The sequence below is a fragment of the Neoarius graeffei genome, chromosome 9 (assembly GCF_027579695.1).
Source record: "Neoarius graeffei isolate fNeoGra1 chromosome 9, fNeoGra1.pri, whole genome shotgun sequence".
Taxonomy (NCBI): domain Eukaryota; kingdom Metazoa; phylum Chordata; class Actinopteri; order Siluriformes; family Ariidae; genus Neoarius; species Neoarius graeffei.
Genome location: NC_083577.1, coordinates 25,475,197 through 25,536,624, shown reverse-complemented (window position 1 = coordinate 25,536,624; position 61,428 = coordinate 25,475,197). Strand labels below are relative to the sequence as shown.

The 61,428-nt window shown below is 40.4% G+C and overlaps 3 protein-coding genes across 3 annotated transcripts; 1 reads left to right on the top strand and 2 right to left on the bottom strand.

The window, feature by feature from the left end:
- Window positions 1–9,901: 9,901 nt before the first annotated feature.
- Window positions 9,902–17,866, bottom strand: LOC132891551 (interferon-induced protein 44-like). The gene is made up of 10 exons (XM_060929236.1): window positions 17,777–17,866; window positions 16,316–16,433; window positions 15,896–15,928; window positions 13,551–13,817; window positions 13,248–13,278; window positions 12,877–13,069; window positions 12,627–12,767; window positions 12,254–12,425; window positions 11,088–11,188; window positions 9,902–10,978 (listed from the first exon to the last, which is right to left on the bottom strand). Exons 3-10 carry the CDS (start codon window positions 15,918–15,920, stop codon window positions 10,778–10,780), a joined length of 1,131 nt encoding a protein of 376 aa, XP_060785219.1. The 5' UTR covers window positions 15,921–15,928; window positions 16,316–16,433; window positions 17,777–17,866; the 3' UTR covers window positions 9,902–10,777.
- Window positions 17,867–30,665: 12,799 nt separating this feature from the next.
- On the top strand, window positions 30,666–39,955 carry LOC132891400 (interferon-induced protein 44-like). The gene is made up of 4 exons (XM_060928909.1): window positions 30,666–30,746; window positions 30,951–31,122; window positions 32,190–32,275; window positions 39,755–39,955. The coding sequence occupies exons 1-4, from the start codon at window positions 30,666–30,668 to the stop codon at window positions 39,953–39,955; spliced, it is 540 nt and encodes a 179-aa protein (XP_060784892.1).
- Window positions 39,956–45,276: 5,321 nt separating this feature from the next.
- On the bottom strand, window positions 45,277–55,594 carry LOC132891550 (interferon-induced protein 44-like). Its single transcript, XM_060929235.1, has 10 exons — window positions 55,505–55,594; window positions 54,227–54,344; window positions 53,809–53,841; window positions 51,456–51,722; window positions 51,152–51,182; window positions 50,781–50,973; window positions 50,531–50,671; window positions 50,158–50,329; window positions 48,994–49,094; window positions 45,277–48,884 (listed from the first exon to the last, which is right to left on the bottom strand). The coding sequence occupies exons 3-10, from the start codon at window positions 53,831–53,833 to the stop codon at window positions 48,684–48,686; spliced, it is 1,131 nt and encodes a 376-aa protein (XP_060785218.1). The 5' UTR covers window positions 53,834–53,841; window positions 54,227–54,344; window positions 55,505–55,594; the 3' UTR covers window positions 45,277–48,683.
- Between the last annotated feature and the right edge of the window lie 5,834 nt (window positions 55,595–61,428).

Sequence of the window (61,428 nt, the reverse complement as noted above, 5' to 3'; positions counted from 1 at the left end):
AAAATCCACGACCAGCTCCTTGGCCTTGGCTATGTTTAGGAGCAGGTTATTGGCTCCACACCACCCCACCAAACGCTCCACTTCATCTCTGTAGGCGGACTCATCCCCCCTTGAGATAAGTCCAACTACTGTGATGTCATCAGCAAATTTCACTATGATGTTACTGAGATAGGCAGGGGAGCAGTCATGGGTGTAGAGTGTGTACAGCAGAGGACTTAACACACAGCCCTGCGGCGAGCGAGTGCTGAGGCTGAGGGCCCTGGAGGTGTGATGACCTACACGCACTCGCTGTGTGCGCTCTGTTAAAAAGTTCTTAATCCAAAGACAGGTGGAGTATGGTATGCCAATGCCTGTTAGTTTGTCCACCAGTCTGTTGGGGAGGATGGTATTAAAAGCAGAGCTAAAGTCTATGAAGAGCAGCCGAGCATCACTCCCCTGCTGCTCCAGATGTGACAACGCAGCATGGAGAGCTGTGGCTACCGCATCCTCAGTGGCCCTGTTCCCCCTATAAGCAAACTGGTGTGGGTCAAAAGTGTGGGGGGTGAATGACAAGATGTGCTTCCGGACCAGTTTTTCAAAGTATTTCATAATCACAGGAGTGAGTGCTACTGGCTGATAGTCATTGAAGGAGGTGATGTTTGACTTTTTAGGCAGAGGGACTATGGTGGAGGACTTTAGACATGGCGGTACGGTGAACTGGGAGAGTGACTGGTTGAAAATCTTGGTAAAGACCCCCGCCAGCTGGTCTGCACAGTCCTTTAGCACTCGCCCGCAGATGCCATCGGGTCCGGGTGCCTTTCGTGGGTTGATAGCCCATAGCATGTTCCTCACCTCATACTCCTCCACCACAAAGACGTTGTTGTTATCAGCTGTTGGGTGTTGCATTACTTCCTCTGATGGTTTTGCCTCAAAATGAGTGAAGAAGTGGTTCAGGTCTTCTGCCAGCGAAACATCCCCTTCAGCACCCCCAGCTTTGGTCTTGTAGTTGGTAATCTGCTGGATTCCCTGCCACACCTGCCTGCTGTTGTTGCTATCCAGGTGGCATTCAATCCTCCTCCTATAATCAGACTTGGCCTTACGGATGCCACTCTTAAGTCTGGAGCGTGCTGCACTGTACAGAGCCGCATCACCTGATCTGAAGGCAGTATCCCTTTCATTCAGCAGCTGCTTCACCTCTTTAGTCATCCAGGGCTTCTGGTTAGGATAGACCCATATGTGTTAATCTACTGTAACAGTCTCTACACAATGCTTGATGTAACATAACACGCTGTCAGTAAACACTTCCAGGTCTGGATGTTCAAAAATGTCCCAACAGGTTGTGTCAAAACAGTCCTGCAACAGCTGAGTGGCTCCCTCAGGCCATGTTTTGACAGTTCTTGTAATAATGTTATATTTCCTCCTTAGTGGGATATATGCTGGAACCGCAAGCAGTGACAGATGATCGGACTGGGCTAGGTGTGGTAATGGCCTGACTCTATAGCCCTTCTTGATGTTAGAATAGATCTTGTCAAGCGTATTTAGCCCTCTGGTCGCACATTTAACATGCTGGTAGAACTTTGGGAGCACTACTTTCAAATTTGCATGGTTAAAGTAACCTGCAATGACAAACACTGCATCAGGATATCTGCTCTGTTGACTACTAATGTTGTTATTTAAAAATCCCAGGGCTACATTAGCATTTGCATCAGGTGGTATATAAACAGCTGTGATCAGGACAACGTTAAACTCCCTAGGAAGGTAGATGGGCCAACATTTAATTGTCAAGTACTCCAAATCCGGAGAACAGTGACGATCTATTGATACTGTGTTTGTGCACCAGCTATTATTGATATACACGCACAGTCCTCCTCCTTTGCTCTTACCGGAGTCACTCATCCTGTCATGACGTTGCGCTGTATATCCTTCTAGCTGTATAGCCGCATCCGTGATGAGTGAGTGGAGCCAAGTTTCTGTGATCAGCAGGACGCAGCTGTCCTTAATGCTTTTTTCTACTGCAACCTGAAGCCTCAGTTCATCTATTTTGTTAACAAGAGACCTGGCGTTGGTGAGGAAAATGCTGGGGAGCGTTGGTTTATGGGGTTGTCTCCGCAGTCTTACTAACACACCAGCTCTGCAGCCCCGCTTCTGCTTCCTCTCCCAATGCTGCCTTCTCCGTCTACTCGCCGGGATGGTGATCCATGGGGAGCCGAGGCGCCTCGCGATTTCTGGAGGAATGTTATGACAACGGAGAAAGTCCGAAGAGACGCTCTGTTCGTGGCAATTAATGCCGAGCTTGAGGAGATCTTTCCAACTGTATTTATATTCCGCACAGTGTGTAGACATCATACCAAACAAAACGATATGTACACGCAAACATACAAAAGTAAACCGACAAAGGAAAGCATAAGCCGCAGCAACTATGTGCGCTGCCATCTTGATTGACTACAGCTGGTAGCTTTTCTGTGTCTTCATAAAAAGGGTTTGTTTACAGCACTCGTTGGATTGACCAACACACATTAAAATGGGAAACTCCAAGGAGCTCAGTGCAGATCTGAGAAAGAGGATAGCAGATATACACAACTCTGGAAAGTCTCTTGGAGCCATTTCTAAACAACTGCAAATTCCAAGATCAGTTCAAACAATTGTATCCAAGTTACTGTGAGGTGTAGTCACTTTGCCAAGCCACTTTGCTTCAAGAAAACCCAAACTGTCACCCTCACCTGAAAGGAAATTGGTTTGGATGGTCAAGAACAACCTGGGAACCACCATGGCACAGCCATGAACTGGAAGCTGATGGATCACTGTCTAGAGTTCAGATCACCATGGACTAAGAGGATGCTATCCAAGAAATAACCCCCTGCTCCATAATTGACACCTTCAAGCTTAACTAAAGTTTGAATCTGACCACATGGACAAAGAAAAAGCCTTCTGAAGGATAGCTGTATGGTCACATAAGACAAAAATTGAGTTGTTTGGCCACAATAACCACAATATACAGAGGAACACTGTTCCAGCTGGTGGTGGTGGTGGTAGGATCATCATGCTCTGGGGCTGTTTTGCCACCAGTGGAACTGGTTCATTTCACAAAGTGGATGGAATAATGAAGAAGGATGACTATGTCGGAATTTTTCGGCATAAACCATCAGAAACTTGAACACAACTTGGGACTTGGGAGTTACAACAGGACAGTGAACCTAAACACGCATCAGGGCTGGTTGTGGAGGATACAGCAGGCTAGCATTAAGCTTAAAACAAGTCCTTATTTCAACCCTATTGAAAATATATGGCCCATGCTTATAAGTCGAGGCCATGCCAAGAAAATAAAATAGTAATAATAATAATTGAACTCTACCAATTCTACCATGAAGAGTCATGAAATATCCAACCAGAATTCTGCCAGAAGCTTGTTCATGGTAAACAAAAATGTTTGGTCAAGGTGAATCTTGTGAAGAGACATTTTACCCAAATATTAGGTGTGCTATATGTATATTTTTGACCCTGTGTTGATTTCAGAAAACCCAAAGAAAATTAAAACTTGTGCACCAAATTCTAGTGGGTTTTTTTTATTTTTTATTTTTCTTAAAGATGTATGCTGTACAATTATTCTGACACAGAAAAAGAACAGTTCAGAGAAATTACTGAAAGCCCAAATATTGCGATGACATTTATGTCACTGTATGTAAACTTATGACCACAACTGTAGATTATCAAGTCAACACACCATGTATGATGATGCTTCATTTATTAATATCATACTGTTTGAGCAATGTATGGCACACATAAACCACACGTAATAACAATGTAACAAGTTCATATGAATTGTAAAAGTTTTCTGTTAGCAATTAATTAATTTTAAAAAATCTGACAAACTGGACTAGAGCTGGTGGCTAACACAAATGTTTTTACCACAGAAATAATAAAATCTACAAATGACTAGACACAACTACTTCATTAATCTACAGTATCCACCAGGAACATATGCACAAATAAATTCAAATAACATAAATTCTATCCCCTACAGTTTAAAGACATGCAGGTTAGGTTAACTGGTGACTCTAAATTGACCGTAGGTGTGAATGAGAGTGTGAATGGTTGTCTGTGTCTATGTGTCAGCCCTGTGATGACCTGGCGACTTGTCCAGGGTGTACCCCGCCTTTCGGCCATAGTCAGCTGGGATAGGCTCCAGCTTGCCTGTGACCCTGTAGAACAGGATAAAGTGGCTAGAGATAATGAGATGAGATGATAAATTCTAATAACTCCTTGAAATATTTAAGTCAGTCCATCTTTACCAAATGGCACGTGGGCAGACACACAAAGCCAATGTGCATGCGCAAAACTTCAAGTAATCTGAAATTGTTAAACACGTTTATTTCAACTTTAACTGAAACCTTTGGATTGACCTAGATTCTTTGTCTCAGGTCACACTATACAAAGCATCATGATAATACAAGTAATTTGGTCAGGTAAGCATCACTGCTTACCACAGGTGGTCAGATCCTGAACCATTGTTCTGTTGGTTGAGTGTGGCTATAGGCCATGTAGCCAGTTAGTAGTAAAGTAAACAAACACCATGTGACTGATGACAAATGGTGCATATATATGTAACCCCTTTTTAATGGGTGCTAATCACCCAGCACAGTAGGCTACAGGCTACTAAAGAGTTACACTAAATCACAATAAATAATGGCGCAACAGGATCCTAAGTTTTCAGCGGTGGAGTGGTGAGCTGGCTGAGATTCCTGATACCATAAAGGTACAATTATGAGTATAGAGAGAGAATAATAATCATAAATCTAATGAATGATAAATTTAATAGCACAGTGCCTCCACTGCGAAAATACTACACTTACCTTTGAAGCTAGTGTATGGTGTATTTACTCAGAATTTAAAATAAACAGTTGTTTGAGTGAAAGAGCTAATAGCTAGTGTGCATGTCAGAATGTTCAAATATAAAGAACCAAATGAGCAGCCAATAGACCCAAGATATAATTAAATAATAATAATGATTATATTTATTAATAAGCAATGATAATAATAATAGCAATAGGATATATTATTTGATAATAAATGCTTCCCAAAGAAGCATGCAATGCAATAACCAATATGAATAAAGGAGTAACACCTGCACAAGAAGAGCAGAAACAATTAGCCTACATCATAGAGATGTTAAAGATAGCACATCAACAGTGTGTATACAAGCAGTACATAGTAAGAAAATAAAACTGGGTAAAGTATCAAAAGAAAAGAGTGAAAAAGAAAAACATGTGTGCAGTTGGGGCCTGTTGGTGCACAGGTGGCAGCTCTCTGAACTGCAGGCAGAACAGCAACCACTGCAATGCCCTTCTAAAACGCTGGCTATCCAGGCGAGACCAGAGGAACGTGTGTGTGTGTGTGTGTCAGTTTAAGTGTGGGTTCATGTTACTCACAATCCACCGGTCAGACCAGACAAATCAGGTTGCAGATGTCGATGCAGTCACGCAGCAGATGCTCCTGAGCAGACGGCTAGCTACTGCTGTGGGTTAGCTCGCTCGAACAAGATGCTGCTCACCCCAAATCCCTCGGTAGCTGGCTGGGTCCTGGTCCCGACACAGTGAGTCCCCGGGAAATGAAGGCACTCCGGTGGGCCCAACACCGGAGAGCAGATGTGTCCGCGAAAAACAGCAAGATCACTCACTGGAGTGACACCGGAGTCCCAGGTACACGTTATGGCCATAAGCAGGCCGAACTATAAAAATACTTTCTGCAAAATCCAGTTAGGTCCATAAATATTTGGACAGAGACAACATTTTTCTAATTTTGGTTCTGTACATTGCCACAATGAATTTTGAACAAAACAATTCAGATGCAGTTGAAGTTCAGACTTTCAGCTTTAATTCAGTGGGTTGAACAAAATGATTGCATAAAAATGTGAGGAACTAAAGCGTTTTTTAAACACAATCCCTTCATTTCAGGGGCTCAAAAGTAATTGGACAAATTAAATAATTGTAAATAAAATGTTCATTTCTAATACTTGGTTGAAAACCCTTTGTTGGCAATGACTGCCTGGAGTCTTGAACTCATGGACATCACCAGACGCTGTGTTTCTTCCTTTTTAATGCTCTGCCAGGCCTTTACTGCAGCGGTTTTCAGTTGCTGTCTGTTTGTGGGCCTTTCTGTCTGAAGTTTAGTCTTTAACAAGTGAAATGCATACTCAATTGGGTTGAGATCAGGTGACTGACTTGGCCATTCAAGAATATTCCACTTCTTTGCTTTTATAAACTCCTGGGTTGCTTTGGCTTTATGTTTTGGGTCATTGTCCATCTGTATTATGAAACGCCGACCAATCAGTTTGGCTGCATTTGGCTGGATTTGAGCACACAGTATGTCTCTGAATACCTCAGAATTAATCCGGCTGCTTCTGTCCTGTGTCACATCATCAATAAACACTAGTGACCCAGTGCCACTGGAAGCCATGCATGCCCAAGCCATCACACTGCCTCTGCCATGTTTTACAGATGATGTGGTATGCTTTGGATCATGAGCTGTACCACACCTTCACCATACTTTTTTCTTTCCATCATTCTGGTAGAGGTTGGTCTTGGTTTCATCTGTCCAAAGAATGTTCTTCCTGAACTATGCTGGCTTTTTTAGATGTTTTTTAGCAAAGTCCAATCTAGCCTTTTTATTCTTGAGGCTTATGAGTGGCTTGCACCGTGCAGTGAACCCTCTGTATTTACTTTCATACAGTCTTCTCTTTATGGTAGATTTGGATATTGATAGGTCTACCTCCTGGAGAGTGTTGTTCACTTGGTTGGCTGTTGTGAAGGGGTTTCTCTTCACCATGGAAATTATTCTGAGATCATCCACTACTGTTGTCTTCTGTGGGCATCCAGGTCTTTTTGCATTGATGAGTTCACCAGTGCTTTCTTTCTATCTCAGGATGTACCAAACTGTAGATTTTGCCACTCCTAATATTGTAGCAATTTCTCAGATGGGTTTTTTTCTGTTTTCGCAGCTTAAGGATGGCTTGTTTCACCTGCATGGAGAGCTGCTTTGACTACATGTTTTCTTCACAGCAAAATCTTCCAAATGCAAGCACCACACCTCAAATCAACTCCAGGCCTTTTATCTGCTTAATTGAGAATGACATAACGAAGGAATTTCCCACACCTGCCCATGAAATAGCCTTTGAGTCAATTGTCCAATTACTTTTGGTCCCTTTAAAAACAGGGTGGCACATGTTAAGGAGCTGAAACTCCTAAACCCTTCATCCAATTTTAATGTGGATACCCTCAAATGAAAGCTGAAAGTCTGGACTTTATGTCCATATCCATTATATAACTATAACCTGAATATGTTTCAGTAAACAGGTAAAAAAAAACCAAAATTTGTGTCAGTGTCCAAATCACAGGCGATTACTTTAAGACAACGAGGGAGGCTCAGCCTCCTCTAAAAATGACAAACATCGTGTAGGATGAATTGCGCTAGGCTCATGTTATAGCCGACCTTATAACATTGCTATTTCAGATCCAGAATCATAGAAATATATGTGCTCAACCCAACTACAGTGCGAAATCATTCCGTTATAACTTTCCCCAGTTCGCCTAATGTATGCGTGAGTTTTTCCCCCTCGTGACAGCGCGATGCAGCCCAGCCTCAGTGGACTTCAATGGCATTTGGGAGCTATGCGCTTTTCAATCTCAAAATGCAAGACGATTATTGGACAAATACTGCGAAAATGCCTGCCCACGGAGTCCCACGGATTCCCAGCCTCAGTGGACTTCAATGGCATTTGGGAGCTATGCGCTTTTCAATCTCAAAATGCAAGACGATTATTGGACAAATACTGCGAAAATGCCCACCCACGGAGTCCCACAGACTCCCAGCCTCAGTGGACTTCAATGGCATTTGGGAGCTATGCGCTTTTCAATCTCAAAATGCAATACGGTTATTGGACAAATACTGCGAAAATGCCCGCCCATGGACTCCCAGCCTCACAGTGGGAGGGACATGGCAAAGCTTTTCGCAAGGAGACTGGTGATTGGTGAAAGCGGCCGGATATTTTCTTTGATTGACAGGTCGTTTCAAATATAGACAGGCAGCGGTGAATTTCAGTTCACTCCCATGCGGATTCGCAAGTGCTGTGGTGTATTGTAAGAGATCAGCTTACATTTCAATTTCATTCATTACATACGGTTTCTACCAGCTTTTTTAGTTTGTATATATTTTCATTGTAAATAAAGTGTAAATATAGTGTTGTCAAGTTTGCTATCTTAGTTCCAGAAATTTCGTTTATTTGAGTGACTGAACTTGAACTTGAGGGGGCTAGTCAGCTAGCAAGAAAGCTGCGCACGGATGCCAAGCATTGCTGATTTAATTTTGGCGAAGCCATTTGCCAGTCTTCCTTTCGAGGAAAAAATTAAAATTAAAGAGCAGGGTAGACCAACGCCTCAAATTGACTTGGTGAAAAAGGTAGGGAATAATACTCATTCCTTTCAGCTCTCCTGGTACGAGAAAGTGAATTGGCTAACAGCAAGTGACCCACATCAACAACAGTAAATAGGCTACTTTAGTAATATGTCATGGATGGACCAAAAATATAGAATCTATTTAAAATGTTTATGCTGAGTATATTATATTGGAATATATATTTCTCTGGATATTAATTAAACACAGCTACAATTTGGAAAACATTTTTAAACAAAAACACAGCCGAGAACATTTCACACTACAGGCCTGGATTAAAAGTGAAGGGTTATCAAAATTGTCAGTAAAACATTTCTCAGTCAAAATAAGTAAAATATAGGGAAAGTGTCAGTGAATGAAATGTGTGGCACCCAGCTCTATGTTTGGCTCCCCAAGGTCAGTGCTTGTGCCTATTCCAGAACACTCTGCTGTTACTGCTGAGGTTCCTGACAAAGAGCTGCTTTCAATAATGATCAATTTTTAAACAACATGCCACAATTTTAAAATATAAAATGTTAAAATATACCCCCCCCCCCAACACCACCATCATGTATATTGGACAGTAGGCTAATGGGCCAAAAGAACCTGTTATTTCACAGTTTGTGACCCTGCCAACAATCAGCCAGATCAGAGGCAAGAGTATGGGCAAAATTGATGTGTTTTTTCTTTTTTCTTTTAAAATCTGGAAATATCGTAACCGACCAGCCTCCCCTGTTTGAAAGACTACCAGCCACCACTGGTCCAAATATATATAGACCTAACTGTAAGTGCTGAAATAGAGCTCACAAACAACGTGACCTCTCTCTCCTCTGCTGCAGGTGGGAACTGATGTGAGCTTCTCTCTAACGAGATGATGGAAAATTCAAAAAGCTCGCGAACTCGCGGGCATTAAACATATACAAATTACCATTGGCTGACATCAAAATTCAAATAAAAATACAAAGAGCAAATAAATCTGATTGGCCCGAATGCACAGTATGTCACAACACATCAGAACAGTGAAAATATTCCAAACCACAAGGCATCATGGTAAATGGAGTTAATTAACACAGAAAATAGGGCAATCCAATATAGAGTATAAAATACAGTGTTATTTTAGAGGACCTTACATATATTTCTGACCAATGAACGTGCATTGGTTGCATCAGTCTGGATCTGTCCATGAGGGTGTGAGTTTAATTCCCAGCATCGCCAAACTGCCATTGTTGGGCCCTTAGGCAAATTGTATCAGTTGTACATTTATCCAAAGCAATCAGTAAGTTGTGAGTAAAATCTAAAAATGTAAGGAGACATAAACTTAAGAGTAAAGCTTTTTTTCACTCAAGAGGGGTAAAGACATTAAGACAAGAATGCAGAGATTCTCATGCCAAGCCAATGGGGGTGCCCCGCCTCTTTCTTCCCACACAAGCTCACCCCTCGCTTTTCAGCATAGTTATCACATATGCCTTTAATATATTTCAATTAATTGCAAGTGTCCTTGAATTTTGATAGAAACAGCTTTATTTCAGTAACACACTCATTCACATTTTATTTCAGTAACACACTGTCACAGCCATTTAATTTCATTCAATTTACATGTACATCTGCTGTAGGACCTGGAGCAGGGAATGAGTTTACTTCATCCATTGTATTGTTTAAGCTAAGACATTTTGTAATGTCTTATCCAGGTTCATTTTATCATTTTATTTAGATATTAAAGAATAATACATCAGATCTGTGATCAGAAAAAGCATGATCAATACAACTAGCTGAAATGAGCTTATCATAAATTATCTTGTGTATAATAATTATAGCAATGTGTACAGTTCCTTTGTAGCTCCATATCAAATATCCCTTCTAACCAGAATTTTAAATTATTAAGTCTGTACTAATTATGCACACTGAATCAGTTCCGTAATACTCAGAAATTCAAACCCTTTCATACACTAAAGAAGGAAAATGAAATCTAATATTAACAATCAATGTTCAGATTTTGAAACAAAATATAAAGGATGCATGCTATCTGTATATTTGTATCATTAAACTCATTTCAAAGACCTGCAGTTAGGTTAACATGGGGCAGCCTTGGGCTGAACTGCTCAGGAGTGGTGGCGTACATGTACGCAGCGGCTTTGCTCTCTTAAGATGAACTAAATTTCATTGTACATTTGTGTAGTGACAATAAAGGCATTCTATTCTATTCTATGCCATTTTAAAATCTGGATAAGAACACGAATATACTGTAAGTTTCATGCTTTAAAATGTGTTGCATGATTAAACTAGATTAAGAATTCAGTGAATTTGAATAGCAATTAGCCATCAGATATGCAGAACTATTTGTCATTCTGCTTTTCATGTTTTGTGTGAAATCTCTTTATTCACATTTTGGTTGTTGATGTGAAATTTGGTTTTTGGAACTTTTGACCACATAATCATTTGCCCAGTTGATAATCTGTATTAAAGCATCCAGCATCAGGCAGTTTATGTCCTCATTCATATGGGTCTCCTCGTGATAGTTCAAGACAGGGAAGATACAGTTCACAGGCACATGTAGTAAATTACTGCATTCATCCATCTGGATACACACAAATATACACAATTTCATTAATTTGTTACTTTCAAAATTGTAGTTGGGAATCTCTGCAATGATGACAATACAATTTCATGCTAGCAAAATAACTCACTTTTTGGTTGATCTTTTTGCTTTTGTAGATATTTCTCAAGTTCTCCTTCGTCAATTGACATGCGCGGTCGACTCTTGTCATGAAAACCACTTGAGGCATGCCTGTAACATAAGCAGGCAGCACACAGATTAAAAACTCACTCATTTTATTGTAAATCCTCGCAGTGTGGTGGATTTTTGCAGAATATGTCAACTGCCTACTCCAAATTGCCCATGAGTGTGAATGGTTGTTCATCTCTGTGTTAGTTCTGTCATGGATTGGTGATCTACCCAGTGTATACCCCACCTCTCATGATCTGATCCCAACAATACTTGCAAAAAGGTGTCTCATTGAAGTAAGAAACCTTTCCTAATGTACAGGGTCTAGCACAATAACACAAACTCATGGCTTCAAACACCCCAAAAAGCAATTCAATTCCTTTTTAGTTGCTTACTTAATTTTTGGACACTCTTTCAAGACAAAATTTAAATCTGTAAGATGCTAGATTACAGATAAAAAAAAAAAAAGCAGAACCATAAAGCAGAAGTCACTGTGTGTTGGATGCTCTTCATTTGGCATAATTGTATAATTTCTTGCTATTTTCATGACCATCAATGAAGGCAATAATCGAAAGAAAAGTTTTTGTAATTGTAAAAGGAGGGTCACTTAAAATGATATCATTAAGTGGTGCAAAGCATGTTGCAGCAATATCCAAGCAATTAAATCATCTCATCTCTTTAACAAATACTTTGCACATTTCCCCATAAGCAGGGTCTATGGGGGAAAGATAAAACACATAATAAAGCAACAAATGTATTTATTCTGTTAATAATGAAATTCAAAATCATTTTGTATTTCCATGCATTTTGTTGGTGGTTGATTGAATTAGCCTGCTCATGTTGAAGTCGGATGACAAATTGTTGATCCACAAATCTGAATTATATGAAAGTAATGTACTGTTAAGGCTTAATTTTAAAATATAACTTTGGCCTCATGTTTCCAACAGAAGGTCTATTGCACCAGAGGATTTTGATTGCCTCACACTTTCCTGTTGCGCTACCATACCCATCCATGTTCATTTTTGGACACAAAAAGAACAATTTACCCTGAGAGCACTGAATAAAAATAAAATGTAACTGTGCCTGACAAGGATAAACTAATATTATTGAGCTGATGAACTGACTCACCCATTCTGCTTGCTGTTTCTCTGACACGCTTAAATTTTTGAAGTAAATCTTTGTCCATCATCGAAAGCCTGTCACCTGGTGTGATAAACACCAGGCAGTGCATCTGATCACTCAGGCTGGGATTTTGGTTGTAGTAAAGATTGCTTTCAGACAGTGGTGCTGCAGAGTTAAACTAAAGAAATACAAAACAAAAAAGTGTTTGGGTGGTCATGCAAAACTGGCTTGGATGACGATCTGCTTACACTGGTTACATTGGTAGGCTTTATAATGACATTATACTTGCATACTGATTTACATATGGTGTGATTAGGCTCGATAATAGCCAACCACAGAAATGTGAATTGTTGCACACTAAGGTTAAGTGTTATCTTACCAGGTAACCCTCTTTCATATGACCTTTTAAAGCAAGGATGACATCTTCAGTGTGGACTCCACCTCCTGCTTCTGCACCCATTATATCACTGAAGGTAAAAGGGAATGATCCTTCCTCATTTTCAAATGTAAATTGCTCATACTGAAAGTACCACAGAAAAAGAGGTTCATCAGTGTTTACCTAGCTAGCTGTGTCATGCATACTAGACAAAAAGAAGTCACAAACTTTGGACTGCATAATATGAACTCACTTTTAGAGTGTGACTCGTATTAGCGTCTGCAGCAGCCAGACAGTTGACAAACTGACGTCCTTCAAAAATGGATCTGATGGTGTTTATGGTGCTGGACTTTCCTGCTCCAACTGGTCCATAAAGGAGGAAGTGGAGCTTTTGGACTTCATTACAAACTTTAAATGTCTTGAGGGAATTCAACCTTTTGTCTTGACTAAGAAAAGAAAAAGTGTGATTGCAGCAGCTTATATTTCTAGTTTTATACTGTATTTGTTATAAATTTTGCAGCAATAACTAGCAACTCAGTGCATATGTGCCATTTTATAAGAAATAAATCAAGATTAAAGGATAATTATACATCACATTATACATAAGGATGTTTGTGAACTTACCTCCATTGTACTGTCCTCCATTCTTTAATTTCTAAGGAATAAATCACATTAGCATGCTATTAGTATGGTTTATATTATTGTTATATGTATACTATTATAGTAATAGTATAGTCCCATTTTTCCAGGTGATGCACATTTGAAGTGTTGCAGAAATGTGATTAGATTTATGCCCTATTTTTGTAATATATTTTCAAAATAATAAAAACATCTGTTTGTGCTTATTTCTATGATGAGGAATAGTTATTATTAGCATTTCTCTACTTAACTGATATTATTTCAAGTAATGGTTGTAATAGTACTTACTGACTCTGACAAGGGCAGAGCATGATGCAGAACCTCCAGTGTTGCTTAGGTTTATGGTGTATTTCCCTTCATCAGTGGCCTGAGCATTTACAATTTCCAAGACACATTTTGCACCAATTTTTCTCACAACATGCTTGCCCTCCACACAAGCCAATTTGTAGCCGTCCTTTTCCCATGATGCTGTTACATCTTCTGTGTTTGCCTCACATCGAAGAGTAACACAATCTCCAATTTCAACATCTTTTTCAGCCAGAACTGTGACAAATTCTGTTAGACAGATCAGAAAAAGAATTACAAGGAGACATTGAATGGTTAAGTTCATAGGTTCATGTTTATCTGCCTGGTCATGCCATGTTGTTCATATCATAGCTCATGGACTTGTCAAACCAATATCCCAATCCTCAACAAATAGGGTGCTTAATGTCATCTTTTCATATTTGTCATATTTCATAATTGTATCATTCATATTTTTAAACTGCTTAAAATGATAGGAAAACAAACATACACTTATGCATGTACATTATCTTTCAACCAGTCAAAAGTGCATAGGATTGTCCAGAAATGCAATGTGCAAAACCCAGGAGTCCAATACCGGTGTTTAAAAACTCTTAATAAATGTTATCATTCAAATTATTTTTACACCATTTTGATTGGCTGAGCGAACTGCAAATAACTGCCTACAAATAATGGTCTGCTCATTGTCAGCATGTGCAGGAACTGATGGACGCAATAGCAGACGTGTCGCAAATTAGTAATCAACTCCAAGATGTGAGGCAAGAATCAGAGTCAGGTTTGTGCCAAAGGTCGGTCGATGTGAAAACAAAGTGTCTGAGGTAAACAACAGTCTCAGAGTCCGAAAATAATTGTAAAATGGGTCAATATCACTCAAGTCAAGCAGAATAACAAATGACTTGATATGATCAGGTACAGGGGACAGAGAATGATACTTCACGTCAAGTATTCTTCTTCTTCTTCGGGTTTTTACAGCAGCTTGCATCCTGGGTGTTGCACTACTCCACCTTCTGTTTTGGAATAGTTCCTATTTGTCATGGTTGTCAAGTTTCTATTGCAGTCCTGTTTTCCTTCTTATTTGCATTATAATGCAGCCTCCCTCAGTTTTATTAATTTAAATCCGTTTGTCTCGTCCTGTAACCCTGAGGGACCTAAATAGCTCTCGTTTAGCTTGCACACTGTCTCCACATTGCAATATAATTTTAATGCTATTTCCTACTCTTCCTACCTCCCTTAATTCATTCATCATTTCTTGGCTGGGTTGTGAATACTTCCTACATGATGTGCAAACATGTTCTGCTGTTTTCCTTTCCTGGCAATGATCACAAAGGCCTGTTGGATGCTTTCCTAGAATGTGAAGTGTGGTGTTTAGGTTGCTGTGCCCAATACTCAGAGTGTTCATTATTACCTGCTCTCTCCTTCCTGTTTCCTTACTGCTTGATACTTCACCTACTTTCTCTTTAATAGCATACAAATGTCTCCCTTTTGTTTCATTATCTCACTGACGTTGCCACTGTTGGTTCATCTTTCTACGTATATACTATGCTTTTCCCTTCTGATTTCGATAATTTATCGTGTTGTATGTTTGTGACTGCAGTCCTTAAATAAGGTGTGATGATTACTGGGGATTTGGATCAAGTGTGTCCTCAGTCAGAACTCGGGAGAGGGAGGGCGCTGTGGCGCTTGGGAGGTGTAGTGTGTGGAGGCCATGTTCAAAGGCTGCCACAAACTTGCGTCATCAGTGACACTCATGCAGTTACTTCGCACTTTTTTCAACATGGCTTGCTTTCTGTTTTATCATTTGACTTGTCACATGAACTTTAAAAATCAGTATTTCAAAAAATGTATAATTTGAATGATAATAGTTGAACTCGGCTTTCACAAAATATTGTGATTTGGTAGTGTCTCGCAGGCAATGCCTTCAGCATCAGCAAATAATTAATTGCTTGCTTGCCACTAACAAATCACAACAATATTTTGTTCAACCTCGTCCAGTAATTGCTTATTGTTTATTAAATAAATGTGCCTGTTCTAACATAGAAAACTAGAAATTAGGAATAATTCTGCAAGACTGCACCAGACACATACTGTGTACATGGGTCACTGTCAATTTTTTTTTTTTTTAATTTGTTGTTGATGATGCTGCTGGTGGTGGTTTTGTTTTGTTGAATGATGAATTGGCTTTAATATGGAAGTGTTCCTTTTCTGATTGACTGAAAATAAATTATTGAAAACATGTTTACATGCATGTAGACACAGAAACACTGCCCAGTGCACTATTGTCCCATTGAATATTACTGTAAGGCTTCATTAAGTCAGATTGTGTTACATACCAGGTTTGGTTGGACTGGATCCCATATTTGAATCTATATTGAAGGAAAAAATATATTAGAATATCTTGTCATTTGCATTATTAGTACAAGAGACTGTAGCTATATAGAGAATCAAGAAGGTAACACAGCAAAAATAAACAGAAAGTAAAAGTGATGGATAGCATAGCACCATGTTGTATCTGTCAAAAATGGCAGTTATGACTGAGAATTCAGTGATCTCAAAATGAGTAGCAACAATATAATCAGTGGGCCCATGTTTTGCAGGTTTTAGAATATTCAGTAGAACTATTTGGGCGTGTCTGTTTTGTCTGTTTGTAGGCATATGAGAGAGAGAGAGAGAGAGAGAGAGAGAGAAAATATAGTTATAGTGTTAGTGTTTTTATATATAACACATGACGTTTCTGAATAAAGAGCACTTACCTTGTGTGATGGTCCGTGTGCCTTTCTCTGTCTGCCGTTCTGAGTGTACAGCTCAGCTCCTGTTGAGTGCTCGTTCTTCTTTCACTTTTGCTGCTGTCTGTTTGTGTGCAGTGGAGGGCTATTTTTGAGAAAAGGAAAATAAAACATACTTGCCTTTTTTTCCCTTTTTTATCGCATTAAATTATAAATTACGAAAGGCCACAATTTGTCCTGGGGAACCAAGTTTTGGGTGAATGCATGACAACAATAAGCAATAACTGGACTGTAATCAGCTCTGTTCCTACGTTCCACAAGTACGTTTTTGTATTATCTACTGTACATTGACAGAAAAAAAAGAGGTTGGTGAGGGGAGAATTGTTCTTTCTTCATGAATGGTCCACAACATTAAAAAAAAAAAAACACACATTTTGGTTTGTCTTCTTTTTTTTAGTATTAATGAGCATTTTTGAGCAATTAATGAGCATATGATGTCAGTTTTTATTATAATTGTTGGCAAACTGCTTTGGCTTATCGTGAAATAAAACAATGTGGGATGTTTTATTATTGGAAAATAATCAACTTTGGGTTTGGTATACATACATACTGTCAGTAGGAGCGCTGAAACCAACAGCGCTAACCAGACTACAAACATGGCCGCCCAAGACTACAACAACCAAGATTCACAGTGCCCCCTGTCTCCAGAGGATTGAACTCCGTCGTTGCTCATTTCGTTAATCACTACCATGCTACATAGACTGATTGATTGATTTTATTTAGTAAAATAATGCACAAAATACATAAATATAGCGTACATTAAGGTACACGGATAACACAAGAATTTGTATAACATTTATTTCCATTGTGGTCTGGTGAAAATGTAAACCCCTCTCAGACTCTGCTTTATTGTGAAGTATTGTTCTGCTTTCCCAGTCCATAACGAGCCTTTGGTCTCTCTGCCTGGTTTCCCGTTTATTTAATCTTGCTATCTTTCCTACATTTACTCTTCCTGGTTTTGTTTCCGTCAGTTCGTTTGCCTATTGACCAACCTTTGCCCGCCAACTGACTACGATTTCTGCTTCACGATTTGGCTTTATACTGTTTATACACTGCTTTTTCCTGTAAATACATCTAAGTGCCTGCATTCTGACACATACTATATGTACAGTGTATTTGTTTACACTGTACTGCCTGTTTAATAGATATGATGATACACTAACTTGTAAACTGGCATCTCAGTGTATTGTAAGAATGCAACAAAACACTTTTTTTCATGAGCTATAAGCCATAACCATCAAAATTAAAACAAAAAAGGCTTGAAATATTTAATTTTATGTATAATGAACATAGACTATATGAAAGTTTTCCTTTTTTAATTAAATTAAGAAAAAAAGAAATTTTCATGATATTCTAATTATTTGAGATGCACTAGTATAGTTCTTGTTTATATATAATGCATGAAATGTCTAAATCAAGAGCACTTACCTTGTGTGAAGCTTAGAGTGAAAGTTGAGGTCTGTGTGCTTTCTCTGTCTGCTGCTGTGTGTGTGCAACTCAGCTCCTGCTCCTGTTGAGTGCTCGTTTGACTTTCATTTTTGCTGCTGTATGCTTGTGTGCTATTTCTGAGAAATGGGAGGGCTATTTCTGAGAAATAGAAAGAAAAACAAATATTGTCTTTTCATGCTCTATATCTTTTGTTAGAGCTTGTTTGATTTATCATGTATTCTGGAACATTCTTCATGCATATTTAAATGAACAATGAAATGTTTACTTTGTGATCGGCTTGTGCAGTATTTTCTCTCTCTCTCTCTCTCTCTGCTTGTGATTTGCTATCTTAATCATGATTAAACTATTTCACTGAACTGATGGGCTAAAAAGGACAGGAAAAAGAGCATGTGCATTCTGAAACTGCTTTTTGATGTCATGATTTCCCACTTCCTTTGAGAATCTGATTTCCTTTCACATGAATATGCAGTGCACAGTAACCCATTCCTAACATTTCATGTTCTCATTTTTGCTATTCTGCTGTTTTATAATTGTCCTGGGTGACACTGAGGATAGGTTATTTATATTATACATTGATCTGATAAATGTTCATTTCATTTTATTGCATTTCTAGATGTTGCACAATTAGGGCGGCACGGTGGTGTAGTGGTTAGCGCTGTCGCCTCACAGCAAGAAGGTCCGGGTTCGAGCCCCGTGGCCAGCGAGGGCCTTTCTGTGTGGAGTTTGCATGTTCTCCCCGTGTCCGTGTGGGTTCCTCCGGGTGCTCCGGTTTCCCCCACAGTCCAAAGACATGCAGGTTAGGTTAACAGGTGACTCTAAATTGACCGTAGGTGTGAATGTGAGTGTGAATGGTTGTCTGTGTCTATGTGTCAGCCCTGTGATGACCTGGCGACTTGTCCAGGGTGTACCCCGCCTTTTGCCCGTAGTCAGCTGGGATAGGCTCCAGCTTGCCTGCGACCGTGTAGAACAGGATAAAGTGGCTAGAGATAATGAGATGAGATGTTGCACAATTACCTTCCATTTAGGTATTACTGCACCCAAGTTAACAATATAGCAGAAATTTCTCTGCTCCATACTTGGGGGAGGACATAAAGAGGGCTGCCAAACTCTGTGGCTGTGGCAAGATCTTGTTTTAAAGCAAATCATCTGAATTATGTCTAACAACTATGTGCAAACAAATTGTAAGTGCAGACTGTACCTCTAAATGTATGTCCTTTACCAATGGCCAAGTGGTCATTTGGGCTATTTTTCAGATCACTTGAGTGGATTATGAAATGTAATTTAGATTTGGAGTTGATTTGGTAGATGTAAGATTTTCGTTTCCTGAAACCTGGGAACCCAGAGTAATGATATTGGCTCTTCTGTTCACTTTTTGCTACGCGAAACACACCCACTGTATTAAACACAGTTGAAGAAAGGTATATCTAAAACCACTCATGAATGAGCAGATAGACTGAATACTGGATGACCTGTTTGACTCTCAGCTGCTTTTATGGGGTTATTCTAAAACATCATTAAAACCCTTTGGTGACTGACCCCTTGAAAATGGTTCCTCCAGGAACAATGACGTTTCAGTTGTCAAGACAATGGAAAAACTAAAATACAAAAACAGAAAGATACGTCACAATGCTCTTGTGCACAAAACAAAATGCTCTTGTATTTTAGTTTTTCCGTTGTCTTGACAACTGAAACGTCATCGTTCCTGGAGGAACCATTTTCAAGGGGTCAGTCACCAAAGGGTTAAATGGTAGCCTATAGAATAAGTCAAGTGTAAAGTCCTTTCGAATTAATGTTTAGTATTTTAAATTGTATTTCAGTGGACTGACAATGATGCCATACACTTATCATGCTTAATTGGTAATTGTCATGACAAGATTCAAAGTTGTTGATAGGTTATAGTAGAGTTCCTTTGCATGTGTGAAGTAGAGCCCCATATTTAGCAAATGCCTCAAAGTGATTTTTGATGGCTTTGACCATTCATCTCTCAAAAATACAACCACCAGACAATGAAATTTGTATCTTTATTTCCATAAGATAGATGGGTTTTTATCCAGTGGTTATTTTTAATTTGCTTTTTTAAAAATAATGTGGGATTGTTTACTAGCACATTTTATGGAAATATTCAAGATAGTTTCCATGAGCTTGTTGGACAATGGATAGTTTCACTGTGACTGAGCTCTAATCAGGAACAGGCAGGGGCATGTTTAGCCTATTTTTGGGGGTGCTCAAGCACCCCCAAAAACGAGCTCAGCACCCCCTAGCTCAGCACCCTCAAAAACACTGCTTTTGGACGTAATTTTCAGAAATAAGTGCCCTTGCGCACTGCGCAATCATTGCGCAGTGCGCAAGGGCACTTATTTAATTCATTGCGCCGCAGTGAGCGTGGGCGTGTGTGTGTTCTTGAATTCACCTGTTACGTGATAGTTCTATGACCAGTAAAATACCTCTCCTCCTTGCATCCCCTCTGATTGGGTTGCCTGTCTGCGCGAGTGCTTGCTATGACATGCTGTTTTTTTTAACTGGATTCCACGCCGATGAGGAACTCGAAGTAGCACCTGAGTCTTACTGGCACAGCGAGATATGAAGGTACGGACTGGAGTTACAATTGTTAAACACAACACAATAATATGCATAATGCAATATTGATGTTCCCTGGTCTATGAACAGAATGATAAAAACGACATTTATCATCCATATCGAGATACTTTTGTGCAGAGCTGTACAAGTGCTACGGTGCTAGACCACCGTGTGTTAGTCAATTTTATTTAATGTTAATTAATTAATTAATTAATTCATTCATTCATTCATTCATTGTTGTAAACAACTGTAAACACATTAACAATTACCACTGTTAAAAATGAATAGCTCCAACATTACAAATGCTACTGCATTGTTTAGTTAAAAATATCTCATCTCATCTCATTATCTCTAGCCGCTTTATCCTTCTACAGGGTCGCAGGCAAGCTGGAGCCTATCCCAGCTGACTATGGGCGAAAGGCAGGGTACACCCTGGACAAGTCGCCAGGTCATCACAGGGCTGACACATAGACACAGACAACCATTCACACCTACAGTCAATTTAGAGTCACCAGTTAACCTAACCTGCATGTCTTTGGACTGTGGGGGAAACCGGAGCACCCGGAGGAAACCCACGCGGACACGGGGAGAACATGCAAACTCCACACAGAAAGGCCCTCGCCGGCCCCAGGGCTCGAACCCAGGACCTTCTTGCTGTGAGGCGACAGCGCTAACCACTACACCACCGTGCCGCCCTAGTTAAAAATATAACGTAAATATTTGTGTCAGTGGTTGTAAATGTGTAGATATCATAGTTTATTGGGTCAGCTTCTGTTAAAACATTGCATAAGTCTAGTCTTGTCTAGTCTAGTCTTCTTGTCTAGTTAAGTCTAGTCTAAATGCGGAATAAACGTGGAAACACTGTCGTTCAAGCCAGGTGCCTCTGTCAGCTCTGGGGGCTAAGCACCCCCAAAGATCAGATGCTAGAATCGCCCCTGCTGAGGTCAATTCTCACCCTGCATCTGCTTCAAAATTTTACTTTGATACCTGTCCCATCATCCCCAAAAGCATCTCAGATTGTAGGTAAGAACAATCTGAGGCTATCATGGATACAAACTCATTAAAGCTGGACAGTTGATGACTGAAAAGACCAGGGGATTCCCCCTCCCAATTTTCAACTTTTCAGTTTCATTGAGTCAGTGTTCATGATAACAGAGTGGAACCCAGTGTGGTTTTCTGCTGTTGTAGCCCAACCACCTCAAGATCAATGCTTTAAGCATGCTGATATGCTTTTCTGCTCACCATGGTTGTAATAAGTGATTATTTGAGATAATTTTTCCTTCCTAGAAACTTGAACCAATCTGGGCATTTTCCTTTGACCTTTTTTCAACAAGGCTTTTCCACCCACAAAACTGTTGCCCACTGATTTTTTTTTTAGTTTTCCACACCACTGTCTGTGAACTCTGTATGACTATTGTGTGCAAAAATCCCAGGAAATCAGCAGCCTCTGAAATACTCAAACCAGTCCATCTGGCACCAACAACTATTCCATGGTTTCAGTCACAGAGATCCAATTTTTCCCCCATTCTGATGTTTGACATTAACATTAACTGAATCTCTTGACCTGTATATGATTTATTTTTATTTATTTATTTAGCATTGTACTGATGCTTCCACATGATTGACTGATTAGATAGCTGCATGGATGTGCAGGTGTACCTATTAAAGTGGATGGTGAGTGTACAGTTATCGTTGTCCTAATTGCATCCCTTTTCCATCAGTTTTATTGTAGTTGCTGAATAGTTCTTAGTAGTTACATGAATAACATTGTTTAAGCTGAATAACAGAGTTATAATCTTAAAAACAGAAATTGAATGACAGTCACTGATGATAAAGTCCTCCCAACATTCTTTAAAATTGTTGAACCTCACATGACTTAAACCTGCTTGATTTGATTTCAAGCTAGTCACTAAGGAAGGTGTTTTTAAACTCCTGTCTCAATGATTTGAGTTTTAAAACATATTTAACATGTCTGTTGCTGTGTGTGTGTGTGCGTTTTTTTTTTTTTTTTGTCTATCTTGTCTTTCCATCAAAGCCCCTGCCAATGGTCAAATATGCAAAGTATTTTTTAAAGAGATGAGATGGTTTAATTGATTGGGTACCCAATCAATGGTTGCAAGCATGGTTTTTGCAACCATAGTTTGCAGAAAGCTATCTCACTAAAGTAAGGAAACTTTACAACTGTACAGGGCCTAGCACGATAACACAGCTGACTCATGTGTCAGGGTGCAGGCACTTACAGATGCAGTCACAGGGGAGAGCGAGTGCATCACAAACTGGGAGCCAATTCCAAATTGTGAAACTAATAACAAGGTTAGTGTTGAGAAGGGGGTCGTACAGACAGTGTGTCAGAGATAAGGTGAAAGTTCAGAGTCAGGGATTAACAGAAAACAGGGTCAAAGTCATGGAGAGTCAATAACTCGGGATAAATGGCTCGGTATGATCCGGTATGGATACAATGAGTGATACTTCACACTAGGTGTTTGTGACTGAGTCTCTTGAATAGCTGTAGTGATGATTAGAATTCAGGAGAGGGAAAGTGCTGCAGTGCTTGGGAGTTATAGTCCATGGCGGCCATGTTTGGAGGCTGCCCCAAATTCGGATTGCTGGTGTTATTTCTGACATCATGGTTGAAACCACCACCCCAACAAAGCAATTAAATTCCTCTTCAGGTGCTTACTTAAGATTTGGACACTCTTTCAAGACAAAATTTAAATCTTTAAACTTAAAATGGTAACATTAAGTGATGTTAAGCATGTCACTGCATACCCAGTCAATTAAACCATCTCCTCTCTTTAAAAAAATACTTTGCATATTTCATCATTGGCAGGGTCTATGGTGGAAAGACAAGATAGACAAAAAAAACCACAACACAACAGACATGTTTATTCTGTTAATAATAAAATTCACATTTAGTCATTTTGTATTTCCTTGCATTTTGTTGGGGGTTGGTTGAAGAAGCCTAGTCATGTTGAAGTCGGATGGCAAATTGTTTATCCACAACTCTGGATTATACGAAAGAGGGAAAGCACTGTTAAGGCTTAATTTTAAAATATAATGTAGGCCTCATGTTTCCAATAGAAGGTCTATTGCAGTAGTGGATTTCGATTGCCTCACACTTTGTTGTTGTGCTATCATACCCATCCTTGTTTGTTCTTGGCCACAAAAATAGCAAGTTACCCTGAGAGCACAGAATAAAAATAAAATGTAACTGTGTCTGACAAGGATAAACTAATATTATTGAGCTGATGAACTGACTCACCCATTCTGCTTGCTGCATCTCTGACATGCTTCAGTTTTCCAATAAAATCTTTGTTCATCATCAAAATCTTGTCAGCTGGTGCGACAAACACCAGGCAGTGCATCTGATCACTCAGGCTGGGATTTTGGTTGTAATAAAGGTTGCGTTTAGACAGTGGAGTTTCTTTGTTAAACTGAAGAAAAGATGTGTTGTGTGGTCATACAAAATTGGCTTGGATGATAGTACAGTTACGCTGGTTACACTGGTAGGCTTTATACTGACATAGTAACATACTGATTTGCATATGGTGTGAATATCCAACCACAGGAAAGTGAATTGTTGCACACTAAAGGTTAAGTGTTATCTTAACCCTCTTTCATATGCCCTTTTAAAGCAAGGATGAATTTAAATTAAATTTTCACTTGATAAAGGGATTGGCAAATATGATTTTATATTGTAGATTTATATGATAACACAAGCTATTTATTTGGTCTTGCTTCATCCATCAAAAATTGGATAAATTCACACAGTATGGCTACTTATTGTAATGCGGTTATGATGCCAATAAAGTTGGAACTGCATCTCTCTTCAGTGTTAAATGCTGAATGAAGCTTGCTTGATGTTCTTCAAGGTTTGAGAAACTGTCCAGAGTGAAATGACCTAACTTATGTTTATTATCTTTATTATAAATGAAGAGCTCTTTTCCAAAATGCTATAAATCCATTTTGATTGTTTTAAGAAAAATGACTTTTTTTTACACAGACCCCCCAAAAAAAACCTCATTCCTCTGATTAAAATGGTTTATTAGAAAAGTCTGAACATGTCCAACTACAACCTCCAAATCTAGCAAAATTTTGGTTGATTACATAACCAAAACTAATTTTTTTTTCCAAAATGATATATATCCATGAGTTTTAACTTTTTTCCAAATCGCTATAAATCCAGGAACTCAGTTTTGCCTTATTAACTGCTGTGTTTTCACCTGCTGTTTCAAAAGTCTATGTTCCAACCTTGCAGGACATAATCAGTATGGGTGCAGGTAATATCTGAGTTCCTCACTGGATGTCCAACCTCACAAAAAGGACCACCCCTCAAAACAGAGTCAAATCCATATTTTGCTTTGTATATGGGACATGGTTCCTTTGACAGAACATAAAAACATGTAAAGTCTGCCACTTTGAGCCCAACCTCAGAAACAGGACCACCCATCCCTCTGAATGGATCACTCATTTCTGGATTTTACATTGACTACAGGACCAAAGATTAGGAATGTTGTCACAAGTCAAGAACAAGAACAATCAGTAAGCCAGGTAGGAAACTCATCAATCATGTGGACCAAATCATCAAAGGTAAACCAAACAAATTTCTAACAACTAGTAACTTCTGGAAAAAGAAAAAAAAAACATGAAAAGCTAACACAAACTAGTGTTTTCTTTGATTGACTATGACAATATAACCAAACACTGGAAAGTTCTACACTGACCCTGACAATAGAAATTTTTACTCTGACTCTTCATCACTCTGCTGTGCATTTTCATTGACATCACACAATGCATCACAATAAAAGGCCTGAACTTCACATTTCTGTCAAAAGGGCTAAAACATCATGCTTCTTTGCATCCTTAACAGTGGTCTGCTTTGGGAGTGGGGCATGCTTTAAGTCAGTCCACCGCTTGCCTCTTTTCAGTACACTGTGGAAACAGTACTCCCAATTGAATACTGTTTTGAATCCAACTTTGTCAGTACTCAGATCTAGCATGCGGGCTTCACTTATCTTGAAGGTTCTCTGAGCTCTCACACACTGCTTTGTCGCAGACCGATAATCAAATGCCTCCCAATCTACAACCCCGATTCCAAAAAAGTTGGGACAAAGTACAAATTGTAAATAAAAACGGAATGCAATGATGTGGAAGTTTCAAAATTCCATATTTTATTCAGAATAGAACATAGATGACATATCAAATGTTTAAACTGAGAAAATGTATCATTTAAAGAGAAAAATTAGGTGATTTTAAATTTCATGACAACAACACATCTCAAAAAAGTTGGGAAAGGCCATGTTTACCACTGTGAGACATCCCCTTTTCTCTTTACAACAGTCTGTAAATGTCTGGGGACTGAGGAGACAAGTTGCTCAAGTTTAGGGATAGGAATGTTAACCCATTCTTGTCTAATGTAGGATTCTAGTTGCTCAACTGTCTTAGGTCTTTTTTGTCGTATCTTCCGTTTTATGATGCGCCAAATGTTTTCTATGGGTGAAAGATCTGGACTGCAGGCTGGCCAGTTCAGTACCCGGACCCTTCTTCTACGCAGCCATGATGCTGTAATTGATGCACTATGTGGTTTGGCATTGTCATGTTGGAAAATGCAAGGTCTTCCCTGAAAGAGACGTCGTCTGGATGGGAGCATATGTTGCTCTAGAACCTGGATATACCTTTCAGCATTGATGGTGTCTTTCCAGATGTGTAAGCTGCCCATGCCACATGCACTAATGCAACCCCATACCATCAGAGATGCAGGCTTCTGAACTGAGCGCTGATAACAACTTGGGTCGTCCTTCTCCTCTTTAGTCTGAATGACACGGCGTCCCTGATTTCCATAAAGAACTTCAAATTTTGATTCGTCTGACCACAGAACAGTTTTCCACTTTGCCACAGTCCATTTTAAATGAGCCTTGGCCCAGAGAAGACATCTGCGCGTCTGGATCGTGTTTAGATACGGCTTCTTCTTTGAACTATAGTGTTTTAGCTGGCAATGGTGGATGGCACGGTAAATTGTGTTCACAGATTATGTTCTCTGGAAATATTCCTGAGCCCATTTTGTGATTTCCAATACAGAAGCATGCCTGTATGTGATGCAGTGCCGTCTAAGGGCCCGAAGATCACGGGCACCCAGTATGGTTTTCCGGCCTTGACCCTTACGCACAGAGATTCTTCCAGATTCTCTGAATCTTTTGATGATATTATGCACTGTCGATGATGAGATGTTCAAACTCTTTGCAATTTTACACTGTCAAACTCCTTTCTGATATTGCTCCACTATTTGTCGGCGCAGAATTAGGGGGATTGGTGATCCTCTTCCCATCTTTACTTCTGAGAGCCGCTGCCACGCCAAGATGCTCTTTTTATACCCAGTCATGTTAATGACCTATTACCAATTGACCTAATGAGTTGCAATTTGGTCCTCCAGCTGTTCCTTTTTTGTACCTTTAACTTTTCCAGCCTCTTATTGCCCCTGTCCCAACTTTTTTGAGATGTGTTGCTGTCATGAAATTTCAAATGAGCCAATATTTGGCATGAAATTTCAAAATGTCTCACTTTCGACATTTGATATGTTGTCTATGTTCTATTGTGAATACAATATCAGTTTTTGAGATTTGTAAATTATTACATTCCGTTTTTATTTACAATTTGTACTTTGTCCCAACTTTTTTGGAATCGGGGTTGTACACCATAGATGTATCCATCTCATCTCATCTCATTATCTCTAGCCGCTTTATCCTTCTACAGGGTCGCAGGCAAGCTGGAGCCTATCCCAGCTGACTACGGGCGAAAGGCGGGGTACACCCTGGACAAGTTGCCAGGTCATCACAGGGCTGACACATAGACACAGACAACCATTCACACTCACATTCACACCTACGGTCAATTTAGAGTCACCAGTTAACCTAACCTGCATGTCTTTGGACTGTGGGGGAAACCGGAGCACCCGGAGGAAACCCACGCGGACACGGGGAGAACATGCAAACTCCGCACAGAAAGGCCCTCGCCGGCCCCGGGGCTCGAACCCAGGACCTTCTTGCTGTGAGGCGACAGCGCTAACCACTACACCACCGTGCCGCCCCTAGATGTATCCATTCCCCAAATTTTTCAGGACAGAATGATATTCTTCAGGTAGCAAGACTGTGTCTATTTTCTGAAGCTTTTGCTCAATTCTCCCCAAAACTCAGTCAGCTGGAAGAAAACTATGGCTCCTCATGGGGAATGTATACTCTATGCCAAAATTGGGGAAAAAAACTGCCGAAGAGCCATGAACATGTACACTATGTTCATGTCTCTTATTCTGTCTCGATTCATGTCATGAATCGCTGAAAAGGCGAAGTAGCCTTGACTGACAATTTTTTTCCCTGAAAACGGACCCTGAAGTAGTCATTGAGAGCCGATGCAATCATATTGCTGTCCTTGAAATTTTCATTTTCTAACCAGACATAAAGGTGAACATCATCTTTATTCTGGTGACTGTTCTGTCCATGGTGCACAAGAACTCCAAACAAGTACATGTACAATTATTTACTTTTTCTCTGATCTTTCTGCTTTTGTAGATGTTTCTCAAATTCTCCTTTGTCATTGGACATGCACAGTCGACTCTTGTCATGAAAACCACTTGAGGGATTCCTGTAATATAGGCAGGCAGTACACAGATAACTCAGTTAGTGACTAATTTCATTGTAAATCCTTGCAGTATGGTGGATTTTTGCAGCCTGATTAAAGATTTAGATATAAGGTTTATTGGATCTTACACTTTACTTATTGCAATTGATAGTTTCACTGTGACTGAGCTGTAATCAGGAACAGGTGCATGCTAATTAGTCCTAATGGCATGCACGTGCTGCCCACAACGCATGTGGATGTGACAGATGTAACCAGACAACTCTTTGACATATTAAGTTTGATATTCAATGGTAACGATACAATAATGATGTCAAGTGAAAGCGCTGGTTCACTGCTGTCCACCAGGCACCCAGCAGAGTCACACCATAATAAACATTGGGGGGGGTGCTGTGGGAGTGAGGTAGATGTAGGACGTGTTTTGCACAGGCTCCGCTGGAATGTGACTTTTTTACACTTTTATATTACACTTTTTATTTGTTTTGCCGGCGTTAAGCTCTATTATTGCAGCCTTTCACTTTATGTAAACTTTTTTCGCTTGTGGGCACTCTATGATGGCAAGCCGTGGGAGAGCCGATGATACTAAAGCAGGCCGCAGCAAGTCCTGGCTATCACCTCAACCACAATCCCCAGATCAGCCAGATGCTAATGCTACCTTGTTGTTGAACATGAGGGAGATGATGGATGAAATGCGCTCAGACATCCTCAGTAAGTTTGAAACCACCATCTCGGTAGCAGTTAAAAGAGAGATTGTGGCGCCTTTGGAGCCCTTTGAGAACAGACTCGCTTCATATGGCGAAGCGATCGCGGACCTCGAGTGCTCGGTGAATGCTAATGACAGGGAGCTAGCCAACCTCCAAGCTAATGTTAGCAAGCTAACCACCACTGTTGACTCCCTGTCAAAGAAGTGCGAGGACCTGGAGAGTCGTTCAAGGTGGAATAATGTTCACCTAGTGGGCCTGCCTGAGGGTACAGAGGGTCCTCATCCCACCGAGTTCACAGCCCAGCTCCTACAAGACTTACTCGATCTTCCCCGACTTTACTGCAGTAAAAAAGGAGCTCCATTCCTGCCTGAATGTCAGGTTTGGTCTTCTTTACCCGGCAATGCTACGCATCACTCTGCCCAGCGGACAGACCCACAGGTTTGAGGATCCGACATTGGCACTGAACTTCATTGAAAAGAATATTAAAAAGGGAGTCACCCCGGACACTACTTAGCTAACATGTTAACTTGATGTTTTGCTGTTATTGCTGCTGGCCTTGAGGACTACAGTTGCTCCTCACCAGGGTTGCCTTGGTTTCTTAATGTGTTCAGTGAGCTACACTTCTGAGGCGACACTGATTTTGTTTTCTTGTTTACTCCTTGCTTTCTCGATTTTCCCTAATTTGGCTTATGATGGCTATTTGATTGGAATACAGGAATACCTCAGGTAAAAACTGTCGCACCGTAGGTGCCCTTTTGATTTATCACAATTGATTGTGAGATGCTGCAAGTTTTTTGTTTGTTTGCTTGTTTGTCTCTTTTCTTCACATTATTGTTCGATAAGATTGTTTTATGTATCAATTTAATAGTTAGCTTTCGCTACCCGGCTTAATTCTTAGTACATTTATTACAGTGTAATTTCATTGACGTAACTTCATGTCACATTTCCAACACCTAAGTAGTTGTAGTTCATTAGCTGTTTGGTATAGGTTTTTTTTTCAGAACTATAAGAGGTGTGACAGATTTGCGTGCATCTCGTTTGGGGGATGCTTCTGCTAAAGTTTGTGTGGGTGAGAAGGGAAAGGTATGTGTGTGTTATGTTTGTTTTTGTCTTTCTTTCTTTCTTTCTTTCTTTCTTTCTTTCTTTCTTTCTTTCTTTTTGTTTTACGTCAGTCAAGTTTTTGCTTTCAGTTTTGCTTCAGATCACTATTACATAATACTATTGTTACCTAGCCATGATCCCATCTAATGTAACAACATCATCCAGTGGGTGTGACATTAGATTCATGAGTTTTAACTGCAAAGGGCTCAATAATCCTATAAAACGAAGTAAGATACTGCACCATCTTTACTGAACCATCTTGGGGCCCATGTAATTTTTTTTGCAAGAAACTCACCTCAAGATCTCAGACCACTCTAAATTGAGGAGGGGATGGGTAGGTCAGGCTTACCATTCCTCATTTCAAGGCAAATCTAGGGGTGCAGCTATCTTGTTATATAAATCTGTTCCCTTTGTGCATTCAAGTACTATCTCTGACCCTAATGATAGATTTATTATAGTTACTGGTCAGATTCATAACACCCGGGTGGTCTTGGCTAATATTTATGCTCCCAATTTTGACGATGATGCTTTCTTTAAATGCCTTTTTCTAACTCTCCCTGATTTGTCATCACACCACTTAATACTAGGTGGAGACTTTAATTGCTGGCTTGACCCTCAGCTGGACCATTCCTCCCTCAGAGCTAGCGCTCCATCGAAATTAGCTAAAGTAATCCAGTCCTTTATGGAGGAATTTGCTGTCACCGATGTCTGGCGCTTTTGTAACCCTTCTAAGAGGGAATATTCATTTTTCTCTCATGTCCATCACACTTTCACCCGCATTGACGAGGTACTTTCAGTATGAGCAATTTACATTTAAAAATGAGGAAGGATCATTCCCTTTTACCTTCAGTGATGTAATGGGGGCAGAAGCAGAAGGTGGAGTCCACACTGAAGATATCATCCTTGCTTTAAAAGGTCATATGAAAGAGGGTTACCTGGTAAGATAACGCTTAACCGTAGTGTGCAACAATTCACATTTCTGTGGTTGGCTATTATCGAGCCTACAGTAATCACACCATATGTAAATCAGTACGTCACTATAATGTCATTATAAAGCCTACCAATGTAACCAGTGTAAGCAGACTGTCATCCAAGCCAGTTTTGCATGACCACCCAAACACTTTTGTTTTGTATTTCTTCAGTTTAACTCTGCAACTCCACTGTCTGAAAGCAATCGTTATTACAACCAAAATCCCAGCCTGAGTGTTCAGATGCACTGCCTGGTGTTTATCACACCAGCTGACAAGATTTCGATGATGAACAAAGGTTTTCTTGAAAAATTGAAGCGTCTCAGAGAAACAGCAAGCAGAATGGGTGAGTCAGTTCATCAGCTAAATAATATTAGTTTATCCTTGTCAGGCACAGTTACATTTTATTTTTATTTGGTGCTTTCAGTGTATATTGTTCTTTTTGTGGCCAGAAATGAACAAGGATGAGTATGGTAGCGCAACAAGAAAGTGTGAGGCAATCAAAATCCTCTACTCCAATAGACCTTCTTTTGGAAACACGAGGCCTAAGTTATATTTTAAAATTAACCTTAATAGTACTTTCCTTTTGTAGAATCCAGATTTTTGGATAAACAATTTGTCATCAAATTTCAACATGAATAGGCTACTTCAGCCAACCACCAACAAAATGCAAGGAAATACAAAATGACTAAATTTAAATTTCATTATTAACAGAATAAATACATTTGTTACTTTTTTGCGCATTTCATCTTTCCTCCATAGACCCTGCTAATGGGGAAATGTGCAAAGTATTTGTGAAAGAGATGAGATGATTTAATTGATTGGATATTGCTGCAACATGCTTTGCATCACTTAATGATATCATTTTAAGTGATCCTCCTTATACAATTACAAAAACATTTCATTCGAATATTGTCTGAATTGATGGTCATGAAAATAGCAAGAAATTATACAATATGCCAAATGAAGAGCGTCCAACACACAGTGACTTCTGCTTTATGGTTCTGTTTATTTTTTTTTTATCTGTAATCGAGCATCTTACTAATTTAAATTTTGTCTTGAAAGAGTGTCCAAATCTTAAGTAAGCAACTAAAAAGGAATTGAATTGCTTTTTGGGGTGTTTGAAGCCATGAGTTTGTGTTATTATGCTAGACCCTGTACATTAGGAAAGGTTTCTTACTTTAATGAGACACCTTTTTGCAAGTGTTGTTGGGGTCACATCATGAAAGGCGGGGTATACCCTGGGTAGGTCATCAATCCTCCACAGAACTAACACAGAGATGAACAACCATTCACACTCATGGGCAATTTGGAGTAGCCAGTTGACATATTCTGCAAAAATCCACCACACTGTGAGGATTTACAATAAAATGAGTGAGTTTTTAATCTGTGTGCTGGCTGCTTATGTTACAGGAATCCCTCAAGTGGTTTTCATGACAAGAGTCGACTGCGCATGTCAATTGACGAAGGAGAACTTGCGAAATATCTACAAAAGCAGTGTGGGTGCAATCAGTTAATTATTGAAATTAAGTGATCAATCTCGTTAAATCAGTCTCATTAAATTTTGAAGGTTAATAATTAAAATGAATCAATCCCATTGAATCATTTACTTTGACTCACTTGAAGTGAATCATACCATAGAATCAGTCTCATTCAGTGAATCATTTAGTGAATCGTTCAATGAATCGTTTAGTGAATCATTTGGTGAATCGTTCAATGAATCATTTAGTGAATCATACCATTAATCCTGGTGCTTAATAATAAATTACCAAACAGCTAAATTATGGTACATTTCCAAATTATTAAGATCACTTACCATATTATATAACATTTGCACCCTTTTTGAATTCTTCGAGATGATTGGGGACTTCAGATATTGTTGTTCACAAATAAACACAGTTTGTTTAATAAATGAATTTATTATACAAAGATAAAAAGATAAAAATAATAAATCAATATATACAAGCAGTGAGGTGTGTGTGTGTGTGTGTGTGTGTGTGTGTGTGTGTAGGACTTAACCATGTGTTTAGCCTCGTGTAGCTAACTACACGTGGTGGAGGCCTAGCTTGTTGGTAGCTAAACAAAAGAATGTTATCTAAACAGAACAAAGGATTAGCTCTGTGTTTAGCCTCGTGTAGCTAACTACACGTGGTGGAGGCCTAGATTAGCCTTGTGTTGCTAGTGTGTTTGTGAAAGGCCCTATGGCCTAGCTAAAGTGTGTTTGTTAGGCCTGGTGAGGCCTACTGAGCACGTGTGGCTAAAGACAAAGGGAAGCTATCTAAAGTGTATCAGGCCTGGTCAGGCCTGGTGAGCATGTCTTCTCAGTAACAAAAAGATTCCACACTCATAACATTACCAAACTCACTGAAACCTTGATAAGGTCAAAATGTATGATAAAGAAATTAGTGTTAGTCAGAATAAGAGAGAGAGAGAGAGAGAGAGAAGCATGCGCAGCCTATCTATTAAACAATTGAGAGAACATAGAACAAAATAAATCAACACGCTGCGTGTCTAACAGTGTAACAGATAAACCTGGGTTTAAATTCACACTATTTCAAATAAAACAAATTCCTAAGACTATCCTAATTATGCCCAAATGCCAAAATCTTACTTAATCCTGCCTTTAGCAAGATATGAAGAACTATTCGCCGGTGTAGTCTCGGGCCTCGCCGTGGGAGCACGTGAGCCGCTCGTGATGGAGGCGGAGAAAACTTTCTGGTCCAGCGGAGCACTTGGGTGGTTCCCGTGGAAAGCAGAGGATTCTTGGTCCGAACCTCAGCGTTCGTGAGGAAAAGTCTCTGATCAGAATAAGATGCACAGCGCTTTTGAGTTAAAAAGGATTCAATCGCTTCTTAACTTTTGACTGCCTGGGCTGCAGTCGTGACGTCACTTCTAATGCAAGTAAACTGGTTGTAACTCAGGTTGAGTTTAAAGATCGCGCGACTCTAGAGTTTACCTTTGCCAAGGGTAAGAAGCAAAATCGCGCTGAGTGATGGATCTTGCAAGAAAGAAGACGTCTTTTTTGGGTGGAGAGCGCGCCTCTTTATACATCCAGATCCATCGGAAGCCAGACGTGAGAGACAAAGATGGAAGCGTTGTCCCATTGTTTTATGTTTCCTTGTATGATGACGTAGATGATCCCGCCCACGCGTGACGTAGGTCACACGGAAGTGGACTGGGAATTGTAGTTCTGACACAAGATGGCGGCATGATACCTACAGTCCCCCTTTTGGTCTCAGGGGTATGACGGAGTCGTAGCACTGAGAGCACCGTATCGTATCATCGCCGTGTCCATAGTCCTTGAGGTAGACTTGTCCTGTGCAGTTCATGGTGTCCTGCAAAGACTGTGTAAACTTGTGAGTTCCAGTAAGACAGTTGGAGACAGAGGCATTTTGGGCATATCACTATGGGCATTTTGGGCATATAATCATTATCTAACTAACTAGATCAAAACCACATCAAAAAAATTAAACATTGAACATGAAACATGTAGTATTCAATTTCCTATGCATAAAAAAAAAACAAGAAAAGAGAAGAAATGAAGAAAAGAAGTATTAGTGTTTGGGTTGGCAAACCTAATCTTCTAGAATGGTGTAATAGCAGTGGGTGGTCTGGCTAGAAAGCGTGCGCTACTGCGGCTAGCTGTCGGGGACACAGACCATCTTATCTGGCTAGGCGTGTAGTGTTATGTATGGGTTGCCTGGGCAGACCCAGTGGATGTCTTTCGTGAAGGTGCACATCTCTAAGTTTGTGGATTCACAGAAATGAGGATAGCACTGCCGAGACTATATGCCAGGTGTATTTGCGATGAATACACACTAGTAATAATAACGGATTTTAGTATTTTATCTACCATGTTATACTGAAGGGTTATTACTTCATTGGGTTGGTGAAGTCTGACCGGGAATGTTAGTGTACGCCTATGGTTGAGTGATGCGTACAAGCTAGGTGGACATGATGGGCCTAGCTGTCATCCACCCCCTTTTGGAGTGAGGACTGTTCAAAAGGTTTGATTCGATTAAATCGATATGAAAGCGTTTGATTAGGCCTAGATGTCCTAATGTGATACGCGACGGGGAACGGTTTTCCCACGATCGAAAGGTCTCGACCAGGGTGGTAGGAACTTCTCTGAGATTCGGGCGTAGTAGGCTTTGTGTCCTTCTACTCTCGAATTGAGATTCTTTTGGGCACCTGTAAAGATTGACTGTAGGTGGCGTTGTAGGTCGGCGACATGTTGATGTGCGGTGTATGCAATCGCGACGCTCATGGCCTCTGGTTTGTATAGGAGATGCGGGGGAAGAACCGACTCTCGCCCAGTCATCATCCCAAAGGGTGTGACTTCAGTGGCGCAATGAGGGGTGGACCGAATGGCCCTTAGCACCAAGGGAAGTTTCACGTCCCAAATTTTACCATGGTTTATGATATACTCTCGCAGCATGCTCACAATGGTTTGAATGGCTCGTTCAGCCTGACCAGAGAATTGAGGGTGGTACGCGATATGGAATTTCGCCTCGACACCTAACGTTCCACAGCGCAGCCATTACACCAGCGGTGAAATGGGTGTCTGTGTCTGAGTCGATGGATAGAGGGAGATTTTTGCCACTAGGGGGAATCGCGATGTCGGGTGTTTCGACATCGAACTCGGTGTGCAAAGACATGAACTGAGGTTCATACGAAATTTGATCTCGCGTGGCGCTCGGTTGATCGGTGTTCGCACTAATCTCGTCACAACAGGTTTGTGCATATTTTGTGGGATCCAACGACTGTGGGGTTTTGTTTTGTGTGAAGCTGACTAAGTTTATGTTGCAGGGCTTGGTTGGGATTGGGTCGCCTTGTGAGAGCCGTGTGTCTGAGAAATGGTGGTGAAGACTTTAGCACACGTGAGAAGCGCGTTTTGTGTGTTTGCCTTCGCCACCAGGGGGGGCCCTACATCCTGACCCTCGCCTGCTGTTTCAGAGGGATCTCCTCCCCCTTTCACGAGATATACCCGTGGTTCCTGGCCTAGTCATGCCAGCGAATAGCTTTTTGCCATTTTTCTTGGGCTCTGTTTTCTCTGTTGAGGGGTCTGACGTCTCCTGTAACAGTTCTTTAATCTCAGCCAACTGGGCTTTTAAAGAGTCCAGCTCTGAGTGGAACTCACCAGGTTGGTCTGAGTCACTGTGTTGGTCGTCTCTACCCTTGCGTTTAGAGCTACGGTCGGAACGCTTCTGCCGTTTCTGGTCAGAGCGGGGATGACGGTTTTGCTGCCAACCGTTTTGTTCCCTACGACCCTTTTCATGTGATGGGCGATTGCCATAGTCACTGTGGACTCGCCCTCAGTCCCTCCTGGCCTTACCTTGTCGATTTTTCCACTCACCCTTGTGATGGCTCGGCAAGGATCGGGCTGGACCGGAATTTTTCCAGGTGGGTCCCCCTTTTGGAGCTTCACCTCCTTCTAAGGTTAGCGGGGGCCCATTTGCATCCTGGAGCCTAAGGACTCTGGGTTCATCATCGTTTCCGTTTTTGACGATGGTCTCCCAGGTCATTTGGGCTAGTCGCCTAATTTCCCTCATCGAATAGCGACCTTGTCGACACGTCAGTGTGACATGGGTCCGCACGCTTGGGTGGAGGTTATGTAAGAAGAGAGATATGAAACCTCTATCTTCTTCCAACCCTGGTGCGCTACTACCTTGGAAATAGGCAGTACGTAGCCGTCTGTAATATTCACGAGGCGCCTCAGACCGTTTTTGTTTGATTTGTAATGCACACAATATCGCGGAGGTTTCGTCCGTGTATGGCGCATATTCTTCCCTCATGTAATTGCGAAGTTTCGAATAACTATCGCGAATGTTTGGGGGTAGTGTCTCTAAAAAGGCACGAACGCTACTACTGGAGGTCTTCCAGATTAGTCTCAGTTTTTCACGTGTCGTGGCGTTCGGCAGGTCCATCAGGCATCGGTCAATTTCTCGTAAATAGTTATTTACATTAGTTCTTTGATTGTCGGGATCGAATTGTTCGACATCTTTGGCAAGTAGGTCAATTTGCCGTAAGCGAAGGGTTTGGTGCACGTCCTTGTGCGACCTTCTTGGCTCTTCTGAGCACTCACTATCTAAGCTACTCTGGTGTTGTTCCCGTTTCGCACTAGATTCATAGTCTGATTCATCTGGAGATTGATCAGAGAAACTGAAGCGCACTGACCTAGGTGTGCTACGGGCCTGGGCTCGGGATGAGCGCAGGGCGGCTCCATCCTGGCTAGACGACGACGGAGTCGTGTAGCGAGTTGATGGAGTTTGGCGGGATGTCTGGTCCTCGACCAGATCATTTACGGTGTCCGGTTCGGACGCCTCTTCCCGCTCTGAGCTTTGGCGCATTGTTGGGGGTCTTTCACGCCTCTTGCGCTGCTCTGGGGGGGTCTGCTCCTGGGCAGCCCTCTTAGCAACCATTTCACCTTTCTCTAGCCGTTTGGTGCAATCATCAAGGGAGGTCTTCAAGAGCTCACACTCCCTATGTAAATCATTATTATCGGCTGTCAGCTTGGCGTTGCTGGTGGTCAGCCTTTCAACCTCTCCGCGGAGGCATCTGATTTCTGAATCAGCATTTTGGAAGTATGATAGGAATAGCTTACCTAGTGCCGCTTGGACACTAATAGTTGTTCTTTTTGGATCTCTCATATGTTTGTTTGAGTTATCTAAGTTGTTTTGGCATTCACTCTCACTCGTGTACTTAATTTTTGCCTTTTCGGAAGCAGAGCAGTGAATGAGGTCTGCAATGACCTCAAGGAGAGACACGTCTTGAGCGTGGTCTTCCATTTTTGAGACATGAGGGGATGCCATTTTACTGAGGCTGGATACTAGATAATTAATCAAGTTAATTATTAATTTAATCATAATTAATTAAGATTAACTATGTAATTAAGGTTTATTTGGAAATGCTCTTATCCTAAGTTGAATAGGTTATGAGTATTTGTGATAGGATTATCACGCTACTGTTAACCGTTTTAACACACCTGGGGATATACCTTAGCAGTTGCTGAATCAAACTGATAGTTTATTTGTTGCTGCAACAATATTTCAAGAAGTCAACAAACCAATCGGCCTCACACGGGGCACCAATTTAACTGTGGGTGCAATCAGTTAATTATTGAAATTAAGTGATCAATCTCGTTAAATCAGTCTCATTAAATTTTGAAGGTTAATAATTAAAATGAATCAATCCCATTGAATCATTTACTTTGACTCACTTGAAGTGAATCATACCATAGAATCAGTCTCATTCAGTGAATCATTTAGTGAATCGTTCAATGAATCGTTTAGTGAATCATACCATTAATCCTGGTACTTAATAATAAATTACCAAACAGCTAAATTATGGTACATTTCCAAATTATTAAGATCACTTACCATATTATATAACATTTGCACCCTTTTTGAATTCTTCGAGAAGATTGGGGACTTCAGATATTGTTGTTCACAAATAAACACAGTTTGTTTAATAAATGAATTTATTATACAAAGATAAAAAGATAAAAATAATAAATCAATATATACAAGCAGTGAGGTGTGTGTGTGTGTGTGTAGGACTTAACCATGTGTTTAGCCTCGTGTAGCTAACTACACGTGGTGGAGGCCTAGCTTGTTGGTAGCTAAACAAAAGAATGTTATCTAAACAGAACAAAGGATTAGCTCTGTGTTTAGCCTCGTGTAGCTAACTACACGTGGTGGAGGCCTAGATTAGCCTTGTGTTGCTAGTGTGTTTGTGAAAGGCCCTATGGCCTAGCTAAAGTGTGTTTGTTAGGCCTGGTGAGGCCTACTGAGCACGTGTGGCTAAAGACAAAGGGAAGCTATCTAAAGTGTATCAGGCCTGGTCAGGCCTGGTGAGCACGTGTTCTCAGTAACAAAAAGATTCCACACTCATAACATTACCAAACTCACTGAAACCTTGATAAGGTCAAAATGTATGATAAAGAAATTAGTGTTAGTCAGAATAAGAGAGAGAGAGAGAGAAGCATGCGCAGCCTATCTATTAAACAATTGAGAGAACATAGAACAAAATAAATCAACACGCTGCGTGTCTAACAGTGTAACAGATAAACCTGGGTTTAAATTCACACTATTTCAAATAAAACAAATTCCTAAGACTATCCTAATTATGCCCAAATGCCAAAATCTTACTTAATCCTGCCTTTAGCAAGATATGAAGAACTATTCGCCGGTGTAGTCTCGGGCCTCGCCGTGGGAGCACGTGAGCCGCTCGTGATGGAGGCAGAGAAAACTTTCTGGTCCAGCGGAGCACTTGGGTGGTTCCCGTGGAAAGCAGAGGATTCTTGGTCCGAACCTCAGCGTTCGTGAGGAAAAGTCTCTGATCAGAATAAGATGCACAGCGCTTTTGAGTTAAAAAGGATTCAATCGCTTCTTAACTTTTGACTGCCTGGGCTGCAGTCGTGACGTCACTTCTAATGCAAGTAAACCGGTTGTAACTCAGGTTGAGTTTAAAGATCGCGCGACTCTAGAGTTTACCTTTGCCAAGGGTAAGAAGCAAAATCGCGCTGAGTGATGGATCTTGCAAGAAAGAAGACGTCTTTTTTGGGTGGAGAGCGCGCCTCTTTATACATCCAGATCCATCGGAAGCCAGACGTGAGAGACAAAGATGGAAGCGTTGTCCCATTGTTTTATGTTTCCTTGTATGATGACGTAGATGATCCCGCCCACGCGTGACGTAGGTCACACGGAAGTGGACTGGGAATTGTAGTTCTGACACAAGATGGCGGCATGATACCTACAGCAGAAAAATCAAACAAAAAGTGAGTTATTTTGCTCGCATGAAATTGTATTATTATAAACTTTATTACAGGCTCTAGGCCCAATAACAAGACATACACATACATTAAAAAAAATTGATATATACAGTATATTTGCAATATTGTGATCATTGCAGAGATTCCCAACTACAATTTTGAAAGTAACAAATTAATGAAATTGTGTATATTTGTGTGTATCCAGACGGATGAATGCAGTAATGTACTGGGTGTGCCTGTGAACTGTATCTTCCCTATCATGAACTATCACGAGGAGACCCATATGAATGAGGACATAAACTGCCTGATGCTGAATCCTTTAATACAGATTATCAACTGGGCAAATGATTATGTGGTCAAAAGTTCCAAAAACCAAATTTCACATCAATCATGCAACGCGTTTTAAAGCATGAACCTTACAGTATATTCGTGTTCGTATCCAGATTTTAAAATGGCATAGAATAGAATGCATTTATTGTCACTGCACAAATCTCATCTCATCTCTTTATCTCTAGCCGCTTTATCCTGTTCTACAGGGTCGCAGGCAAGCTGGAGCCTATCCCAGCTGACTACAGGCGAAAGGCGGGGTACACCCTGGACAAGTTGCCAGGTCATCACAGGGCTGACACATAGGGCAGCCCCGGTGCTACACCGGAGTAAAAGTTGCCGTGTGAACACCCCTATAGACACAGACAACCATTCACACTCACACCTACGGTCAATTTTGAGTCACCAGTTAACCTAACCTGCATGTCTTTGGACTGTGGGGGAAACCGGAGCACCCGGAGGAAACCCACGCGGACACGGGGAGAACATACAAACTCTGCACAGAAAGGCCCTCGCCGGCCACAGGGCTCGAACCCAGACCTTCTTGCTGTGAGGCGACAGCGCTAACCACTACACCACCGTGCCGCCCCCACTGCGCAAACGTGCAGTGAAATTTAGTTCATCATAGGAGGGCAAAGCTACTGTGTATATGTACACCACCACTCTTGGGCAGTTCAGCCCAAGACTGTCCCACGTTAACCTAACTGCAGGTCTTTGAAATGAGTTTAATGATACAAATATATGACGTAATCTCATTCCCTGCTCCAGGTGCTACAGCAGATGTACATGTAAATTGAATTAAATTAAATGTCTGTGACAACCACCAGAGCATATTACTGAAATAAAATTGTTTCTATCAAAATTCAAGCACACTTGCAATTAATTGAAATATATTAAATAATTATTTCATTGGTGGACTCTTTGATTGTGACAAATGCGTGGATCGATCCCGACATAAGAAATAAATCATCATGATCAAATTCAAGGGGAAAATAAAACAACAACCATGATCCACAACCTGCAAAATGTCGAGTTACATGTGAATTTAGAGTTTTACCTCAGTGTTTCACAAGTTATTCCTAAGGCATTATCAAAGGATTCAGCATTGTCTAGATCAAGTCACAATACCTGAGTTTCTTCTGCTACCTCATCTATTTAATTAAAAGCTGAAGCAGAAATGACAGCTTTGATAGCACATACCGTAGTCCTCAGTAAGACACAGCTGTTGAACATGAAAGAAATAAAAACAAAACTATTGAGCATACGATGTGGAAAACACGATTGTAAATGCAGATTGTAAATGTAAATACTTAAGTACATAAAATCAGTGTATTTTACTCCTCAACCAAAATGCTTATGGACATAAAAATCTTAAAAAACACACCAAAGAAGAAATCATCATCATTAACAACAACACACCCTACATGTTCACATAGAGTGGATCAAAATCACACAGGAATAGGCTGTTTCTATTTCCCACTAAGTCCACTAAAAGGAACAGTTTCAATTTCACGACTTCTGCATGATCTATAACCCACACTCTATGTGTGAGTCTCTATTAATTCAGTGATTTCTTTGTACCCTGTATGTCTGACACAACTAAGCAGACAAATACCTTTTCTGTTGCTAAATCTTTGAACTTTTAACATAAAATATTTACATTTACAAATGAAGAAGGATCTTTTCCTTTTATCTTCAATGTTGTCATGGGTATAAAAGCAGCAGAAGGAACACACAACAGTGTGTGTCTTCCCACACAAGCTCACCCCTCGCTTTTCAGCATAGTTATCACATATGCCTTTAATATATTTCAATTAATTGCAAGTGTCCTTGAATTTTGATAGAAACAGCTTTATTTCAGTAACACACTCATTCACATTTTATTTCAGTAACACACTCTCACAGCCATTTAATTTCATTCAATTTACATGTGCATCTGCTGTAGGACCTGGAGCAGGGAATGAGTTTACTTCATCCATTGTATTGTTTAAGCTAAGACATTTTGTAATGTCTTATCCAGATTCATTTTATCATTTTATTTAGATATTAAAGAATAATACATCAGATCTGTGATCAGAAAAAGCATGATCAATACAACTAGCTGAAATGAGCTTATCATAAATTATCTTGTGTATAATAATTATAGCAATGTGTACAGTTGCTTTGTAGCTCCATATCAAATATCCCTTCTAACCAGAATTTTAAATTATTAAGTCTGTACTAATTATGCACACTGAATCAGTTCCGTAATACTCAGAAATTCAAACCCTTTCATACACTAAAGAAGGAAAATGAAATCTAATATTAACAATCAATGTTCAGATTTTGAAACAAAATATAAAGGATGCATGCTATCTGTATATTTGTATCATTAAACTCATTTCAAAGACCTGCAGTTAGGTTAACATGGGGCAGCCTTGGGCTGAACTGCTCAGGAGTGGTGGCGTACATGTACGCAGCGGCTTTGCTCTCTTAAGATGAACTAAATTTCATTGTACATTTCTGTAGTGACAATAAAGGCATTCTATTCTATTCTATGCCATTTTAAAATCTGGATAAGGAGGGGTCACGTGGGACCGACGAGCGCGATGGTCAGATAACTCTGAGCTCTTCACAAATCCCCAAACTCCGTTAATTTTTCGGGCTCTTTGTTTTCCAATTTAACATTTATCGACGGCATAGGTATAACAGTCTACAATATGTCGAAGAGTCAGACTCAGTTTTCGTCTCCGAGTGCTTCTCCCAGAGGGAAACGTTTGAAGCCTGCCACGGATGGTAGCAGTAATGACGCCATCTTGCTAGCACTTGAGCAACAACAAGGTAAACTTGAGGCTATGGTGGAGAGGGTGCTTCATGCCGCACTTGGTAGTGTGAAAGACTCAGTCAATGCATTACAAAAGGACTTGGTAGAACATATGACAGCGATGAAAGGCCTGGGTGAGAAAGTGGACCGCATTCAGTCAGAAACTCGGGGGCTGAAACGAGATTTTATTGCCGTCAAAACAGATGTGGAAAAGCTTCAAGACAAGCTGGCAGAGTTGGATGATCATGGTAGACGGAACAACGTGAGGCTAGTGAATTTAGGAACGAACAGAGAGGGAGGAGATGCCATCAGATTCCTGCAGGAAATGCTGCCTAAATGGATCCCCTCTCTTGGAACAAAAGTTGTACAGATTGAAAGAGCACATCGAATCTACTCCAACACGCCCAAGAAACCCAATCGTCCTCAGACTCTCATATTCAAAGTTCTAAACTACCAGGACCGTCAGGCCATTCTACAGGGCGCTAGGCAGGCTAAGAACAGTGGCGCTCCCATCAGGGATGAGGGTAGGGAGCTACTGTTCTTCGCCGACTACAGTAAGTCCACTAGCGACAAGAGGGCAGCGTTTAAAGCTGTGCGGAAAGAGCTGTGGGTGAAAGGACTATCTACTTTCCTGATTTACCCCGCTACCTTACGAGTTTCCTACCGAGGTCAGGAGCTGTCGTTCGAGACGGTACAAGAGGCGGAGAAGTTCAGCAATGGGCTGCCCGACCGAGCGAACATCACCAACTCTTCAAGAAGGAAGCTAACATTCCCTGCATTGAATGGAGACAGCATTAATGCTAACATGGAGGATATGAATGCTAACACGGAGGATATGAATGCTAACACGGAGGATATGAATGCTAACACGGAGGATATGAATGCTAACACGGAGGAAGACGTACCGGCTGATATTGACTGATTTGAGAACTTGGACTTTTTGTGACATACTGCTACTGAAAATTGCTAAAGTTGGACATGTCTACAATGATTCGTAAGCACATCTGTATGCATGATATATTCACCCTTTTATGTGGGAGCTTTTCAGTTCAGTTTACTAGCGATGGTTGATCAAGTTCACGGTAAGTTAGCTCTGACTTCTCATCTCATCTCATTATCTCTAGCCGCTTTATCCTTCTACAGGGTCGCAGGCAAGCTGGAGCCTATCCCAGCTGACTACGGGCGAAAGGCGGGGTACACCCTGGACAAGTCGCCAGGTCATCACAGGGCTGACACATAGACACAGACAACCATTCACACTCACATTCACACCTACGGTCAATTTTAGAGTCACCAGTTAACCTAACCTGCATGTCTTTGGACTGTGGGGGAAACCGGAGCACCCGGAGGAAACCCACGCGGACACGGGGAGAACATGCAAACTCCACACAGAAAGGCCCTCGCCGGCCCCGGGGCTCGAACCCAGGACCTTCTTGCTGTGAGGCGACAGCGCTAACCACTACACCACCGTGCCGCCTAGCTCTGACTTGTTAAATGAAAATCCACATTGAGGTTTTTTTTTTTTTTTCTTGTTTGCTTCTTATTCCTTTGCACTTTATTCAGTTTGGATATTTTGTTTTAGCGATGAATATTATTTAGTAAGGGGGCCCATCTTACGAATGCTTTTGTTTATGGGGAAAGTGAGCTGGGGATTTTGACTGCGTTATGTGGTTTACACGGGTCTGTGCTAGACAACGGTGGGTGGGATGGGGGGGTGTCAGGGTACGGGGGGGAGATAACCTTAGATACAGGGTCAATGACTCAAATTATTACGTACTTGTAAGGGACACAAGATTAATATCGGACGACAATGGTTAAGTTATCATTATTATGTTGGAACGTTAAAGGTCTCAATACCAAAACAAAGCGTGTGAAATGTTTAGACTTCCTGCGAAGGCATAATGTAGACATCGCGTGCATTACGGAGTCTCACCTGAAGATAGAAGATGTTTCGCGCATGCAAGATAAAACATACAAAATCGCTGTTTCCTCAAGTGCTGTATCTAAAACGAAGGGTTCAATGATTATAGTTAGACGAAATTTAGACGTAGTTATTGAGAAAACTATGACTTGTCAGAGTGACTTGGGCCTGGGTCGTTTATCCTTAATCTGTACTTTAGTCCAAGGGAAGAAAATCGCTTTTGTATCTGTATATGCGCCTTCCGTGTATGATGCCTCATTTTTCCCCTGGCTCTCAGCCACTCTATTACCATTCTCAGAGTATGAGCTGATTGTTGCAGGTGATATGAATGCAGTGCTTGATGTTAAAATAGATAGGTCTTCTCATCTAGTGTCTGCCGCACAACATCAGGCATCTAGTGACCTTAATGCATTTTTGACTAACCTCAATCTTTTTGACGCATGGCGTTCACACCACCCAGATGTCAGAGATTACACCTTTTTCTCCTCTAGCCACAAAATTTTTTCCAGAATTGACCATATTTTCCTATCACATTCTCTTAACACAGCTGTACATTCATGTTCCATTTTACCAATGACAATATCTGATCATAACCCTGTTCAAGTCACAATTGATGTGGGGATCAAAGTTACAAAATCACCAAGGTGGAGATTTAACACTAGTCTTTTACAAAACGAAACATTTCTCACTGAATTTAAAACAGGACTACTTGACTTTTTAGCCATTAACAGAGATTCTGTTTCTGATCCTATATTTGTTTGGATGGCTACAAAAGGATTTATAAGGAGTTTCTGTATCTCCTTCTCATCTCACTTAAATAAAGTCAGAACCCAGAGAGTAAAAATGTTGGAACAACAATGCGATATACTTGAAGGTCAACTTAAAAAAACCTATAGTCGGTCAGTAGAACACAGATTAACAGCAGCTAAACATGAACTGAATGATTTATTACAAAGAAAAGCAGAATTCCTCATTCATAGGGTTAGACAGAAATACTATTTTCACGGAAGCAGGCCTAGCAAACTTCTTGCATTGAAATTAAAACAATGTGAGAAGTATACATCCATAAATTCTATTAGATCTCCTGAAAGGGAACTAGTTTTTGAGCCGAAATAAATAAATAAATTATTTAAGTCGTTTTATCAGGACTTGTATTCTTCTACTGGAACGTTTGAATTGGACAGATGCCATAAGTTTTTGGATGCCATAAATATCCCTTGTTTGGAACATTCAGACTCTGAAGAATTGGGTAAACCTATTTCTCTAGAAGAGCTCCTTAAAGCTGTGAAAAGTCTGACCAGGGGAAAAACACCTGGGCCGGATGGTATACCTCCAGAGTTGTTACTACAGTTTTGGGACAGCCTAGGCCCAGTATTGTTGGAGGCCATACATGCAGCAGTGGACCAGGGTTATTTTCATGACCATATGAATTCCGCACTCATATCTCTGCTACCAAAGAAAGGCAAAGATCATACTGAATGTGGCAATTATAGGCCTATTTCTTTAATAAACTCTGATCTCAAGTTATACTCCAAAATATTAGCCTCAAGATTGGATAATTATATGGGAAAGCTCATACATTTTGATCAGACAGGGTTTATGAAGGGACGATTAGCTGCAGATAATATACGTCGTTTGCTCCATATTATTGATCATTCTCATGAGGCGGATTCCCCATGTGCAGCTCTGTCACTAGACGCAGCTAAGGCGTTTGACACAATCAGTTGGGATTATTTGTGGGTAGTTATGGATAAATTTGGGTTGGGATCCAAGTTTATTGATATGGTTAAAGTTCTATACAGAAACCCCTCAGCGATGGTATGCACAAATGGCCTACACTCTGATCCATTTTCAGTTTCTAGAGGTACACGTCAAGGCTCACCTCTTTCTCCTGCTTTATTTCTTCTGTCCATTGAACCGTTAGCACAGTATTTCAGACAATATCAGATTATTACACCTATCCAAATCAAGGGGTCAAGGCATGTGATATCCTTGTTTGCGGATGATATTATCTTATATATGTCAGATTTGCAGAAATCACTCAATGGTTTACTCCCCGTATTTGATGAATTTGAGGCTATATCTGGTTATAAAATCAACTGGGACAAGTCTGCTTTAATGCCACTCAATAACATGGCCAAGAACGTTGCAATACCCTCAGTGATTCCTGTAAAATTAGAGCTAACTTATTTAGGTATAAATGTTAAGACATCACTCCCTGAACTGATAAAGTGTAACTATGAAAAAATACTCAAAGATGTACAGCGGGATCTGGCCACTTGGAGCAAAATGTCAGGTTCCTTACAAACTAGAATCTCTGTAATAAAAATGAATGTCCTGCCTCGAATAAATTTTATTAGCATGATGCTTCCACTGCCACCTCCGACTGACTATTAGAAAAGAGTAGATGCGCTTTTACGCAGGTTTATATGGGATGGGAAACACCCCAGAATACGTTTCTCCACTTTACAACGTTACAAGTCTGATGGGGGACTCTCACTGCCAAATTTCAAATTATATCATCAAGCTTTCCAGTTGCGTCCGGTGAAAATTTGGTTAGATTCATCGTCACTAACCTCTTGGAGGGAGATTGAAGAAGGCCTAGTGCATCCTATAAGACTCCAAGATGTGTTATTCTCCACTTTGTCTAAAACTAAATATATTGACTTTGGTCCTATAATACAGTATACAATTAGAAATTTCAGAAGAATAGAAAAACAGGTTAGATATGACAAGAAAGCAAACACACACACTCCTCTCTGGAATAATCATGGTCTGACTTCTGGAAAGATGCCTTTTCAATCTCAGTCATGGGTTTCTTGTGGTATTCATACACTGGGTGATATATATAACAGGGATGGACTGATGAGTTTTCAAAATCTTTGTCAACTTTTTGATATTCCTAAATCTTCATTTTTCCTCTATCTTCAGTTGCGGTCAGCATTATGTGCCTATGGGGTACCATGGGATTCAAATGTGCAAATTCACCCGGTTATTTATAAATTACTGATCTCTCCCTACAGAGGATTTGTCACCTTTTCATACAGATGGCTCTTAGAATTGTCCTACTTTACCATTTCAATAGAAGCTAAGTGGGAAAGCGATTTAGAGACAGACTCTATAGATTGGAAAGGGGTATGGGATAATATTTTCAGTGCATCAAAGAACCCTAATCATCAGCTGATTCATTTCAAGTTTTGTCACAGGGCATACTGGACACCCATTGATAGGTTCCATGCGAAGCACACGAAGAGTCTATGCTGTAGTCTATGTAATAAAGATATTCCAGGTAGATATAAACATATGGTTTGGGATTGTGAGGAAGTTCAGTTCTTTTGGAAAGAGGTAACTTTTATTTTGTCTGAATTATTAGAATTGGATATTCCTTTACTACCAAGCTTGTTGTTACTGAATGATGACTCACAGTTTGAATGTACAGAGAGACAACGAAAAGTGTGGCTTGCAGGCCTAACAGCAGCGAAAAAACTCATTGTTCAGAGGTGGCTTCCCCCACACAAACTTCCTATTAAAAAGTGGCTGTTGTATTTTCAAGATGTTATAATGATGGAATTATCCACGGCAAGAATCCATGGGGCAAGAGTCTCAACAATACAAATGTGGGAAAAAACGGCAGAGGGAGTTACAGACTTATTGGCGAATCATGCACAATGAAATCTCACATGCCTTTTTTTTTTTTCCTTTCCTTCTTCCATTTTGATATTTGATGTCATTATAGCATAAGGTAAATATCATGCTTTGACTATTGTTAGTCAACTCTTTCTTTTATTTCATTTATGACTTATTGGGTCATGTGATGTGTATCTAAGGTTGGGGGTGGGGGTTGATCACTGACTTTGTAATGTTACTGTTTCCCATCTTGGGATCTTGTTCTTAAATAAAAAACAGTGAATCTTAAAAAAAATAAAATCTGGATAAGAACACAAATATACTGTAAGTTTCATGCTTTAAAATGTGTTGCATGATTAAACTAGATTAAGAATTCAGTGAATTTGAATAACAATTAGCCATCAGATATGCAGAACTATTTGTCATTCTGCTTTTCATGTTTTGTGTGAAATCTCTTTATTCACATTTTGGTTGTTGATGTGAAATTTGGTTTTTGGAACTTTTGACCACATAATCATTTGCCCAGTTGATAATCTGTATTAAAGCATCCAGCATCAGGCAGTTTATGTCCTCATTCATATGGGTCTCCTCGTGATAGTTCAAGACAGGGAAGATACAGTTCACAGGCACACCCAGTACATGACTGCATTCATCCATCTGGATACACACAAATATACACAATTTCATTAATTTGTTACTTTCAAAATTGTAGTTGGGAATCTCTGCAATGATGACAATACAATTTCATGCTCGCAAAATAACTCACTTTTTGTTTGATCCTTTTGCTTTTGTAGATATTTCTCAAGTTCTCCTTCGTCAATTGACATGCGCAGTCGACTCTTGTCATGAAAACCAATTGAGGGATACCTGTAACATAAGCAGGCAGCACACAGATTAAAAACTCACTCATTTTATTTGTAAATCCTTGCAGTGTGGTGGATTTTTGCAGAATATGTCAACTGCCTACTCCAAATTGCCCATGAGTGTGAATGGTTGTTCATCTCTGTGTTAGTTCTGTCATGGATTGGTGATCTACCCAGTGTATACCCCACCTCTCATGATCTGATCCCAACAATACTTGCAAAAAAGTGTCTCATTAAAGTAAGAAACCTTTCCTAATGTACAGGGTCTAGCACAATAACACAAACTCATGGCTTCAAACACCCCAAAAAGCAATTCAATTCCTTTTTAGTTGCTTACTTAATTTTTGGACACTCTTTCAAGACAAAATTTAAATCTGTAAGATGCTAGATTACAGATAAAAAAAAAAAAAAGCAGAACCATAAAGCAGAAGTCACTGTGTGTTGGACGCTCTTCATTTGGCATATTGTATTTCTTGCTATTTTCATGACCATCAATGAAGGCAATAATCGAATGAAAAGTTTTTGTAATTGTAAAAGGAGGATCACTTAAAATGATATCATTAAGTGGTGCAAAGCATGTTGCAGCAATATCCAAGCAATTAAATCATCTCATCTCTTTAACAAATACTTTGCACATTTCCCCATAAGCAGGGTCTATGGGGGAAAGATAAAACACATAATAAAGCAACAAATGTATTTATTCTGTTAATAATGAAATTCAAAATCATTTTGTATTTCCTTGCATTTTGTTGGTGGTTGGTTGAATTAGCCTGCTCATGTTGAAGTCGGATGACAAATTGTTGATCCACAAATCTGAATTATATGAAAGTAATGTACTGTTAAGGCTTAATTTTAAAATATAACTTTGGCCTCATGTTTCCAACAGAAGGTCTATTGCACCAGAGGATTTTGATTGCCTCACACTTTCTTGTTGCGCTACCATACCCATCCTTGTTCATTTTTGGACACAAAAAGAACAATTTACCCTGAGAGCACCGAATAAAAATAAAATGTAACTGTGCCTGACAAGGATAAACTAATATTATTGAGCTGATGAACTAACTCACCCATTCTGCTTGCTATTTCTCTGACATACTTCAATTTTTCAAGTAAATCTTTGTCCATCATCGAAAGCTTGTCAGCTGGTATGATAAACACCAGGCAGTGCATCTGATCACTCAGGCTGGGATTTTGGTTGTAGTAAAGATTGCTTTCAGACAGTGGTGCTGCAGAGTTAAACTAAAGAAATACAAAACAAAAAAGTGTTTGGGTGGTCATGCAAAACTGACTTGGATGACGGTCTGCTTACACTGGTTACATTGGTAGGCTTTATAATGACATTATACTTGCATACTGATTTACATATGGTGTGATTAGGCTCGATAATAGCCAACCACAGAAATGTGAATTGTTGCACACTAAGGTTAAGTGTTATCTTACCAGGTAACCCTCTTTCATATGACCTTTTAAAGCAAGGATGATATCTTCAGTTTGGACTCCACCTCCTGCTTCTGCACCCATTATATCACTGAAGGTAAAAGGGAATGATCCTTCTTCATTTTCATATGTAAATTGCTCATACTGAAAGTACCACAGAAAAAGAGGTTCATCAGTGTTTACCTAGCTAGCTGTGTCATGCATACTAGACAAAAAGAAGTCACAAACTTTGGATTGCATAATATGAACTCACTTTTTTAGTGTGACTCGTAGTAGATAATGCAGCAGCCAGACAGTTGACAAACTGACGTCCTTCAAAAATGGATCTGATGGTGTTTATGGTGCTGGACTTTCCTGCTCCAACTGGTCCATACAGGAGGAAGTGGAGCTTTTGGACTTCATTACAAACTTTAAATGTCTTGAGGGAATTCAACTTTTTGTCTTGACTAAGAAGAGAAAAAGTGTGATTGCAGCAGCTTATATTTCTAGTTTTATACTGTATTTGTTATAATTTTTGCAGCAATAACTAGCAACTCAGTGCATATGTGCCATTTTATAAGAAATAAATCAAGATTAAAGGATAATTATACATCACATTATACATAAGGATGTTTGTGAACTTACCTCCATTGTACTGTCCTCCATTCTTTAATTTCTACGGAATAAATCACATTAGCATGCTATTAATATGGTTTATATTATTGTTATATGTATACTATTATAGTAATAGTATAGTCCCATTTTTCCAGGTGATGCACATTTGAAGTGTTGCAGAAATGTGATTAGATTTATGCCCTATTTTTGTAATATATTTTCAAAATAATAAAAACATCTGTTTGTGCTTATTTCTATGATGAGGAATAGTTATTATTAGCATTTCTCTACTTAACTGATATTATTTCAAGTAATGGTTTATTATAGTACTTACTGACTCTGACAAGGGCAGAGCATGATGCAGAACCTCCAGTGTTGCTTAGCTTTATGGTGTAATTCCCTTCATCAGCGGCCTGAGCATTTACAATTTCCAAGACACATTTTGCACCAATTTTTTTCACAACATGCTTGCCCTCCACACAAGCCAATTTGTAGCCGTCCTTTTCCCATGATGCTGTTACATCTTCTGTGTTTGCCTCACATCGAAGAATTACACGATCTCCAATTTCAACATCTTTTTCAGCCAGAACTGTGACAAATTCTGTTAGACAGATCAGAAAAAGAATTACAAGGACACATTGAATGGTTAAGTTCATAGGTTCATGTTTATCTGCCTGGTCATGCCATGTTGTTCATATCAAAGCTCATGGACTTGTCAAACCAATATCCCAATCCTCAACAAATAGGGTGCTTAATGTCATCTTTTCATATTTTTTTCATATTTGTCATATTTCATAGTTTTATAATTCATATTTTTAAACTGCTTAAAATGACAGGAAAACAAACATACACTTATGTATGTACATTATCTTTCAACCAGTCAAAAGTGCATAGGATTGTCCAGAAATGCAATGTGCAAAACCCAGGAGTCCAATACCGGTGTTTAAAAACTCTTAATAAATGTTATCATTCAAATTATTTTTACACCATTTTGATTGGCTGAGCGAACTGCAAATAACTGCCTACAAATAATGGTCTGCTCATTGTCAGCATGTGCAGGAACTGATGGACGCAATAGCAGACGTGTCGCAAATTAGTAATCAACTCCAAGATGTGAGGCAAGAATCAGAGTCAGGTTTGTGCCAAAGGTCGGTCGATGTGAAAACAAAGTGTCTGAGGTAAACAACAGTCTCAGAGTCCAAAAATAATTGTAAAATGGGTCAATATCACTCAAGTCAAGCAGAATAACAAATGACTTGATATGATCAGGTACAGGGGACAGAGAATGATACTTCACGTCATGTATTCTTCTTCTTCGGGTTTTTACAGCAGCTTGCATCCTGGGTGTTGCACTACTCCACCTTCTGTTTTGGAATAGTTCCTATTTGTCATGGTTGTCAAGTTTCTATTGCAGTCCTGTTTTCCTTCTTATTTGCATTATAATGCAGCCTCCCTCAGTTTTATTAATTTAAATCCGTTTGTCTCGTCCTGTAACCCTGAGGGACCTAAATAGCTCTCGTTTAGCTTGCACACTGTCTCCACATTGCAATATAATTTTAATGCTTTTTCCTACTCTTCCTACCTCCCTTAATTCATTCATCATTTCTTGGCTGGGTTGTGAATACTTCCTACATGATGTGCAAACATGTTCTGCTGTTTTCCTTTCCTGGCAATGATCACAAAGGCCTGTTGGATGCTTTCCTAGAATGTGAAGTGTGGTGTTTAGGTTGCTGTGCCCAATACTCAGAGTGTTCATTATTACCTGCTCTCTCCTTCCTGTTTCCTTACTGCTTGATACTTCACCTACTTTCTCTTTAATAGCATACAAATGTCTCCCTTTTGTTTCATTATCTCACTGACGTTGCCACTGTTGGTTCATCTTTCTACGTATATACTATGCTTTTCCCTTCTGATTTCGATAATTTATCGTGTTGTATGTTTGTGACTGCAGTCCTTAAATAAGGTGTGATGATTACTGGGGATTTGGATCAAGTGTGTCCTCAGTCAGAACTCGGGAGAGGGAGGGCGCTGTGGCGCTTGGGAGGTGTAGTGTGTGGAGGCCATGTTCAAAGGCTGCCACAAACTTGCGTCATCAGTGACACTCATGCAGTTACTTCGCACTTTTTTCAACATGGCTTGCTTTCTGTTTTATCATTTGACTTGTCACATGAACTTTAAAAATCAGTATTTCAAAAAATGTATAATTTGAATGATAATAGTTGAACTCGGCTTTCACAAAATATTGTGATTTGGTAGTGTCTCGCAGGCAATGCCTTCAGCATCAGCAAATAATTAATTGCTTGCTTGCCACTAACAAATCACAACAATATTTTGTTCAACCTCGTCCAGTAATTGCTTATTGTTTATTAAATAAATGTGCCTGTTCTAACATAGAAAACTAGAAATTAGGAATAATTCTGCAAGACTGCACCAGACACATACTGTGTACATGGGTCACTGTCAATTTTTTTTTTTTTTAATTTGTTGTTGATGATGCTGCTGGTGGTGGTTTTGTTTTGTTGAATGATGAATTGGCTTTAATATGGAAGTGTTCCTTTTCTGATTGACTGAAAATAAATTATTGAAAACATGTTTACATGCATGTAGACACAGAAACACTGCCCAGTGCACTATTGTCCCATTGAATATTACTGTAAGGCTTCATTAAGTCAGATTGTGTTACATACCAGGTTTGGTTGGACTGGATCCCATATTTGAATCTATATTGAAGGAAAAAATATATTAGAATATCTTGTCATTTGCATTATTAGTACAAGAGACTGTAGCTATATAGAGAATCAAGAAGGTAACACAGCAAAAATAAACAGAAAGTAAAAGTGATGGATAGCATAGCACCATGTTGTATCTGTCAAAAATGGCAGTTATGACTGAGAATTCAGTGATCTCAAAATGAGTAGCAACAATATAATCAGTGGGCCCATGTTTTGCAGGTTTTAGAATATTCAGTAGAACTATTTGGGCGTGTCTGTTTTGTCTGTTTGTAGGCATATGAGAGAGAGAGAGAGAGAGAGAGAGAGAAAATATAGTTATAGTGTTAGTGTTTTTATATATAACACATGACGTTTCTGAATAAAGAGCACTTACCTTGTGTGATGGTCCGTGTGCCTTTCTCTGTCTGCCGTTCTGAGTGTACAGCTCAGCTCCTGTTGAGTGCTCGTTCTTCTTTCACTTTTGCTGCTGTCTGTTTGTGTGCAGTGGAGGGCTATTTTTGAGAAATGGAAAATAAAACATACTTGCCTTTTTTTCCCTTTTTTATCGCATTAAATTATAAATTACGAAAGGCCACAATTTGTCCTGGGGAACCAAGTTTTGGGTGAATGCATGACAACAATAAGCAATAACTGGACTGTAATCAGCTCTGTTCCTACGTTCCACAAGTACGTTTTTGTATTATCTACTGTACATTGACAGAAAAAAAAGAGGTTGGTGAGGGGAGAATTGTTCTTTCTTCATGAATGGTCCACAACATTAAAAAAAAAAACACACACATTTTGGTTTGTCTTCTTTTTTTTAGTATTAATGAGCATTTTTGAGCAATTAATGAGCATATGATGTCAGTTTTTATTATAATTGTTGGCAAACTGCTTTGGCTTATCGTGAAATAAAACAATGTGGGATGTTTTATTATTGGAAAATAATCAACTTTGGGTTTGGTATACATACATACTGTCAGTAGGAGCGCTGAAACCAACAGCGCTAACCAGACTACAAACATGGCCGCCCAAGACTACAACAACCAAGATTCACAGTGCCCCCTGTCTCCAGAGGATTGAACTCCGTCGTTGCTCATTTCGTTAATCACTACCATGCTACATAGACTGATTGATTGATTTTATTTAGTAAAATAATGCACAAAATACATAAATATAGCGTACATTAAGGTACACGGATAACACAAGAAATTGTATAACATTTATTTCCATTGTGGTCTGGTGAAAATGTAAACCCCTCTCAGACTCTGCTTTATTGTGAAGTATTGTTCTGCTTTCCCAGTCCATAACGAGCCTTTGGTCTCTCTGCCTGGTTTCCCGTTTATTTAATCTTGCTATCTTTCCTACATTTACTCTTCCTGGTTTTGTTTCCGTCAGTTCGTTTGCCGATTGACCGACCTTTGCCCGCCAACTGACTACGATTTCTGCTTCACGATTTGGCTTTATACTGTTTATACACTGCTTTTTCCTGTAAATACATCTAAGTGCCTGCATTCTGACACATACTATATGTACAGTGTATTTGTTTACACTGTACTGCCTGTTTCATATTATAAAAAGAAATTTTCATGATATTCTAATTATTTGAGATGCACTAGTATAGTTATTGTTTATATATAATGCATGAAATGTCTAAATCAAGAGCACTTACCTTGTGTGAAGCTTAGAGTGAAAGTTGAGGTCTGTGTGCTTTCTCTGTCTGCTGCTGTGTGTGTGCAACTCAGCTCCTGCTCCTGTTGAGTGCTCGTTTTACTTTCACTTTTGCTGCTGTATGCTTGTGTGCTATTTCTGAGAAATGGGAGGGCTATTTCCGAGAAATAGAAAGAAAAACAAATATTGTCTTTTCATGCTCTACAGTGGTGCTTGAAAGTTTGTGAACCCTTTAGAATTCTCTATATTTCTGCATAAAGATGAGCTAAAACGTCATCAGATTTTCACACAAGTCCTAAAAGTAGATAAAGAGGACCCAGTTAAACAAATGAGATAAAAATAGTATACTTGGTCATTTATTTATTGAGGAAAATGATCCAATATTACATATCTGTGAGTGGCAAAAGTATGTGAACCTCTAGGACTGGCAGTTAATTTGAAGGTGAAATTAGAGTCAGGTGTTTTCAATCAATGGGATGACAATCAGGTGTGAGTGGGCACCCTGTTTTCTTTAAAGAACAGGGATCTATCAAAGTCTGATCTTCAAAACACATGTTTGTGGAAGTGTATCATGGCACTAACAAACGAGATTTCTGAGGACCTCAGAAAAAGCGTTGTTGATGCTCATCAGGCTGGAAAAGGTTACAAAACCATCTCTAAAGAGTTTGGACTCCACCAATCCACAGTCAGATGGATTGTGTACAAATGGAGGAAATTCAAGACTATTGTTACCCTCCCCAGGAGTGGTTGACCAACAAATATAACTCCAAGAACAAGGCGTGTAATAGACGGCGAGGTCACAAAGGACCCCAGGGTAACATCTAAGCAACTGAAGGCCTCTCTCACATTGACTAATGTTAATGTTCATGAGTCCACCATCAGGATAACATTGAACAACAATGGTGTGCATGGCAGGGTTGCAAGGAGAAAGCCACTGCTCTCCAAAAAGAACATTGCTGCTCGTCTGCAGTTTGCTAAAGATCACGTGGACAAGCCAGAAGGCTATTGGAAAAATGTTTTGTGGACGGATGAGACCAAAATAGAACATGTTGGTTTAAATGAGAAGCATTATGTTTGGAGAAAGGAAAACACTGCATTCCAGCATAAGAACCTTATCCCATCTGTGAAACATGGTGGTGGTACTATCATGGTTTGGGCCTGTTTTGCTGCATCTGGGCCAGGACGGCTTGCCGTCATCAATGGAACAATGAATTCTGAATTATACCAGCGAATTCTAAAGGAAAATGTCAGGACATCTGTCCATGAACTGAATCTCAAGAGAAGGTGGGTCATGCAGCAAGACAACGAACCTAAGCACACAAGTTGTTCTCCCAAAGAATAGCTAAAGAAGAATAAACTTAATGTTTTGGAATGGCCAAGTCAAAGTCCTGACCTTAATCCAATCGAAATGCTGTGGAAGGACCTAAAGCGAGCAGTTCATGTGAGAAAACCCACCAACATCCCAGAGTTGAAGCTGTTCTGTACGGAGGAATGGGCTAAAATTCCTCCAAGCCGGTGTGCAGGACTGATCAACAGTTACTGGAAATGTTTAGTTGCAGTTATTGCTGCACAAGGGGGTCATACCAGATACTGAAAGCAAAGGTTCACATACTTTTGCCACTCACAGATATGTAATATTGGATCATTTTTCTCAATAAATAAATGACCAAGTCTAATATTTTTGTCTCATTTGTTTAACTGGGTTCTCTTTATCTACTTTTAGGACTTGTGTGAAAATCTGATGATGTTTTCAGTCATATTTATGCAGAAATATAGAAAATTCTAAAGGGTTCACAAACTTTCAAGCACCACTGTATATCTTTTGTTAGAGCTTGTTTGATTTATCATGTATTCTGGAACATTCTTGAACATTCTTCATGCATATTTAAATGAACAGTGAAATGTTTACTTTGTGATCGGCTTGTGCAGTATTTTCTCTCTCTCTCTCTCTCTCTCTGCTTGTGATTTGCTATCTTAATCATGATTAAACTATTTCACTGAACTGATGGGCTAAAAAGGACAGGAAAAAGAGCATGTGCATTCTGAAACTGCTTTTTGATGTCATGATTTCCCACTTCCTTTGAGAATCTGATTTCCTTTCACATGAATATGCAGTGCACAGTAACCCATTCCTAACATTTCATGTTCTCATTTTTGCTATTCTGCTGTTTTATAATTGTCCTGGGTGACACTGAGGATAGGTTATTTATATTATACATTGATCTGATAAATGTTCATTTCATTTTATTGCATTTCTAGATGTTGCACAATTAGGGCGGCACGGTGGTGTAGTGGTTAGCGCTGTCGCCTCACAGCAAGAAGGTCCGGGTTCGAGCCCCGTGGCCGGCAAGGGCCTTTCTGTGTGGAGTTTGCATGTTCTCCCCGTGTCCGCGTGGGTTTCCTCCGAGTGCTCCGGTTTCCCCCACAGTCCAAAGACATGCAGGTTAGGTTAACTGGTGACTCTAAATTGACCGTAGGTGTGAATGTGAGTGTGAATGGTTGTCTGTGTCTATGTGTCAGCCCTGTGATGACCTGGCGACTTGTCCAGGGTGTACCCCGCCTTTCGCCCGTAGTCAGCTGGGATAGGCTCCAGCTTGCCTGCGACCGTGTAGAACAGGATAAAGTGGCTAGAGATAATGAGATGAGATGTTGCACAATTACCTTCCATTTAGGTATTACTGCACCCAAGTTAACAATATAGCAGAAATTTCTCTGCTCCATACTTGGGGGAGGACATAAAGAGGGCTGCCAAACTCTGTGGCTGTGACAAGATCTTGTTTTAAAGCAAATCATCTGAATTATGTCTAACAACTATGTGCAAACAAATTGTAAGTGCAGACTGTACCTCTAAATGTATGTCCTTTACCAATGGCCAAGTGGTCATTTGGGCTATTTTTCAGATCACTTGAGTGGATTATGAAATGTAATTTAGATTTGGAGTTGATTTGGTAGATGTAAGATTTTCGTTTTCTGAAACCTGGGAACCCAGAGTAATGATATTGGCTCTTCTGTTCACTTTTTGCTACGGGAAACACACCCACTGTATTAAGCACAGTTGAAGAAAGGTATATCTAAAACCACTCATGAATGAGCAGATAGACTGAATACTGGATGACCTTTTTGACTCTCAGCTGCTTTTATGGGGTTATTCTAAAACATCATTAAATGGTAGCCTAGAGAATAAGTCAAGTGTAAAGTCCTTTCGAATTAATGTTTAGTATTTTAAATTGTATTTCAGTGGACTGACAATGATGCCATACACTTATCATGCTTAATTGGTAATTGTCATGACAAGATTCAAAGTTGTTGATAGGTTATAGTAGAGTTCCTTTGCATGTGTGAAGTAGAGCCCCATATTTAGCAAATGCCTCAAAGTGATTTTTGATGGCTTTGACCATTCATCTCTAAAAAATACAACCACCAGACAATGAAATTTGTATCTTTATTTCCATAAGATAGATGGGTTTTTATCCAGTGGTTATTTTTAATTTGCGTTTTAAAAAATAATGTGGGATTGTTTACTAGCACATTTTATGGAAATATTCAAGATAGTTTCCATGAGCTTGTTGGACAATGGATAGTTTCACTGTGACTGAGCTCTAATCAGGAACAAGCAGGGGCATGTTTAGCCTATTTTTGGGGGTGCTCAAGCACCCCCAAAAACGAGCTCAGCACCCCCTTGTTAGGGTTTTGCTGGGATTCGAACCTGGTTCGTTGGTGTGATGATCCAGCAAACCCCCTCTAGGCCACCAGGGGAATGACTCAAATGCAGAGGCGTGAGGCGGAAGTAGAAAAAGTAACAAAAGGTTTATTTATACTATGTACACTATATACAATCCAGGGCAAAACAAAAAAAACAAAAACAAAGAGTATAATTCAAAAAGAAAAAGGCAAAAATGCAAAAGCTCAGAAGATCCACAAAACACAGTACAAAGGAAACTGGAGATAAACATAACAGCACAAAGACTCCGTGACAAGAGGACTGAACTCAGGGGTATAAATACACAAACTAATTAAGGACACAGGTGAAGATAATTAGGACTAACAGGCAATTAACAAAAACACAAAACACAGGAACAGTGGCGGCCTCTAGAGGCCAAAATAAACAAGACACGAAAAGGAAATAACAGCGGCCTCTAGAGGCCAAAACAGTCCAAGTCCTAACAGGACCCCCCCCCAGGAGCGTCTCCTGACGTTCCCAGGGCGATCCGGATGGGCCGAATGGAAGTCCCGACACAGTTCTTTATCTAGGACATCCCGAGCAGGAACCCAGCAGCGCTCCTCAGGACCATAGCCCTCCCAGTCCACCAGATATTGCAACCCGCCGCGGACCCGGCGGGAGTCAAGCAGGCGATGCACAGTGAACACAGTCTGCCCCTGGAAGATGCGGGGGGGTGGGGGGTTCCTAGGGGCAGGGGCATACGTAGACGTCAGTACAGGCCGCAACAGGGAAACATGGAAAGTGGGGTTGATCCTCAGAGTCCGGGGCAACTGGAGCCGGTAGGAGACAGGGTTCACCCTGCGCATCACCTTGAAGGGGCCAATGTAGCGAGGAGCAAGCTTGCGGTTCTCCACCTGCAGCGGAAGGTCCTTAGTGGACAGCCAAACCCGCTGCCCAGGGCGGAAAGTGTGTGCAGGTCTTCTGTGGTGGTTGGCCTGAGTCTGGTTGGTTCTGGAGGTCTGTATGAGGGTCTTCCTGACCTTGCTCCAGGTCTTGCGACACCGTCTCACATATTGGTTGACCGAGGGCACCCCCGCGTCCTCCTCCTGGTCCGGGAACAGAGGTGGCTGGAACCCGAATTGGCACTGGAATGGCGACAGCTTGGTGGCCGATGACTGCAGGGTGTTGTGGGCGTACTCTGCCCATGGCAGCCAGGTGCTCCATGATGTCGGGTTATCCATAGCCAGGCCTCGCAGGGTGGTTTCCAGGTCCTGGTTGAGCCTCTCCGTCTGACCATTGGACTGTGGGTGAAACCCAGAGGAGAGGCTGGCAGTGGCTCTGATGACCTTGCAGAACCCATGCCACACTCGGGAGGAGAACTGGGGCCCTCGGTCTGAGACGATGTCCTGTGGAAGACCAAAGACTCGGAAGACATGATTAAATATAAGTTTCGCTGTTTCAAGAGCAGAGGGGAGTTTGCACAGAGGTATGAAGCGGCAGGCCTTGGAGAATCTGTCAACAATGACCAAAATGACCATGTTACCTTGTGACTCAGGGAGACCCGTGATGAAGTCGACTGCCACGTGGGACCAGGGACGCCGGGGAATAGTCAGAGGATGCAGGAGACCCTGGGGACGCTGTCGTGGGTTCTTGGTTCTGGTGCAAACCTCACAGGACAGGACAAATGACCTTACTTCCTGCTCCATGTTAGGCCACCAGAAGCGTCTTTTCAGGAAGTCCAGGGTCCTCCGAGCTCCCGGGTGGGCGGTGAGAGGGGAAGAGTGACCCCACTGGAGAACCTTGGCCCGGGCTTGATGTGGGACGTACAAGAGGCCCGGTGGCCCCGTCCCAGGACCGGGGTCCTGGCGTTGGGCTCGTCGAACAGCCTCCTCAATACCCCAGCGGACAGGGGCCACAATCCGGGACACCGGGATAATAGGCCCGACTTCATTCTCCCTGTTAGTGGCAGAGAACAGCCTGGACAGTGCGTCAGGTTTGGTGTTCTTGGAGCCGGGACGGTACGAGAGGGTGAAGTCAAACCGACTGAAAAACAGGGCCCACCTAGCCTGTCGAGGGTTCAGTCTCTTGGCTTGCTGGAGGTACTACAGGTTCTTGTGGTCAGTCCAAACCAGGAATGGATGTTGCACTCCCTCCAGCCAGTGCCTCCACTCCTCAAGGGCCAGTTTGACCGCTAACAGTTCTCGATCCCCCACATCGTACCGGGACTCCGCAGGACTCAGGCGGTGGGAGAAGTAAGCGCAGGG

Excerpts from the sequence above, each read along its gene's own strand:
- LOC132891400 (XM_060928909.1), top strand. The coding sequence starts at position 30,666 with ATGGGGGCAGAAGCAGAAGGTGGAGTCCACACTGAAGATATCATCCTT. Across the intron at positions 30,747-30,950 it reads ATATGAAAGAGGGTTACCTG|TTTAACTCTGCAACTCCACT; the intron begins GTAAGATAACGC and ends GTATTTCTTCAG. Across the intron at positions 31,123-32,189 it reads AGAAACAGCAAGCAGAATGG|GAATCCCTCAAGTGGTTTTC; the intron begins GTGAGTCAGTTC and ends CTTATGTTACAG.
- LOC132891550 (XM_060929235.1), bottom strand. The coding sequence starts at position 53,833 with ATGGGATCCAGTCCAACCAAACCTG. Across the intron at positions 50,672-50,780 it reads CTACGAGTCACACTAAAAAA|TATGAGCAATTTACATATGA; the intron begins GTGAGTTCATAT and ends TGGTACTTTCAG. Across the intron at positions 49,095-50,157 it reads AGAAATAGCAAGCAGAATGG|GTATCCCTCAATTGGTTTTC; the intron begins GTGAGTTAGTTC and ends CTTATGTTACAG.
- LOC132891551 (XM_060929236.1), bottom strand. The coding sequence starts at position 15,920 with ATGGGATCCAGTCCAACCAAACCTG. Across the intron at positions 13,818-15,895 it reads ATCCAGTCCAACCAAACCTG|AATTTGTCACAGTTCTGGCT; the intron begins GTATGTAACACA and ends TCTGTCTAACAG. Across the intron at positions 11,189-12,253 it reads AGAAACAGCAAGCAGAATGG|GCATGCCTCAAGTGGTTTTC; the intron begins GTGAGTCAGTTC and ends CTTATGTTACAG.